Source organism: Catharus ustulatus, chromosome 3 (assembly GCF_009819885.2).
Source record: "Catharus ustulatus isolate bCatUst1 chromosome 3, bCatUst1.pri.v2, whole genome shotgun sequence".
Taxonomy (NCBI): domain Eukaryota; kingdom Metazoa; phylum Chordata; class Aves; order Passeriformes; family Turdidae; genus Catharus; species Catharus ustulatus.
Genome location: NC_046223.1, coordinates 61,222,970 through 61,295,058, shown reverse-complemented (window position 1 = coordinate 61,295,058; position 72,089 = coordinate 61,222,970). Strand labels below are relative to the sequence as shown.

At 38.6% G+C, this 72,089-nt stretch overlaps 1 long non-coding RNA gene across 5 annotated transcripts; it reads right to left on the bottom strand.

The window, feature by feature from the left end:
- Window positions 1-14,825: 14,825 nt before the first annotated feature.
- Window positions 14,826-63,985, bottom strand: LOC116993356. 5 transcript variants are annotated; one of them, XR_004417277.1, is made up of 7 exons: window positions 63,902-63,985; window positions 49,480-49,537; window positions 48,631-48,763; window positions 34,864-34,998; window positions 18,955-19,115; window positions 18,191-18,259; window positions 14,826-15,482 (listed from the first exon to the last, which is right to left on the bottom strand). It is a non-coding gene; the product is annotated as an uncharacterized LOC116993356 (long non-coding RNA). The 5 variants fall into 5 exon arrangements; XR_004417279.1 differs by lacking the exon at window positions 34,864-34,998 and having other exon boundaries at window positions 14,826-14,924; window positions 15,404-15,482; XR_004417276.1 differs by lacking the exon at window positions 34,864-34,998.
- Window positions 63,986-72,089: the final 8,104 nt, after the last annotated feature.

The window sequence follows — 72,089 nt, the reverse complement described above, 5'->3', positions numbered from 1 at the left end:
ATTCTCTTCCCCAGTTTATATGTTGAGCATGATGCCATATGGTCTGGAACATCCCTCTGGTCAATCTGGGTCAGCTGTCCCAGCTCTGTCCCCTCTCAGTTTTTTGTGCATCCCCATACTTTTTGTAGTATAAGAAGTAGAAAAGGCACTGAAGTTGTGCAAATGCTACTTGGCAATAACAAAAACATTTCTATACTATCAACACCATTTTCAGCAGAAATACCAATTATAGCCCCATATGAATTATTATGAAGAAAATGAACTCTACTCCAGCCAAAACCAGCATTAGAAGGCATGATGTGCCACAAAGCTGGAATCATGCAACTCTAGCTTTCCCCTGGTCATGTATTTTTTGTCTATAGGCTCTTCTCTCCACTTACACAAAGGGGATAATATGTTGTAGCAGTGATTTTCTGACTTGATGACCATATATAGTACCAATGCTGAGATATCGTTGCTGTAAAGGTATCTTGCTTCTTCCTCCCTGCCCTTGCACAAGAGAGTCACCCAATTTCCTTTCCCACTCTGCTGTGACTACTACCCTGACCTACTCTGCCACACAGGCTACTTCGTCCTGAAGAGTTGTTGTTTTTTTTTTTTTTTCCTTTCATTTTACCATTCCAGTCTGATGAATTATATGGATCTTGAAAGAGAAAATCTGAGCTGAGAAATGTGGAATGCAATGTTGAAAAGAGCCTTTCTTACTTTTTTGTTTAGCTGTAGTTCAGAAAGGGACAACAGCAAATGCTTGAGAGCCAGCCAAATGAAAATTACTTCAAGTACTATCTCAAGTGTAATGGAACTGAGGTACTTTTAGCATACCGTACTCATTAGGTACTTGTAACATCCAGCACTTCTAAGTGCTGTAGTCAGACAACACTTCTGCAGTGCTCTGAAAAAATGTGCAGTGCATTCTGAATCAATGAAGTTTTAGCAGTAATTAACTTAGGTTTTTTTAGACATTCATCACATTAGCATGGGAATGAAAGAGTGAGTCACTAACTTAGATTTAAGAATAGAGGAATACTTTTTATAGCCACATTTTACCCCTGTAAGAAAGTGTTTTCCACAGGTTTGTTTTCTCACAGTCAAATTAAGTAAATAGAAAGGCATTTGTTTTGTGTTGCAAACCAAGCCATATCATCTGCAAGGCTTTTGTGGCTTGTGGGTCATACTAAACACCACACCTGTTGACAAGAGGCAGAAATTGTCTAAGTTTTGGCATGAATATAAACAAGTTTTCTATATTTTGCCTGTGACTTTTACAAGTTATAAATGTAAATGACTGTGTGCTACAGCCCTGTAAAAAATATGGTGCTTATCTGTGAGGTAAGGAAGTTTCATTCTCTGTACTCTTACCTCAAAGTACCTGAAAACATCCACTTAATTGGGATGAGCTGGTACCTTAATATCTATTCACAAACAAAAATATACATATATTAAACCTGTAGTATCACATTTAATTTATAGAAAATGCAGGGAAAAACAGAAAATTGGAAGGAATTAAAAGGAGACCAATAGAAAAAAAATTAAAGTGAGGAAAAATTTATTTTGAGGGATCTGAATTTGTAAATCACTATTTTGGAACCAATTTATTAAATCCAAAGTAATGGTAGGAAAGCAAAGGATATAGATCTCATTTAAGACCAGCACATAACTGGGAGATCATATACATAGCACAGAAAGTACCTGTAAAGATTTTGAGAGTGTAAGCAGCACAAAGAGATGATTTGAGCATGAGTAAAATTAACAACACGAGCTACAAGAAAATAGAAAAATAGTACAAAACATTTGCTGATTATATCCATGGAAATTTTTCTAGCTGTGGAAATACCCTACTGAGAAAACAATGAGAGTCCCCTATTGTCTAATTCCTTTAAACAAAACTGAGAAAGAGCACTGGAAAAACATCGCTCAGAGAACAATCGTTTACCAGGAGAGGAATGGAAAAATGAGTGCATTGTCTTAGATCATTTAATCAGCCCACGATTTTATGATTCTGTGAAGCCTTACAGCTGCCTTAAAAAATGTTACTGGAGGCCTAATTCATTGCATAATATTCACTTATTAAGAAACATGCTGAAAAATACTTAGAGAGTCTTTCTCTCAGAAAATAGCAATGCCCTCCCCTTTCCTCGATATCACTTTCCCTCACAGTTTGTGTAGAGGAGACTTTTGGAAGGAAAGATGATGGGGTTTTCCACACTATACAAATCTGCACTAATGGAGGAATTAAATGTGGCTTTTAGAAAATATTTGGTTCACACTGTAGGAAAATATATCTCTGGTATTTGTCAGATAAAAATTCAGAGGAAGGGACAATTCAAAATTTATCTCCTTATAAGATGCGAGACTAGGAAAGGGAGGCTCAGTTCCTGTAGTGACAGGGAAAAAGATCCATTATTTGAGCTCAGATGCTAATCAGCCACTTGCCTTCAGGAGGTAGCTGGAAAGACATCAAGCAGAAGACACTCGTTATTTAGTTGGTATATCAAGCCAAAAACCAAGAAGGAATTGCCTCTGCTGCCATCATAACATGGGTGTAACCTGTTGCTGACTGAAAAGATCACTTCTTGGTCAGTGATAAAAAACAAGCAAGTAGAAAAAACATAAGACTGCATGATGCCCTAGGGTCATGAGTGAGACTAAACTCCCAGAAAAGTAGGGGGATTCCAAGGCCTTGCAGGAAGCTTCTGCATAGGAAAAGACCCAGAGGGATGGGAAGGTGATGCACTGACCCCCAGGGCCCTGATTGTCCCTTGAAATACCAGGGCTGGACTATAGACTCCCAGCCCCTGGCACTGGCAATCTTCATTGTAACATGAGCGGAAGGTGCCAGCATGCTCACCAACCTCCTTCCCTCTTCTGCTTCACCACTGCACACCTTCCACCCACCCTCTGGGACTGATTGTGGCCCTTGGCATTCACTGGCAAACCAGGAGTTAACTGGGGGTTAGCCTCTCACTGCCACAGTGAAATTTAAAGTTGGACAGACTCTCACACTTTGGTGCCATGGGTAGTAATCCAAAACAGTAATAGACTATCACTTGTGTGCTGGGTTTCAGCCAGGACAGAGTTAATTTTATGGCAGCAGCTGTGGGGGAGGAGCCTGGAGCCATGTGGATATGTCCAGGTTGTTATTCTATACCACCACCCCATTCACTGCTGTAAATACTGAAAATGCTTCTACAGCCTGGGTATTCATGCGTATGTGTGTATACACAGATGTACATATAGAACAGGTATATGTGTATCCACACAACGATGTGTGTATGTATAAATCTGTATATAGTCTCTATAAAAATATACCAATATATGTAATTAATACAGCAATAATCACATTAACAGAGGAGTATTAGGATATTAATATATTGTATATAATTAATAATAATATGCAACATATACATAATGCTTTATGTGTAACATATAATACCATACTTTAGACTAGATTGTTGTTGTATAGCACAATAGGAATATAGTATGATTCATATACATCAGATATATATAATCTGATACTGAGCAGTAGAGTAGACTTTGAGTATGGAAAGATCTCTTTTTTCAAAAGCTGGTCTGGACAATCTCAACCTTTCTTTCTGATGGAGAAATCTCTGTGTGACACTTTATAACCTGATGCTAGGAAGTGAATTCAGGTGATCACGATGTTGTTTTAACATCATGACAGATGTAAGCTACAATTCAAGGAGCAATTTCTAAACATAATAAGCAACTGACAGCTGTGCAGGCTTGTCCTCTCAAACTAGTCAAGATGCCTACACATCCAGGTATGAAAGGAAGATGGCAAGTCAAAACTGGCATTCAACAGAAGACAAGAATAGGCTATGTTAGGAGCTGAAATTACATTTATCCCATGCAGTTCTTCTCAGTATTTCTGATGCACATGACAGAGAACTATGTTGATGATTTACTGGTCCTATGGTTATCAATTTGTCTCATAAAGAAAAGTAAGCTGATTTACATAAAAGATAAGGAATCTGATAGGAACTGATGGTCAGAGTTACACCTGCTACAACAGAAACAGATCCAGACACTGAAAGAATAATGAATCCTATGTAGTTTGCAAGCAATTTGCTTCTGAAGTTAAAGCACTTCTGTCAACAAAACCCAGTGAAGTTTCTAGATGGTTAAGGAGTGTCAGGATTTGGCAGCTGGTAAGGGAATGACCAGAAAATCAGCACAGGCAAATCTCACATTGATGCCTTAAGTGGTAGCGTTCATATTTTCCAGATTCTGAACTGCATTCGTATACAACTCTGAACTTCATATAAAGTGTTAGCAAGTTCTCTTCACAGTTTAGTTACAAAACAATCCTTTTTGAGTCAAGGATACCATTACAGCTTCAGGACCAAAAAGTGCAAACAACAACAAATTGAGGAGAACAGTCTGGGAGGATGGGACTTCATTACCTGAAGCTGTAAATGGACAATTAAACCCAATGTATAAATGGACCAAAACTTACAAAAGTGTGAAAATTTGTGACATGCTGTCTATCTTGGGTGTAGCCTCAGCCAGGCTCTTGTACTGCCCAAGATGTGTCCTTTATAGGCCTTTTAATAAATACCTACTTTATTCCTTTAACACTGTCTTTCACAAAACCTTTCTTTCTACTTGTATGATGTCAAGGCAAAGGTTATTGTTGCCAATAAAATACAAAGCATATGAATTATTGTGATTGCTTTCATTTGTGGGTAGACACAGCACCTATGTGGACTTCAATATTTTTCTGTTGAAATATCCTGCCTGAAAACTCCAGGAAATATATGAATGTAGGCAAGAATTATTCAATGTTTCCAGCCATTTAGCTGAAGCCATCAACTCTTGTGATGTGTACTTAAAATGTCACATGCATTGGTGAGGTTTACAAAATCAGGCCTGGGCAAAAAATCAGCAGAAATGGTGAATACTTCCACAAAACAGTAGATTGCTCTGTATTTACTAAACACAGAACAGAATCCTCTCTGGTTCTCATGGCCTACACAAATAGCCCAATACCTATAAAGCAAAACACATCTCATGCACCTTCATGCAATCACCATCATGATTTGCAGTGATATGGATATTGATATAGAGTGATGCTTTATAAAATAATATGTTTACTCCCATTCATGTAGCACTGCTGAAAAAAAAGGCCAGAGGAATCGCACTGCAATAGATTCTTTGTCTCTAAATTTCAATGTATATTATATCTATTATAGAAGATTCAGACAGAGCACTTGATTTTGTAGCCTTAAAATTTTATCACATGTTTTTGTAAAAAACAAAATTTACTATCTGTATATGTCCAGAACAGGTAAAACATTATGCTTCTTATTTTTGCAAACCAATTGTTCCAGAAGTAAAATGCAGCCTACAGATACATAGGCAGGGACCTATTCCCTTTTCATTGTACCAGTTAGGGTTTTTCCAAGGTAATACAGCTCATGCCCATTCATATAAGATGAAATAATGCAGTACATGATGGTAGTATGTTGTCGAAGATAAAGATATAAATGAAAAGATGGAAATATATGCTCAAAACCTTGTAAACAGAAAGACCTTGTGCTTTCATTTCGGAGTGTTGGTGGAATTTAACACGACTCTTACAGCATCTGAAATTGTGTCTCATCCTCTTCCTGTCGGACTTCTACCTGCCTTGTGAGAAGAGGTGAGCTGTGCTTGGAAAACTTGTTCTGTTTTTCCATTTTTTGGTGCTGAATGTATTTGTTTCTCTGATGCTTAGGAAACACACACTCTGACTGAACTTCCTTTCTTATAAAAGACCTCAGTGTACAAGTTATCCTTTCCTTCCTGTTGCAAAATATTTTGACTTTTGACGATTAGGGTTGCTCAGAGAAAGCAACAAAATACTTGCCAACATTATATCTTTCTTCCTTCACCTCCCTTTTCTACCCTTTAAGTAAAGAGGAATTCACCTTTCATTTACTGTTGATGTTGAAAACTTGGAAATCTGGTGATATTTCCAAGGTATGGTGAAAACCCAAGATACTATCAATCCCTTTTTACTCTTTAGAAAAGATCTCATACACTAAATACTGCCTTGAAGTGTATATATTATATTCATGTTTCACTACCTGTCCTGGTCTTCCTCTCGATTTCAGAAGAAGCTTGACCTATGAAAGAAATAAAACCTCCCTTCCAAAAAGGCTTTCCTTCTCCTGCTATTTGCACAGCTGTGATCAGCAGTCTGTAGAACAGAAGGTCCCTGTCTGTAAGGTCTGTAAGGGAATGGTGCTGACTACAGCAGCCTGCTGGAGTTCACTGATTTCCTGGGTCCCCAAATCTTTAATCTGCTGATCTTCCAGCAATAGCCCTCCTTGTTGAGTAAGCATTTGGAGGCAGTTTGTGTTCTTCTGAAGAACAGAAAGGTAGTCACTCCTTAGGGACTGAACTTTCATCATTTCACTGTATTCCAGAAAGGTCAGACATCCTTGTTTACCTAGTTTGACTTCTAAGTGCTCACATGGGTGACAGGCAGTTTGGGACCCACTGAAGTGCCTGCTCAAGGCACTTAGGACATTTTAAGAGCTCTGTGGTACCTGATATATGTCACAGCTCGTATTTTTAGGAGGCCCATGTTATTCTGAAACAAGAGGTAGATAGCAGGTAGGACACCTTGGTATCAACCTGTATTTTAGACGCTGAGGTTCCTCTCAGTCACAAAAACTTCTTTTACTTTTCAGAGTACAGTAGTTTTGATTAATCTTCTTCCTTTGGTGATCTGATAATTTTTTACCTCTGTGCCATGCTTCTGAGGTCTCCTGCCACTTGGTGACCCTTGCGTTTAGTTCCAAGTTTTGCTTTTCAGTCCTCTCTAAATGAGTACCACAGACACTTTGGGACCTTTGCTATGTAGGTCCAGACTTCAGATATTTTCTTCTAAACGTTTTATTTTACATCTTTGTATGCAAAACAATAGCTGCATCCCAGCAGACTTCTCTCTCTCACACAGCATAGCTTCCCAGATCTACAAATGAGGACCCTAATCCATGCCATGGTGTGCCCCAACCAGGTGTATGGGTTGCTGAATGGACAGGTCTCAAGTTTCTGAGCCCTAAAATAAGACCTCTAAACTGACTAACCTCATCAATTCTTCTTCATTCTCTGAAATTAATTAAGGTTCTATATCTGAGTGTTTTGCATGACTTTGCACACCCAGCTCTGGTCATTAGACCTAGTCTTGTATTCAGCAGTCTGAAGAATATTGCTTAGCTCCAGAGCTCAGGTCTCTTCTGGGCACATTTGTTTTTGCTGGGCATTTAACTCTGTGACTGGCTGTTGTGTTTTTGTCTTTGTCAGGAGTGGTAAACTTGTTTATTTATCTAATACTGAATTCTTGGGCTCCAGCACTACTCTTGACTTAGTTCTTTGTGAGCCAAAATACACCTTACCACTGACGGGCAAGGGTTATTCAGTGATTATGTCGGAAATGGGAGACAGCCTAGTGGGAAAAGGTCAGAATCTGGGTTATTTAGGGTGACTCCTCCTCTACTCCTCCTCTGCTTCTCCCACCAGTGGGTCCACATGGGAATGTGTGTACATGTAGAAGCACGTTGGCACATGGGACAATATCAGGGACTACCTGAGGGCAGCTAGATTTTCCAGCCTTCATTCTGATTCATAGCAGTCTGGGCCAGGGCAAATATGAAGTTGCTTGCAATGAAATATGTGCAACAGTATGCACCTCCTCAGATCTCCTCTGCTGCCCTCATGGCAAGCCCCAGGCCATGCCATCTAGCTGAGAAGAAGAAACAAACCATTCAAGACCATTCAAGACCTTTGTTTGCTCATGAGTCATGAGGGGGCTACTCACTAGAGTATTAAGAAAGATAAACATATGGCAAAACTCTAAAAACTATTTCTGGAAAACTTTACTGGAGGGAACAGCTAATCCATTGTTCAGAGCCTGCAGAGAATTGCAAGGCTGGGGAGAGGAATGGGAGCAGGAAAGAAGCAAAAATAACAAAAAAAAAAAAAAAAGCCAAGAGATCAAAAACTCAGAATGGTTGTAATTACCACTGTAGGCACAAGGGTTTTGTGGGAAGAGGGGGGTGACTGACACAGTGGACTTGCAGGAGAGGTTGGATCTGTACGCAGTCATAACAGGAGAGAGTTGTTGCTCGATTCCTCAGCAAGTAAACAGGGAGTGTCGTGCATTATTTGATTGTTACTCCAAAGAGAAAGAACATTGGCCAGAAATTATGAAGAGCTATTTGATGCTTAAAGTTAGCACAAAACCAACAAGTAATTTCCCCCATATGCTTCAGCTGAAAGACCAGAGTGAATATTAAACCTGGAAATGCAAATGTCTCTCTCCTCTTTTTGCCCCTATGTTTTTTTTGAAAAGGCATATCTCTTTCCATTCTCAATTCTATTTTCTGCTATTTTAGTAATTCTATTTACTACTGTTAATGAAAGCATCACAGATGAATGCAGAAGTTTGTGGCATTTCATGAGGTGTTGCTCAGGAGAAGTCATGCAGCAACCTCAGTGTTTCTTGAGGTGCAGACGTGATCTCTTTCCTCAGGACAGGCCCTGAGAGTCTCTGTGAGGCACCTCTGGTTGCACCTCACATGGGCTGGTGCAGCCAAGTCTCTGTGCTTTTCTCTGTTGTGCTTTTCTCTGAAGAATAATGTGCAGCTACAGGAATTTAATGAAGCAATTTCAGGTGTCCAGTGGAGAAATATAACTTCTATCTTTGTTTTAATGATATTGGCCAAGTTGTCTGGCATGAAATTTATCCATTGCACTGTTTGGCATCAAGACCTTAACAACATATAGTTTCAGACTTAGCTTCAGATGGCAACTAGCACTGATGCACACTGGAGAGTAGCTTTTCAGAGCTTTTGTTATAAGCAGGTGTCTGTGAATTGGATAAGGATTGGAGTCAAAAGATAACACTGAATAAAATTCTGATTATTTCCTGTGAACAAATTTGAATGAGATGGAGTTCAGGAAGAGAAATAGTTTAAGGTATTGGTATAAATGTGGCTTGAGTTTGCATTTAGGATTGGTAAATAACAACATAAAAGATAAAGCTGAATATTTTGAGGGGTGCAGTTCACAGACTGATTTACTGGATTTAGTCTCGAGGACTATCACTGAGACACTGACCGACTCCTACTGTACCCCTTGCTCACAGACACCTACTGCCTCTTACACTATTATGGGCAAAAAACCAACATGTGCCAATATAATTGTAATCCACCCAGTTCCCCTTGTTGAAAGAAAGCCACCCCTGGGCCTGAGTCTCATATTATTTGCTGTGGCCTTCCACTGGAGCCTTATACCTCATGCAAAGTGCCTGTCATGCCAAGTTCCAGTCCGGCTCCAGGATCTCCTCTCCTTGGCCTGCAGAAATCACCTTTGATGGTGGCTCTGGTAAGAAGCTCTTTGCTGACCTGCAGTCTCTTCAGCCCTGAGTTGCCCTCTGACAGCACAGCCTGCCAGCTCTGGCCATTGCCTTGCCTGGAATCCTCCACACTAGCCTGTAGCTGTAGCAATCCAATCTCACCTAACTTTTGTTAGTCTGTGGTCACCCCTTGGCCTGAAAGTTAATGTTGAGCTGAGTCCAACCACAAGCTGCACTTTCAACCCTGACAGATAGATTTGAGAAAAATCAAAGTTGCCTCTGTTGTCTCCAAGTTTCTTATTAGTGCAAGACTTCCTAATGGCCTCTCCTCTCATGCCAAAGAGGAGTCGCTTCCCTGTCCCATCCACAGCACTGATTTGACTCAACCAGAGCAGCCACACAGAGCTCCTTAATTTCCCAAACCTGGACTGTATACTTTGCATTGGATTCATCCTCTGTCCCATCCCAAAGTAATCCAGTAGCCAAAATCCTGAACCTAGTCTGGAATGGTTTAGGATGTAGCCCAGCTACTTCACTAGCTTTAAACTGACTCTCAGCTCTTTGCTTCCTTCTAGTTCTTACCTAACCTAAGATAATCATGGGCAGTAGGCATTTACTAAAGCAAGACAAAACTATCATGTGATAACTCCCTACAATTTAAAAACTGTCTTGCATCTAATCTTAGGTTTCATACAAGTTATAGCCTAAGATCTAATGGTCACCTGTGGTTTATCTCTTTACTAGTCTGCCATCACCAAATGAGACAGATCATAAACCTTAGCCACATACTGCTACTGACAGAAAATTTGCCTACTGCAACCCAGCCAAGGTTATTGTTAGACATAACTATTTTCCAAATTCTTTGCTCTTTATTGGTCCCAATCCTATCTGCAGCTTCATCTGTTAACTACAAAATAAAGTTGTCATCTGCTGATTCCATACTCTGTCTCGACTCAACTTTTTGGCTTGTCAAAGTGTAATATCACTCCAGCTCTTCTTGGAGAACAAGATTTCACAAGTGTCACTTGATTTGATTATATTTCAATTGCACAAGAAGACAGTACACAAAACTGAACAAAAATTTCTGTTCAAAATGGAATTTGAAGTAGGAATGCTTAGGGAAACCTTGCTACCCTAATAATTTGGGTTTGTTCCAGTCTGAAATGGAGTAACCAGAGCTTGACTATTTCCTCCCTACCTGCAAGAACAGTCTAGAAATACTTTTGTTTGTTTTCCTGAGGAAAATAGTATATCATAATTTTGACATGGCCTATCTATTTGACCAAGTCTGGCAGCCTGACTTGCCACAAAGTTTAAATATTCAAGTTCTGTGAAAGCTGGTTAGAAGTAAGGAACCAGAATGAGTTCCTTCCAGAAGGAGAAGGAGGCAGAGATAAACCTTAGGGGATTTTGCCTGGCAGCAGTTGCCAGTTCACTCAGAAAAGGGACCAGACAAGAAACCATCCTTTATGTGTGTCTGGATGAACTGTAGTCTGCATGGTCTGAAGTCTGGTATGACTGTCATAGGCTACAGAAAAAAAGTGATTGGAGAGTAGCAGGAAAGAATGATGGAGGGATAACAATGATTACTTAAGTAGTTTGATTTTGATTGTGTTAAAGGTCACAGTAACATTTTGGGAAAAAGGGAGAGGAGTTTCAGTGCATGTAAATCAGGACTTCTGAGTATTTGTGACTGCAGAGCTTAGGACTTTTTGGGGAAAAAGTTATTGAAGAAATAGTAAAGGGACATCAATGAACAGGACAGTAAAACACCTTGGGTGAGAACTGGTTTTGGTTTGTACAATCCTAGCACAGCAGCCAGCCTCCTTAGGGCTTTTACATGCAGTTGATATTTTTAACATTTTGTATCAGAAAAGAAGCAGCAGTAGAAGGGAACAAGCAGCTGTCTTCTACTCTCATTCTGTGACTACCTAAAATCTTTGGAAACACAGAGAAGTGAGCAGGTTATGTGGCTGCTTTTGCAGCTGAGGTTCTGGCAGGAAGCATTTCACAGCGCAGGGTTCAGTTATGCTGCCTGTGCGAGTGGTGTCCCCGACAAAAATAGACAGACCTTGCTGTCTGCACTTTGCAAAGAGCAGCTGAGGAAAGCAAAACAATCATCTAAGGTGGTCAGCCAGGAGTGGCCAAGGGTGGCTGGAGGTGGTGGAAGCGCTGAGTAAAACCTTTAGAGACCTGGCAGAAAAGTGAAGTTGTCAGCGTCCCCTTTTAGGGATGTTCAAGACGTTTACTTTCAGCTGCTTCCTCTCTGAGCAGGGCTGCAGACAGGACTTGCCTTCCTCCCCCTGTGACGGTGCATGTTCCTGTGTTTCCATTGGGCTGCCTCTGCCTGCGTCCTTTTCCTGTGGAAACAGAAGATATGGGCAGGAGAAAAGACATATTTGGTAATGTTTCTCTTCAAAGCATCTTTTTCACAAGGCTGCCTCAGCTGCAAAATGTTAAGGGGAAAAAAAAAGAGATCTTGGAACTAACTCCAGACAGACCCTAATGCCTACAAATTTGTCTAAGCAAGCCAAGTTCAGAAAGGCAAAACATGAAGAAGGCTCATTATTTGACTGCTAGGGACACTCAAATAACCAGACACACCAGTACTTATGATCTTCATATTTCAGACAGCTCGTCTTTCATATCCTCCCTCACCCTGCACTCCCACCCTGCTCACTTCTTATATTTCCCTTCATTCCCACTAACTCCACTGCATTTGAAATTGTTTATAGAACATATAAAATATGAAAATATTATTTATAATACCTATGGGGAAAGACTCTGTTCCTCTAGCCATCTGTTTGATGGAGCCATTCACAGCTCCTCTAATTGCTTCAGCTTGCACGATCATTTTTCTTTCTGCGCAGAAAGTTCAAGGTACCTTGGCAGACCTCCTTTTATTTTATTTTAGTAAGAAATGACTGAGGAGGTGCTATGGTGCTTAGGGCATTGGGTGTCTCTGATTCATGGTTCTGCTGGAGCTGTGGCTCAAGACAGGAGGTGGAATGATTGCATTCTGTTTTGGTGTCTCCTGGAGGGTTACTGCTCCTCGAGAGTTTCTAGAGCATCACAGGACTGCTAAATCGTCAGTCACCCTCCCTGGCCAGAAGGAGGGGCAATTTACATTCAGTACCTATCCAATGTATCCCTGGAAATCTGTGCAGGGCAAAAATATTCACAGGTTTTAAATGAATTAATAAAACCACTGTTGCCAAAACCCCTCACAGATTCAAGCAAAATATCTGTTATTATAGGCAGGTCAAGGATTGTAGTTCAGCTACTCACAAATGTACAGGTATAAAAGTAAAGGGAATACTGTTGATCTAATCAATATTTTTTGTGTCTGTAAGATGCAAACTGAATATAGTAGTGAACAGAAACTAGTATTTGCTTTTGAAGTTGAATGCAGAATTATAAAGATTTTTTCCCACAGCTCCATCAAATCTAGTTTTGTTGCTCATGGATTCTTACTAGTATGTGTTGATTATCAGCCACAATATCTTTCAGCCTCTAGGAAGCCTGAATTTGTCCCCAGACTATAAAATATATTCAGTCTGATGAGTGACTCCAATCCAGTACAAAAACTTTAAAGGGTGCATACAGACACTTTCAATTTGTATTTAATAGCTTTGTTTATGATACTGAAATAATAGTTCTTTCTGTAGCTTTTAATGCCAAAAGTGGCTGTTCAAACATCTCATCTGACATCTGAATAATCCAATCCCATAGAGTTCGACTATTTGAGTAACAAAAGGTAGACTAATACAGCACAAGCGAGTAACTGTCTGCAGCTGCTAAGTTACATAAAACATAGATTTTTTTTCCTTTCTTCTCCAGTGGACTGATGAAGAAACTGTAGTCTAGAAATTATTTTGTAAGAATACTGTTTATAGTATGAGTAGGACAGACAGAAATACGAGAAAAGCTCCAGGGCTGCCAAAAATCTCATTTTTTGGAAGAGCAGCCCTTAGGCCTTGAGAAAGTAATGTAGGAAAAATGTTATTTAAATGAGACAATTTCTGTCTCAGTACAAAATAATTATTCCCTGACATAAAAGTTATTTTGTGGAGTCCCTCCAGCAGTCCTTGCTAGGGGCAGGCAGTGTGGCATTGCCTCTTCTTTCAGACTCTGCAAATTCCTTTCTCCACGACAGATTCCAGAGTGTGGGGAGCAGCTGAAACTCTTAGGTTGTTCCAAAGAACTGGCAGGTTTTTTTGGGCTTAAAGCCTACTTTATTTCCTATCTGTATTCATTTTGCTCCCTAGGACAAGCAAAGTATATAGTATTTTTCCCTTTTATGTCTTGAAGTTGCAAAAGGACTTTTTATTCCATTCAGAGGATGGTCTATGACCATCACACTAAGGGGTGTTAATGGCAGCTGTGCATTACACAGCAGTGGCTGTGACACATTTTACTCCCTATTCACTGTATGGTTTGGCAGAGGATCTGTGGATTTACTACTGTTGAAGTCAGAGACAAAATTCTCCTTTCTTTCTGAGGTGAGAAGTCTGGACCAGCCCCTATTCCTCTTTGCAGCTAAATGTTCCCAAAACACTGTGACTTTTATAAAAGGGAATTAGTCTAGTGGGAATAAATGTTGATACATCTCACTCTGTTTCTTCATACATCATCCTGTTTTACATCTGTACTCTTTGCAGCATCTCATGCTCTGTCACACTTCATACTATGTTTTTCAGACAAGCTGATCCCCCTGAAGAAAGGGGACCAGTCAGCATTTACAGTGGTGAAAATATTTACTGATGATGTGTACAGAAAATAAACCAAAGTGTATAGGATTTGATCTGGTTCACATGTACCCACAAACTAACATCAGCACAGGAAGAGGTCGTGTGGAAATAAAGGGTGAGGGATCAGCAGAACCTGGTTTTAGGTGGTTGTTTAAGATCAGAGCAGTAAGTCAAGAGAAGTGATTATTTGCTTCTCCATGGCACTTGTATGACTGCACCTGGAGTGCAGAGTCTAGTTTTGGTCTCCACAGTACAAGACATGAACATGCTGGAGAGTCCAGCATAGGTTCACCAAACTGGTCAGTAGCCTGGACCACTTAACGCACAAAGAGAGGTGGAAGGAGATGCATTTGCTCAGCTTAAAAGACAAAGAGTTTAGAAGTGTCTGACTGATATCTTAAAGCGTGGCTGGAGAGAAGATGGAGCAAAGCTGGACATGCACAGTGATGGAGTAAGAGTCAGCAGGCACAGGTGGAAACAAATAATCAGATTTACAACACACACGGGATATTGTGAGTATTGATTGTCCATGCTCTGTTAATTTAGATTGTCTGAGCCCTGTTAATTTAGTGAACTTCAGAAGACTCATCAACTCATATCTCTTAAAAGGCATAAATGGTTTATTTACTTCTGCAAATATGCATCCATTAAATTTCAGTATGGAAACTTTTTATTCAGAAATCTATGAAATTTTAGGCATACCATTGTACTCATACAGTGTATACATGAAGAGAGATGTAGTTCAGGGATTTTCCCAAGGAGAAGAGTGAAATCCGTCTTTGAAGGAAGTGCAGAAGAGATGCAAGCTGCAAGAACAAAGAGTTCAGTGATTTTTCCTCCCCAAAATCTAAGGATAACCAACAATACAGGACAATCTTTTTTACAATATTAGTGAATGGGAGACGAGTGTTCTTTAGGAGCAATCAGTGGATACCACAGTGGAGCAATTGATAGGACTGCATCTATGAAACTGATTAATGTTTACAAGCATTATTAGAGCAGTGTCCTTATGACACATACATTTCCAGAGACTGCATCAGAAACTGTGGTTCCTGATAAAAGACCATTATCTAGTGAGTGCTCCACTCATGTTTTCATGCCAGTAAGAAGAAGGTAAGCATAGTGTTTCCTACTGTAAGCCCTACACTCCTGTAGGGAAGAAATTGAGGCATGCACTCCAGATGAGAATCACTGGCCAGGCTCCAAATTCAGCTGAGGGAGGAGCAGGATGGTGGGGAGCTGTGGAGTAAATCTTCCCATTAGTCCAGCTACACATATGGCTTACCCAATTTTATCTTAGTGCACGTAGATGTAAGTAGCTCTTGCCATCAAATGATGCATCCTAATGTGGGCTTTCCAAATCACTGGAAAATAGATTGAATCATTGAATTATGACTTCTCTGTGTTTAAAAAGTATCTGTAGTGGAGAATATTTTAAAAGTAATCCAGTTGGGTCAAACCATCACTCTGATTGAAGCTGTGGGAGACAATAGCACACGAGCCTAGGGGCCTACTTGAGTAATTTGTCAAGTATCTGGATACCATATAGCATCATAAGATAAATTGATGGGGACACCAGGCAGCAGCTGAAAACCAAACAGAAGAGATTCTCCCATCTGGTATTTGTTTAGCTGAATGAAGAAGTTTTGAAGGCTTTATACATTTATTCCACAGTTTGGCAATGGTGGGTACAACAACTGGAATAAGATGACCTTTACAACTTTTATCAAAGACAATCTGTGTTCCTTCCCTGCTGAATCCTTGCCTCTGGCCTCCACTCCCTAGACCAACATTTTTCATTCCATTTTTTCCCTTCCTTCAGTTTTTTTTCTTCACTACTCTACACCTGCTTTTAAAATGCAAGTTACAAGTGAAGTTATTTCTTGCTCCTGGGAGAGACAGATGGACTCTGGAACCAGAGCCATGGTGCTTTCTTTGTGTAGGGTGACAGAAACAGCTCCCTTGAAATATGCTGTGTAACAAATGGTCTCTTCATGATAGGACATGACTTAAAAAGATGGGCAACACACATAAAGGAAGTAAATTGGAGAATAATAATTCTCCTGTTGGCTGCAACTACATGGAAGCCAGCTTCCCTGTGAAAGCAAACTTTGCTCAGCAGCCAGATAGACTGCTTTCATTAGAAAGATATAGGATTGGTTTTCATGAAATTTTAACCAAACTCACTGAAGCATCCTTTTGTGTTTGCAGAATTTAAACATATAATATTATTTGGAGTTTTTAGTTGGCACTAAAACTGTCAGTTTCCTGACAGCAAAAGTTTAAGTTGCTGGGAAGGCTGTTCAGATCTTATCAGATGTTACCAAAAAGACAAATAGTGCAGCATCAGTTCATGGTTCATTAACTACTGGCCTTAAGAAGAATATTGGGCAACAGGAAACACAGTAGGCTGAAAAGACTTTTTAATTGGTTTTCTGTTTCTTTGATTATTATCTGCAAAAAACACATGGAGGGAGAGCAACAACATCATATTTACAGGAGTGGTTTACAGGCAGCAGAGGCAGCCTGAAGAATTTGAGTTTCCAGTCCCATTATATTACACTGGCTCAACTGTTACACTTCAAAATAAGCATTTTTGAACCAGCAGGAAATCTATTTATGCATGTAGTTTTGGATTCAGAGACTGAAAACCTATCACAAAGTTTTGGTTTAAAAACTGTCAACACAATGATGCTGCCACATGCTCCTGAGTATTATTAGAAATTCAATTGTCTTCAAAGTTTTAAAATACTGCAAGAGCACATGGTCATGGTGATAAAATGTAGATTTTTCTCTCTCCTTTTGGACACAATCTAAATTAAATTAGTTTTCCCATGTTGCTTGTGATTATTCAATAAGGAAAATAATACCTAAATTTTGTTTAGAGCAGGTAAATAAGGACCACAGTTTGGATTTTTTTCAGAATGAACATTCTCACATTCACAGATTGCAGAAGATGTATATCCCTCACTAGGCTGGTTCATCTGTCTGTCTGTCTATCTATCTATCTGTCTGTAATCTCTCTCATTTTTAAAATGTGAATTAAAAAGGCTTCAGATACTCACAAACATGCTAGGAAAGGTAATGCAAGTTTGGAAAGTGTATTGGGATCCTCAAATGAAAGGCATTAGAAATGAAAGTATTCTTTCATAGTACAATTCATTAATGTGGTTTCTTTTCCACCTGCCAGTTTCAAATGCTATGGTATGCAACAAGTCTGTTTAAAAGAATAGAATTGCTTCTACTTTATTTTATTATAATCATATTACTTTATCATATTACTGCAAAAATCTCAAACATGATGTAGCTCTCTCAAGTACAATCTAAGAAGCACAGCTCACTGGGAAAGCTGTTTGTTCTGTTGTCTCCAGAAAAGCATTTTATATCAAATGGAGGCAAATCTGATGATATTTTCAGTACAAACTATATCTGACACAGGGCACACACATCCTGAGGTAAAGGTCATTCTGTGGTGTAGCACATGAGTCTTTAATAAACACCTCTTGAACTTGAGGATAAATGTTTCTTTCATAATAAGGTAATCCTATTAAGCCATCCTGAGCATAGAAAAACAGTCTAAGTATCCTAATTAGATATCAACAAAACGATTGCGCAATGATACATCCTCGTTGTTTATATAAATAGAATAAGGTTCTCACATCCAAAACCCCAGTGTTCATTCAGTCAGAGCATGGAATTGTGGTCTTTAAGTAGCAATTAGAATATGAATAATCCTGGCTGTGTTTATTACACAGGGAAAACAGGTGGAAATACAGGTGTCAGGACATTTGGTTGCACTCCTCTTACAGCTTTCCTGCAATACACTATAATTTTTCAGTGTTTGAACTTTTGACCTTTGGAAAGATAACAATAGGCTTTGGAATAAGCCAAAGGAAAGGGGCAGAAGGAGACAGATATGATGGAAAAATCCTAGAGCAGATAGTGACATGGCATTGGAGTATTCCAGCCATGAGAACTCTTGATCAACAAGCTATGAAGAAATGGTGGGAGCAGCAGTTTCTGTAGGTAAAAATCAAAATCAAATCTCAAATTATTCTAAAGAAGAACTCACCAGAATCTTGGGCCTAATTTGAATGAAATCCTTAACTGGAGGGACTCATCCATGTTGAATACACTGTCCCTGTGGAATGGGCAGTTGATGCAGATGTGGTATTTCCCACAATATTTTCCACAAAATCTACAGTATGACTAGTGAGGAAGACGAGAGGAGGATTCATAGCTAGCCAGACATGTGACCTCATTTCATTGCATGTAACATGGTCCAGACCAGCCACTCCAGCTCATTGACAATATCAGTTCATCAGCATATTTTTAGTACTCCTGTGATTAATCCTTTTTACAGCTAAATTGCAAAACCCCCTTTATAGCAATGGGACTGTAAAAGAAAAGAGGTCTTGCTACTTGGAGTTCAATGCATATTTTATTCTTGCTATCAGGAAATCAGACAGGACCAATGGAAAAAGTCTACAAGGATTTTCACAACATGGAATATCAGTCCCCAGAAGATAGGCTTTAATGTGTATTAAATTTTATTAATTAATGTAAGGCACAGAAAAGCGTTTCCACCATTTGGGAGTGACATCCCTGACTAAGCCAACTTACCCCTATATTCATGTAATACTGGTAAACCTAACACGTACTTATCGAAAATGAAAATATTTGAAGGCACTTAATTACTGAATTCAACACATGCGGTGGTTCCCTCAGCCACCCTCCCTTCAGACTAAACTACCCAGATCAGTGTTTGTATTCCTTGTCAGAATTGCTGAATGCATCATTCCAGCCCTTGACTGAACACCATGTATTGTTACTCACACATGTTATCGCCAGGAAACAGTTGACATTTTTAATTTCCTTCTGCAAGGTGCCAAAATAGCTGGTCTGAGAACTCAAATCCACAACTCACCCACAGAAAAGACACAGTCTTCATCTTGGCAGTCAGTACTTCCCATATTGCCTTCAGATGTATGCCATTCCTGGAAGGGACAATTCCATTAAAAACTCTAGTGCGTGTTTAAATCCCTAGCACATGTTCACATACATCTCTTTGAGGAAAGCACATGCCTAAAATTAAGCATGTGGCCTAAGTACTTTGATGAATACCAGTGCTTTCCTAAACTGGCAACAGTAGGAAGGAGAGTCTGAGCTCTCCATGCCCAAGCAGCAGCTGAGATGCTCTCAGTGATGTGGGTACCACTTGGCCCTGTACCAGTGCTAACAGGCTGCCTCCTGTAAATCACTAGGCAGCTGTCAATTAGTGATGTGTGCCAGTTGTTTAAAATACATTTACTTTCCTCACTGAAATTTTGCTTTTGGACTGGGTTCTTTTTCTTGGTTTTTTTCTTTATAGTGCAGGGTTGGTGAAAAGCAAGTGGAATGAAAGAAAGTCCTTGGTTTTTTGCAGGAGACTCAATAAGGCTATAGAACTTGCAGGGGAAGTTTTAGTTTGCTTTTTGTTTAATGTTGTTTTCCTAAATGTTTCTGAGACTCAGGAAAATGAACCTCAATCCTTTAATGAGTCTGGGCTTCCTGAGGTTTCCCCCTTCCTTGCATCTGAAATACCTTTGCCTACCTCTAGCCAAAAGGGGAACTGTTTTGCTTTTTGTGGTTTCACCATCATTTCAGGATTTTATTCATTGACCAATGTTTATAATGTCCCACCAAGGGCCTAAGGAATCTTTTCTTTCTGTCTTTTCTATTTTTTTTTTTTTATTTTAGAAACCCAAGATGGGAAACTATCTTAACAGAAAAATAACTTCTTATATTAATCAAACTATTAGGATTGACCCTGATTGTTTGTTCATTAAAAAATGAAGCAGAACAATCAGTTTCTGCCAAATAAAACACTCTCAGCTATTTCAATTACTGTTTTAATTGGCTGGGCCTGCCTGTCAGATTATCCTCTAATCTGTACAAGAATGTTGTTTGGAAGAGATGAGGCATGCCTGACTTGGAGACCACAGTCATCATTCCAACACATTCCGGTCCAAATATTGTTCTGTTAGCGCAGTGGAGCTACATGACCAGTAAGCCCTGGGTCTGCTTCCTTCTAGAGATCCAATGTGAGACACTTTGGCTACACCATTGGAAATGCCTGAAGACACTGATGTGAAGGAAAAAAAGTGAAAGTGAAAGCTCTAAAGCTCTATAAATGGGCACATGCAGAGTGTTTACATATTATCAGAGCTGCTGTTAGGATGGATTTAATAAGAAAAATTGTGGAAAAGCACTCTTGGGACCTGTGAACCCTCACAAAGAGGCCTCTCCATAATCTTGACTCAGAATTTACCATTTCAGTGAATTTGTGTTGTCTGTGGACATCAATATTTCTTGAGAATCACCACATACTCATCCTGCTCCCTGCATCCTTCCCCTAAGCTTCTATGGGAGAGGATACTTGTCTAGGCAGATCTTTTTTCTGAGACAGCATGTATCCACTTCAGAGTTCTACTGAGCCAGGACTGTGCTCTGGAAGTGAATATGACAGTCATACTCGATTCCTGTACTTTGGTTTGCATAATGGAACTGGTTTAGGATTAATGAACTTGTTTTTTCCCACAGCTAAACAATGGGACCACAGTTAGCACTCTCCAGCACAAGTCACACCTGCTGCCAGGCAATAGTTGGTCTGAAGCCTGAAAAACCATGGCATGTGTGTGATTTTGGATGTCAGATCCTCAGCATCAATTAGATAGTTCTGCAAATTGTCTTCTGTTGATCTGCAGCATTAATTCAGATGCATACATTGGTTACAACTACCACCATAATATCAAGTCATCTGCACGGATAATAGAAAGCAAAGAAATGGCAAAATGCAGCTTATAGAGTACCAAGTGGAATGAACAGAGAGTTTAGGATGCTTCTCTCTGTCCCTGCCTTTAGGAACAACAAAATTCAAGAGTCAGTGTGCAGGTTGTAATGCACTGGCCACATGTAAAGGAAATACAGTCACTATTTTTGAAGTAAGTAATTAATGCAAGCTCACAGATCAGAGAAATGATGATGCTCAAGCAGAGCTAGTAATAAACCAATAAATCTACCCACCAAAAGGCCAAAGTTTAATGTTTAACTTTAACCTTGATAGTTTATATATTTAATTGCTAATGTAAAACATAAAATTATATTTGCAACCCAGTAAACTATGGAAAGGCTGCTTTTTATTTGCTACTGTTTATACAACAGAAAAACCAAATCTGAAATTTCTTTGAAGAGATCTGCTATTAAACCAAGTTTTCACCTGTCTGGTTAAACTTTTATCACATGGCCTGCATTTCAAGACTTTCATTTTTTAGTATTCAGTATTTATATAATGGAGGAAAACAGGAGAACCTTTCAGAGGCAAACAAACAATGTCATACAGACTTGTTTTTCAAGAGTCCTATGGTTAAATTGCATAGCACTTTTTCATACCTGTACAAAAAACACAAGTCTAAAGAGGATGAGCATCGAGGCAGAGCAAGAGTTCCAAGAGAAATACAGCTCAAAAAGGAACGCAAATCAAAGAGGAATGCAGCTCATAGAACTTTAAGATTTTTCAGTGTTTAAATATTTCTCAGAATTTAAACTGTTTGAGCATTTTCATATAGTAAATTAATTCCCTTTATCTGTTGCTCTAGATATAAAGTAGAAGTTAGACAACAGCTAATGCTCTCTAAACAGTGATTATATTTAAACAACTGTGTTTGTGTTGATTTATGTTGATATTTGACACCAAATTATGTTGAAAATATGCATGGGACAATCACGATCCATAAATTTATTTCATGATTGTCTTAAGTTATTTGTTGAGGACCATATTTTATCTGCATAGGATTATTCTACACTGTGTACTGATAACTGTCACAGTTGGACAGAGGGGACATTAACGTAAAATCATGAGCAGTACCAGAACCCATATTGGGCGTCCAAGACTTACCAGAGCTTTTTTTTTTTCAGAAGAAAACCTTCTTGCAGAAGATTGCTCAGTTTATACCTCAATTTTTAGGACAGGGTGGAGGTGGATATTTTATTTCATAGTCTTTTAGTCTGATTTCTTTCCTGAAACACCAATGATTTGGAGATCTTTTTGTGTGTACCTGTCCATCAGACATTGCACTAAAAGTACATTTGAACCCATCAGCAAATTTCAATCAAACTCAGTAGAATTGAAAAGAGAGATGACATACATGTAGAAGACAAGTGAATGCTCACTATAGGGTAACTGTGATGAGCTAAACAGGGAAAAATCCCAAAAGGGAGATCTGATGAAAGCTCTGCTTCTAGCAGAAGCATTGGTAAAGTTTCTACCTAATTTTGTATCACAAACATCACTTCCTAATTTTCTTTTATGTGTGGTACAAGGACTGCAGAAGAGTGAATGCGGAAGCTCTAGTAATGTGAATCTCATACTCAGTTCAGAACCACTTCCATTAGAAGTTAAGTAGCAATATCTCCCCTTGACTTTGTTTTGATACCCTTAGATCGAAAAAGTGTACCCAAAAAGTAACATGAAACTTAGCTTGCTTTAATTTCAAGAAAGGTTAGGTTCAAACTGAGTTGTGGATTTTTCCTCTCAGGAAATGGGGACTTAGGAAAAAAACCAAAAAACCCCAGATGAACTAAGAAAAATGAAATTGCAGCGAGCTACCGTCCTTGCCCTGACTCCCCTTGTTGTTACCCAAGCCACTGAGAGCAGGTTTGATCATACAACACTTTCTCAGCTGAACAGCCCTGGGGAATCACACAGGCAGATACGCTACAGCAAAGTCTGTCAATCAGAACCTAACATAGTTGCAGTTTCACCTTTTGACCTGTTCAATCTGACAATAAAAAAATCTATTTCTTTCATGAATCCTTGCAACACATGTTTTAAAGCTGGTTCAAAAGGCGTTTATTTTCCCTCCAAAACAAAGAAGCATTATAAATTCAACAAAACTGTTCCCACACCAAGCACAGATCCTCTTGGCATGAAGACAGCTCCAAAGAAAGATGCTAACCACTGAAACCTGGCTGCCAAAGAGTTTAATATATTTTTTGCATTATTGTTTGCGCACTTATTACCAGAACTTTGCTGAAAAACAAGAAAGGCAGTGTATATCACCTGAACTCTCAACAATTTTTTCCAAATACTTACTATGTGAAAGATGCTAATGATGATGATAATGAAGATGAGGAGGAGGATAAAGATGGTAATAATAATAACAATAATAATAATAATAATAAAGGGAAATGTGTAAGGAAGAAAAGGAGTTATGAAGAAGGATTTGGAAACGCTATATTATGATGGCATTATTACAATTGCTCTTGTAGTAAAATCTTTTTAAAGGTGACATAAAAAGAACTTTATGAGTAATTTTACTTAAAGGTAAGCTATTAAATTAATCACAAGACTAAAGGAGACACTTCCAAAATACAAACAAGACAGCTATGCAAAATTTTGTATTTCAATAAATGATACTTGTACTCTTTGCAAAGATGGACAAAATAATTTATGTGTGTCTGACTGTTTACTTATATTTAGACTCTGAAGAGATATATCAAAGGAAGAATCAAAGATTGTTTGGATTATAAGAAAAAGGATCATTTTGGCAAGCACAGAAAGAATGAGCAGAAAAGGTTTTGGAAGTAAGATGAAAAAAGGTTAGTTTTAGTTAGACTACACTTAAGTTGACCTTAAGTCATTCAGGATGCAAAATTGTGGGGATTAAAAATAGAAATTCTAAGCAGAAAGGAGCTGGAGAAGGAAAAGAAAGAGACATTTTTTGAAGCAGGGCTGTTGACTCAGAGTTCATAGCTAAATGCGCACCAGTGGTGACATACAAGTGGTGAACAGCAGGGAAGGAGAGATGAACTACAAAAGCCTTGGAGGATGAGCATTCACAGGTGACCATTGCATGTGATGGGCAGACATTCCACTGAGGCACAGAAATACTGTGCAACTGCAGCAAACCATTTAATTTAGGAAGCAGTTGGATTTCAGACCTAGACTATCAAGTGGTGTGATGAACCAAGTTCATACAGTAAGAACAAAGGTAGAATAGTTTTCAATAACTATTTTGAGAAAATGCAGATTCAATCACTATAAATCTTCAAAGAAAAGGTAATTTCATGTACATCTTGTTAAGAATATTTATAATTCAGGCTAAGTAGCTATTCATTTTAGAGGACTACTTCATTGCTTTTTAATTAATAGTTAATATTTAATTGCTTTATGCACACACCTTTAAAACATATTTTTAGATCATCAATTGAAATATGCTAGAGTAAGGAAAAGACTTTATTAGCTGTATGTGCAATAATTTTAATAGAACAATAACTTTTTCTTAAGAAAGAAAAATAAGAACATTATTAGCTTTAAGCATACCTTAAAATTCTCTTTGATTGAAGTATCTCTCAAAATTGATCATCTTGGGCTATACTCAAACCACCTGAATTGTCCTTGAGCTTTTCAAGTCTAAGAGGACTAAGTTTATTTTCAAGAATTGTTCAAAGAGCTTACATGTTAAGCAAAGTAGCAGTTAAAATTAGCTAATAAGAAATAACTGGTACAGATTTAGCTAAAATAGAGTACTGTATTTATACCCTGTCTTGAAGACAAAATTGCTTATATCTTCATCTAAGTGCTTTCCTAAATCTAGGAAATCTACATTCATAATTAGATATGAAATTGGTGAATTAGCATGTTGCATTAACCACACTCTCCCTAATTTTGTTTTCATTAGCAAATGGTCCTGTTTGACCTAACTGAAACCATTCTGGTCACATTTTTAAAGCAGCAGATGAGAAAAGCGTTTGGGGAATGGCTGATTTATTAGTGCATTGTTTATAGTCCATACTACATGTGCCTTGGGGCAAATAAATGAATGTTTTTTGAACTTTTTTTTTTAAACTAGAGTTGAATATTTTAACACTATTTATAAAGCCACACATTTTAGCATGCAGAGCAGCCAGCAACATTCCATAGGCATCTGCTGGGACATGGACTACTACTCTGCCAACCTTCTGTGGGCAATATTTTTTTACTGCAATGAAGAGAATTCCTTTGAAAGAACAGGCAAATATATGTGTAGTTTACATACTTTTGTAGTTCACATATTTTGTGGCTAAAAATATCCAAAGTCCATACCCCACCTTCAGACTGAGTCTTGGAAGCAGATCCAGCTGCGGAGTGCAGCTCTTGTGTGAGGCTGATTTTCTTGTGTGTGAAAATAATTTATAAAAAAATAAAACAAAATGAAAAAAATCCCACAAAAATTTTAAACCTTGGAATTTGTCATGGAATGAATATTTCTTTCATAATTTTATTTCAGAAGATGATTGGTCCAACTGTCTCTCCAGAAGGGATAAACTTGCATTCTTGGACAGCAGCAGAAAAAATAAAATACAAAAACTTCCTACAATCTGATGTTTGGACTGACCAAGCTGAGAGAAAATATATCACTTGGCTTTAAAGACTCCAATATCACAGCAAGACACTGTCCTAGATTTCTGGCAGGTTCACTCACTTGTATGTAGTCTCCCAATGTCTTTCTCAATATGAAGCTAACAGAATTATTTTTACTACTGAATTTAAGTAGGATGTTGATTATGCTCCTGCAGTAGTTCTACAAATGCAGATAAGCTGTACATGAAGGGCAAGAGCCCAGTTCTACTTCTGCATCTGGACAAGAAGTAGAGAATAAGAACTGCTCCTACAAATTAAAAAGCTAAAGGTGGTCTTTTTAATCTGACTATGCTATATTATTCCATGCCAATTAACCATCTAGAGCTGCAAAAGCACAACGGCAAAATATTTAAGGTGAGAACATTTATTCTAAAAAATTTTCTTTAAAAAGAGTTAATTTCTATCTAAAATGATAATCCCAAGAAAACTTAAGAATAAATGATTTATCTGTTGTGGCAGATCAACCTTAGTTAGATGCTAGGTGCCCACCAAGTTGCTCTCTCATATCCCCATCTCATCTGGACTAGGGAGAGAAAATAAAATGGAAAACAGTTCGTAGTTTGAGATAAGACAGTTTACGAAAGCAAAAGTGAAAAGCTGTGCACTCATAAGCAAAGGGAAAAGCTGATGGTTTTATGCTCTAGTTCCCATTGACAAGTGATACTTGGCCACTTTCTGGGAAGCAGAGCTCCAGCACCTGTAGCAGTTGCTCCAGAAAACCAGTGTTGTAAAGAACAAATTCCCACCCTCCTCCTCCTCCTTTTCATATTTTTCTTTTAATGTGCTAGGAAAAATGAACTCCATCTCAGCTAGACCCATTACACCTGGACATTTGTGCAATGATTTGAACACAGGGGCTTTTTGTGGTTTTTTTTCTGTGTTTATGGCAACTACTTATCTTTCTTCCTGTGTCATGTACCCTCTTTTTAGGCAGCCCAAAATGTAACTCAGTTGGTAAACAGGGATGTGGTGGTTTTCCCAGAGGGTGGAGGGGGTGTCCTGCTGCCAGAGCAGACAGCAGCAGTAGCTGTTGAGGGGTTGCTGCGTGTCCAGACGTCTTGGAGCAGTTCCCAGTGCTATGCTGAAAGCTGACGCTCCAGACACCCCGGGCTCACTGCACGCACTCACAGGAGTTAATCTTTACATCCAGTCTGATGCACCCAAAAACATTCCTGATCACATATGTTAGCCATCTGTGCAGTGCATTTATACTGTCCAGTTCAGAACTTCCCAGATGGAAACACGGGAGCACTTTCTGTACACACGCTGGGGTAGCCACGGTTAGGCATGACTTGAGTCCATGTTTGCACTTTCAGCACACAGACTGTGCACCAAATCAGGTTTCATTCACATGGATGCAAGTGCTCATCCAAACACAGAGCAAAACTTTTAATTATTTCAATATTGCAATAGCTTCCTATCTTCCTCACAGAAACTTACTGTCAACAAAGAAAATTATTGATCATGAGAAGTGAGTAAAAAAAGTCTCAACTTTTTAAAACCAGAAATGTAATTTAAATTGTTCTTAATTTAGTTTTTGTACTATTCACTCTCAAGAAGTACTTGTTTTACTTGAGGTTCAGTTTCCAGGGTACAACTCACATCTGTTGTTTTCATCATGAGAAATAACTTTCCTTTCCTTTGACAGATAAGTAACACCAGGAAACTGCTCATTGACTGGCCACAGTTGCCACCAACAAATTCCAAACAAGCTGTAAAAAAAAGGAAATAATATGTTTCTTGTTCTCTTTGAGATATCTTGTACCTTATTGTGGTATCCTTTGCCATCATTTGTCTAGTTGGGAAAAATATGTATGTATTTCACTATGGACTTCCCTCACCTACTCATTAAAGAGTAGTCCAGACTTCCTGAGCAAGTTAACACCACAGGTTTATTGATCATATGCAAACAGCGAAATGTACCACCTCTAATCTTGCCAATTCCCTTGCTTTCACTAATTCATAAAGATGTTATTGTTCTTCTGCTCTACAATAGTTAAATTAGGTGATATTTCTTCATGGGAATCTGAGCAAGTGTCAAACCACAGAACTTTTGACACAAATTTACAGGGGAATAGTCTTTCTTTGGGAACATCTGCATGTTTCAGTAGCACCTTCAGTGTGAGGATGTCTCTTTCTGCTTCCCAGCTTGACTTTCCCTCTTCTCTGTTCAGAGAAGTATGTCAGCTTGTCATGGAAATAGAAAATAAAGAGAAGAAAGCATAAGGATGCACTTGTGATCACAGATTTGATTCTGGATGGCATTTGCTAGCAAAAGGATTCCTTGCTCTGATAATTCTGTGTAGTGGACCATGGAAAACTTGAGGGGAGCCACTTAAGTAGATTTTGAGAATCCTTGACTGTGAACTTCAATGCTGACTTTATTCTGGGCATCAGATTATTGATATGTATACTACCCATTGTCTTTCCTAAGGCTTGCTTTAACCTAAAAATACTCAAAAAGAGAAATCAGTTATGTTGACAGGAATGCTTTTGGGAAGAGATAGACTTAGAGCTAGCACATCATAGGGGTAGTAGAAGACTGGCTAGCCAAATCTGCCTGGAGTATCACTTGTTGCCTTTCAAAAAATATAAAGGAGTCCAGCGAGCATCAAACAAAATTAAGCAGAGCTGAAATAGAACTAAGATTAATACATAGGGTTTGCACCAAATGTAACAAGGGATAGAAGGGGACTTCCACAGACAGTAGTGAGCAGACTTACCTTCTGAAAGAATATTTGCACTCTGCACATATTGGAAGTGGAGGTTGTTGAAATACAGCCCCTACAGTGCTTGGATGTTTCAGAGCTCAGATAGGCATCTGTGGCTCAGTATCAGCCTGATCATGTCTTGTCAAACTGTGTGCCTGTAGACAGAGGCTGATGCATGTCTGTCCATACCAAACCCATAGCAGAGAGGACAAAGCCAGCATAGACATACCCAGTGCCATAAATGCAATGAGATCCTTCAGTGTTTGTTCTTAGTCCATTCTGTTTCAGTTTCAGCTCTCCTTCTCCAGCATATCTCATTTATACTAAAGCCATTTATTTTGCTGATTCTAAGACCTATTGCCAATATCACTGTTGTAAGCTAGAGAAGTCTTCAAGCAACTTCTAAGGGTAGATTACTGTTCTCAAGAAATGTGTGAATGGTGTGTTTGGCTTGCTGGAGGCCTGAGCACGCCACTCCTCCAAGCAGCTCGGTGTGCACCAAGACCAGCAGAGCAGCACCTGCATGCACGCAGTGAAATACTGTTCTGTGAAGAATTGCAAATCCCAAACAGTGCCATCTGTGCATACCTATAAACTTTGCTGCCAGAGTAGGCATCGATTCAGTAACACTATGGTCACACTGGTAACATGAAAGGGTATTTACAGCCAAAGTTGGGAGTTCCCTGATTCAATCTATGAGATTTTAATTTCATCCACAGAATCCCCAATTCCAGGACGGAAAAGGTGTTCCAAAACCTTGGCAATCCTTTCAAACTCTACCTCTACTCTTCATTTCTTGGAATAATCAGAATCAATGTGGTTAATATATAAATCAAATATGCTCTGTATGGAAATCAGTTCAGTCACACAAAGGGCACTAAATAAAAAATATCTAACAAAGGATCTTCACAATTTATAGCTTGCTAGGCTTAAAGTTATGACAATGAAGTTTCTTGTTTTCTCTAGAATGGTCCTGTAGAGTATTGCCCAATGAGAACTGCACCCTCTTGAGGAATGCTTGCCTGGAAATCTCACACAATAAAATGTCATATTTCTTGCCTGATCTATAATAAAAATGAACACTTCAGCAGAGGGTCAAGGGAATGACATGCCATTACTGCAGAAATTTTCTCCTATGGCTACTCTTTATTCTCCCAGTGGGATTCTTCCCAGGATAATGATGGAAAGCTGTTTGCACATGAACTGCTTCCCTTTTAGATCTAGCAGGCTGACAGGAATCATTCCTGCTCTAAAGACCCTGAAGTCAAGTGAGCTGAACTCTTTTGGAGTGGGGCTCCAGTGCTTACAGCTTTTCTATTGAAAAATGGTTCTCTATAGCATGAAAGAATGGAATTTTCATAAAATCTGTTCATCTTAGATGAAGCAAAACTGAACTAGAAAGCAATTCACAAACATGGGAAAGAAAATGCAGGCACAAGGTGCTCTATTTTTAAGGGACTATGAATAAGAAGCTTAATGATACCGATATAATAGCAGTCAGAAATGGGTGCATGCACTATGCAGATCACAAATGGGTGTACCACTTCCAAAAAGCAGCATTGGACAGCTTAGCAACAATCACATGTATTTCATGTAGCAGTTCTAGTGCAAGTTTGGCCCAGATAAATTTGAAATGCAGGTTTGGGAAAACAATCATTTGGTGCAATGAATTTGTTGAGAAAAAAAACATCAGGGAGCTCCTGTTCTGTCACAGAGGTACACTGAAGAGAGGAGTGGTGTACTGAGTCCCCTCAGTGGCTTCACTCATCCAGAGGCATGTGGGAGGAAAGACTGAGAATTGCAGGGTAAGAACTCCATAGCTGTGTTTTTCTTGTAGAAAGCTACTGAGCTCTGGAGGGGGAGGGTGGAAGGAGGAAGGCCTTCTAAACCTCTTGCTGTACATCAAACCCTTGTCAGAGGGATCTGTGTGAAAGACAGAAAATATCACCCCACGTGCAGGCAACTGCAGTTCAAGACAACTTCTGCTTCAGGACGTTGTACTCCACCTACTACACCTGCAGGACCAAGCAGCCATTAAAATACCAGCTGCAAGAGGGGCTGGTGCTCTGCAAGTTCCTACTCACCCTGCTCTGTCCTGTACAAATATCTCTCAAAGGTCTCAAAACCATATCTCACTTCACCTACAGTCACAGCAGTCCTTCCTTCATCCATCCTGCCTACATCACTTCACCTAGCAAACACACTGCACCCACCTTACATCAGTGCTGACAGCCACACTCCCTGTGGTGATGTGGCCCTGATCTCACAGCCTGAGCAAGAACTGTGAGAACTGAGGCATCCTTGCTGCAGTCTCCAGCAGTAGAGGACCTGGGCAGCTGGCTGGCTACAGGTGATCAGCAATGGATTTTGAAGTGGAAAAATAGAGAAAAAGTTCCCACGATCTCAAATCCAATGAAACATTGATAGTTTTCTTCAATGACAAAATCTGTATGCCCACACAGAGAACTGCATATCATATCATTTCTAATCTTTTATATCTAATTACATCACTATTATCTTACAAATCTCTGATTATTGTACATGAGAAGAGGAATGAAACCTCTCTCTTCTTTAAAACATTTCTCACAATACAGTGGAAGACACAGAAATTGCTAATGTACTCTATTACCTAGTCTGAGCTCTAATCCTCACTAAACTGAGCTCTGAGAAAAGCTGCACAGTGACTCCAGCCCTGAGGGAAGAGGAGTGCTCAGGGAAGGGAGGGCTTGGGGCAGGGGGCTGCGCTGCACCCAGTGAGCAGTGTTTGGCACAATGGACAATTGTCTTCCAGGTGTATTCATTTGTCTCCACCAAACAACATTCCCCAGAGCACAAAAGCCTTCAGTGTGGGGACAGCTAAGCATAACAAATGACATACCAGACTTTTCTGAGGTCTTTGATGATTATAAGAGGTCTCTGTTCCACTGTTATTGACTTTGCTGTCTTTGTGTTATTCCTTTAGAATGGAATTAGTGTGTTGCATCATTTCAAGTTCTGGTGCAGGGCTTGCACTGGAAGGTAGGGAAATTGGAGAAGGAAGAGGGACTGTGAAATAATTCTTAGACTAGAACTTTCTAAAGTAGTCTGCTAGTTTGTTGTCTTGCTGGCTACAGGTTTTGTTGTCTCCGCTCTTTTTTTTTACAAGGCACACATTTTTACAGAGTGAATTATCTTCATGCAACTCCAAGTAACCACTTATTTTGGTAAAATTTATAACACCAGATTCTACTTTTAGCCAGGAAATGCAAACAAAGCTTGGAGACAGCTTGTTCCCTGACCCCAAATTCATTCCATGTTGCTATAGCATCACCCCCTGAGAAAATGGGACCAGCTCTTTTCCTCTCCTTAGACCTGCTCAATGGGCTTTTGTCAGCTGTTGAATTATAGCATTAAAATTCAAATACTAGGGATTTAATGGAGGATTATTATGACACCCTGGTGCATTCTTTGTGTTGCTCTTGGCAACAAACCCAAGGAATGAGTGAAAGAAATAAAAACGAAGAGCTGTCTTGTTAAAATCATGCTGGTGCTACGACATATTTAGGAGAGAGAAAAATGGTTCCCTAACCTTGACTATTATTGTTGAACCAAATTGACTGAAAACTCTTTTCAACCAGTAAGCACTGCTTGCAGCTGAACTCTATTTCAAAGCTGTTATCATTTTCTGAAAACAGGTTTCCTTCTACCTTGTGCACAAAATAAATAGGATCAACAGTTAGGAGAAGGGCATTGCATTTGCTTACTACTTTCCCTTGCTCGCCAGAAAATAGCAATACTCTGTAATATTCTGACATCTTAAGAGTGCCAGTGGGATTACTTTAAAGCAAAAGTTTAATTTGTCTCTCCCATAATATATGTGTAGTATTTTGTGTATACAGACTGCATGTGCATGACTGCCACATAAATGCTTAAATTGCTCATGTTTTTCACTACTGTCTTTAGATTGGAGGAATGTTTCTGAAAAAAAGAATCATCTGTGTCATAGAACTGAATAGGATTTTGTGTTGGGCTTTAAATAGGAATTGCATTCTGCACCTTATAACCAGACTGTGCAGTGAAACATTCAAGGATTTATGGAGGGAGAAAGCTCCACTGCTCAGCAGTTTTCTCTGCATAAACTGGGCTCAAATTTATCTCCAGTGTAACTGCTCTAAATTCTCCATAGGTGTATTCCCACTCTTTATCTTGGTTCTATTTCTATTAAATATATATATATATAAACTCCAAATTTATCTAGAAAGATAAATATTATATTGATTTGAACAATCTAATAGAACAGTAGCTTGAAAGCTTGGACAGCAACTTAACATACCCTTGGCAAAGACTATGAGCACAATATATTTAACATGGTGAAATTAAGACTGTGAGCTGAAGCAGAAATATGTAGGTAGTTCTTGCCGGGTTGACTAAGGGAGTCAGTTATCCTGAACGCTTTTTTCTGGGTAATGAGAATTATTACTGTTTATTAATAGGGCAAGCTAAGTACACATGCCCCTGCACACCTTTGATTGTTTTTGGTTGAGAATAACAGCAAGTATCTGACTGGTGAGCACAGTTGAGACAGAAGCAAATCAGATAGGGGTTATAGACAAAATGAAGTAATAGCCAGCTAATGACGACAACAGCAGCAACAACAATAAAATAATCTGATCTCAGACATGTTCACCTTGGCATTTAAATACAAAAAAAAACCTTTGAGTGAGGAAAGGCTGCTACTATTTTGTTTTCATTAACAGAAAAAAAAACCCCAAAACTGAAAGCATTCTATTAAATTTTCTCTACAGACTACAGTCTACCACAAAAAAAAAAAAAAAAAAAAAAAAATTATCATAGAGATAGCTGGACTTGGAGACCTTCCTAGCCAAAAACACAGAAGAAACAGGAGAAAAGTTTTTCTTATACCCTGGAGAAACCAGTGGCTGTGGTAATATGTTCCTAGGGTTTTGTACGAGCTTGCCTTGCACAGAAAACTTGCTCTGTTTCAGAAAGGCTCAGCACACAAGGTTTATCTGATCCCCATTTATTTAGGCTGAGGAGCACAATTGACACCTTGAGTTGATTAATTAATGTGCTCTGTCCTCTTGAGGGCTTCAAATAGGAAACTGATTAAGCCCCAGGTGCTTTAGGAACCATTACAAGTTTAAATTCACTTGAGGCATGCCCACTATGTCTGCAACCAGAGTGCAGCTGTCGAGTGAAATCAGTGGTAACATTGCGCCAAAAAATAAATCAGCTGCTGGGAACATCAGGAGAAAAGCTACCTTGCTTACCAGAAGGATAAAGAGAGAAGAAGGGCCTCCAAGGAGGCTCAGGGAATGGCAAAAACATCTGAGAGGGAAGTGTAGGAAGTGCAAGGCAAAGTTTTGAATATGCTTTTCCAACACATGGGATATCTTTTATTTTCACTGTGAAAACATGCCTTCCAAAGTACTGACCTTTACTGATGTCTTCCAATGTCTAACTGAAAATATGTCAAATATATTAGTCTAAAATGTATGATCATATGTCCCAAATAACACCTTGCCACCCTGGAAAAACTGTGGAATGAAAATTAGGACTGTGTAGAATGAAAGTAATGATGAGCATAATGTGTTGAAGAAAACATATGACCACCAGGTGCAGCAACCTAAAGAGTGGCCTTGTTTTTACAATTGATCTGTGTGCTCTGGTGAAGATGCTACCTGCTAGAGAAATAATGTGAACCTTTCTAATTTCCATTATGCCCATTTTAGCACTTGGTGTGTTTTCTTTTTTGTTTCTGTGGGGTAAAATTGCTCCTCTGCTCTTTGCTGCTGGCTTTGCACAGTGCAAACTGGGCATGTACAGTAAAGAGAACTAAAAAAACCCAAACAAGCCACAAAACCCATCAGAAATCCCATTATCTCATCAATACCTTCCTGTTTGTGTTTCCAGACTGTCAGCAATGTTCTTCTCAGAGTATTGTGTGACTTGAACACCTGAGAAATTTTCTTGACACATTCCCACCAAAAGGCTTTAAGATGTGACTGCAGCTTTTCTTACAAATGTTGCTGGTTACACAAGCAACAAGGATACTGGCTAGCTCTGGATTATCCTTGTCTTTCTACACTAGAAATTATTAAATCCTGATATATTCATTGATAGTTTTGTTCCTTCTATTCGAACATGATTGATTACTGATATTTGTAGTATCTGTATTTTAAATATGCTTTTAGTTTATAGAGATGGTGAACATTTTAGACCGTCTCTATAATCAAGATTACTGAACTAAGAAACTATGCAAGATTTTAAAAGTATTATTTACTCTTGAAAAAGTACTGTTTGCTCTTAGACCTGTCTCAGGTTACTGCAAATGGCATAACCACTGCACCGAATTGACAAACAATGAGGTGACAATTCCACATTGTAGGAAATGTGTTTTTCTCTGCAATTTTTTTCAGCCTTTTATTTCTGGGGTATTAAAATTTTTCACCAATTCAAAAAAATAGCCTTTAGGGCACTAGTTATATTACAATTTCCAAAGCAAATTATATTACTACCACAAAAGTTAACATTTCCTATCAACAGGAAACAAATCACAATACTGTGGGAAAAACTAAAAGTCCCACATACCTGGCTGACCTCAGAGAAAATCACCTACTGAGAGGGAATAAATATTATTTTCTTTCAGTAGGAGACCTTTTTTTTTTTTCTTATTAACTTTTTTTTTTTTTTTGGATGATGAGCCATGGCCATGCTGAGTCATACCTGCAGAAAAAAGAAAGAATTCTTTAAATAAGAAAGCCTTTATGATAGAATTTGGTTCTTTTTTGATCTTTCATGTTCAAGAAACACGGGTAGAAGTACTACATGTGAGCCTGTCTTTTCCGGACTGGCTTCAGAAAAACTTGGCAGAGAAGCCAAATGACAATGCAAATGGAATTATTTTTCAGACAAGTATTAGACAAAAAAAATAAAAATTCAAGGTTTCCTGTCTATTAACATAAGTATTTTAAATAGCTATTAGCTATTTTCTGTTCTGTCACTGTTGATGAACACAGTAGCCAGCTTCTTGCCTCTTGCTGTCCAGAATCTCATTCTACTCTAAAAGCTGCTTCTTCCCACTGCTTTGATAAATCCTGAAGAACTTCTTCTTCCTGGCTAGGTGTGTGGTATTATTCTTCTTCAATGCCAGTTGAGAGAAACAAATCTGCTCTTCACAAATGAATGAGTGTTTAACTGAGTTCCTTACTGGCTGTATTCTACATATTCCACAGGGATTTCAGAAATTTTGTATGAGGACAACTGCAGTTGATGATGCTAGCCAAAGGAAATATATTATTTCAATGTTTGTCATGGAACACCTGATACTTAGCATAACTAAATATATTAAAATGTGTTTTTATCTGTCTTTATTGATCTGCTCCTTTTAGATTGCACTTAATTTTGGAGGTTTTCTGTGATGTCATATAAATTCATAAGGATCAAATTCTGTCTCAGACCACATAATCCGCATTGACAATGCAGAAAAGAGATGAGAGAAGAAGTAACCATGGAATGATGTTGTGACTTATTGAACTTTGGGAACAAAGTAGTACTTTGGGAACAGAATGCACCTCTTGTTTGTCTGCCTAGCAGTTTTAAAGTTGTCTCCAATTTCCTACTGCTTAAATGACCCATTTTACTTTCCTGTAACATTGTATGAAATATTTATCTACATAGCTCCCAGAATCAGCTCCAAAATCCTTTTGCAATTTTTTTCCAGGCAAAAATTATATGAAAAAAAATGAAAACTACCTTTCCAGTAAATAGTTCAATGTTTTAAAAATTATTAAAATTAATAAAGGAAAAATGCAAATAATGTTTAATGTGCATTGAATTTTATGAAACAAAGTGGATATGAAACCTAGTTTCCTTGAAAATAGCCCATTCTTTTCATTCCAAACTGTGTAACCCATAGTCCATAATGTCCATCAGTGTAGCTTAGAAACTTGTAAATTCCTTTGGTCATTCCCATTTTTCTTAAAGACAATAACACAGTCTTTGTAGATCTTAATTTGTAAAAGGTTTCATTTTTCTGTAAAAAATGTCCCAAAAATCAAGTTGTATATTTCTCTTTAATGTGTTCAAGTCATAATTTGTTTTTTATTTCATCACTGTTTCTTTCACTAAAATTGCATCTTTTTCTTTAAATGTTGATATATATTTGTCAGAAGCAACTTTCTCATTCTCAGTCTTTATGACCATTTTATGATGCTCTTGAGTTTTTTCAATGTCTCTAATAAGTTGCGAGTTTTCATATTTTTTCCTTTCAATAATGACGTTTCCTTTTTATTTATTTCTTTTCAATTTTCCAGCTCTTGTTCTGAGGTCACCTCCAAATTTGGTAGTAAACTCAATGGGATGCTTCCTGGCAAATAGATTGCTTGCATTTTTGTTCTGTGATGGCGTTCACTAAATCCCTGTTAATATCCCGAGACCTTGTGGGGGCAATAAAAGCCTGTTTTCTGTTGCAATAATGTTTTTGTGCAATCCATATTCTTCTGCTGAATGAAGAATGACTTTATCTGAAAAAGGTTCTCCATTATTTTTATAACTGGAGGCTGATGTAATGGTAGCAATTTAGAAACAGTTCTGGGCAATGTTTTTTCCTTCGTGTGAACATATGGTCCAATCTACAAACAACATGTAATGGTGATTTATCAAAAGGACTTCTTTTTTGCAGTATTTTATGTTGTACTAGTATTCATTTAGACTGGAATAAAATTAATTCTTTAGCTCATATCTGAGTGTGCTTTCAGAAGAACAGTTAGCTCTCTTGCACTGGCTGTGCAACAGCTCCATATCAGTTTCTTTGACTCGGTGACAATATTTCCGTATTTCAAAGCAATTTGCTCTGTAGGGTTTTCTTCCTTTACAGTGTGTTTAATTTACCCCATTCCTCATTTATCCTTGCTTTATAAACTGTAACAACATTCTTCTCTTATCACAGGTTGGGCATTTCTTTTTGGCTTTGTCATTTGACCTACGTGTCAAATGATTTTTCACAAACATGTTTTTCACCATTATTACTGAAAGCTTCATTACACTGCTGCTTTGGCTACAAGATCATACCATTAAAAATAAGACTTTTTCCTTAATCTTTTCTAGCTTTTCTGTTTAGGGCATTTTTATGTTTGCTTACATCTTCACAATTTATTGGAAGATTTCATATCACCCTGTCATTTCTTCTGAATAATATAATAATTTGCAGTTATGTGAGGGTATTTCATTGCACTTTCATGTACTGTGGACATAAAAACTTAGTTCTCTATTATATTAATGGGGCTTTCTTGAATCCAATCTGTTCCTCAATCTTAGCTAAGGGACTTATTTGACAGAAATATCTGTGCCAATTATCAGGACATCCAAAAAGGAAAATGGTGGTCAAAAATCTTTTCCTTATTTATATCCAGTTCAAACCATTTTTTGGAAGGGATGGCATGGGTACAACTGGTTTTAAAAAGTAGTTCTCAGAGAAAACAACAGCAGGGAAATTGGATTTTTTCTGGAATCATACTAAAGCTTTACTGGAATCAGATTCAGTACTCAAAGTAACTCCAGATTTTAAATTCTGTTCTTGCCCAGCTGGTTTTCAGCCAGATTTCATTATTTTTGGTGAGCTCATTTAAATTTTTACTTTTTCCTCAATCTGCAGACAGCTGGAACATTATAGATAGATTTCAGCTCTTGTTTTTAGTTAAAAATTTAGCAAATATCTGTGCAGTTAGAAAGCCTTTTAATCTAGACTTATGTAAAAGACATCAGAAGCATTTCTCCTCTACCTGAAATACAACAGCATTAAGATAAGAGCTACCCCTAGGAAATGAGAATAAAATTTATTACAGCTATTTCTAATGAATCTTTGATAGCAAAGTGCTGAAAACTGTTGTTGTAGAGAGTTTTTCAATTTTTATAACAATTTTTAAAGTGAGTTTTTAATCCTAATTGAAGATTCCATTCTGCAAACATTACCTTGTTTTACTTATACTGAGAGAAGTCTCCTAACCAGTTTGCTCTCAAATACCGAGTGAAACAGATGCACTCGGCAGAATGGGGGATCCCTAGAGCTAGACACAAGCTACCACGGTTTTGCTTTCTTTTTCCTTACTTCTCTGGGTTTAAGCTGTTGACCTCAGTGATGTCTAGTGTCATTGAGTTCCTCAAGTTAATTGGGATCTCTGAGAATAAATTTCCATTTGTTTCATATCTACTGCCTTTCAATCTTATCAGCATGCTGTGTTTCTTGTATTATGAAAAAGGCTAAACACAGAAGTCCACATGCTTTCTCTATAATTTCCCATATTTTTTGAACCAACCACCACATCTGTTCAATATTCTTGCTCTTTTCACTGTTTCATACAAAAGATGCTTGCTCTAACAACTGCTGCCACCAGTTGTGGACTCCTTTCCATGCTTTTGTCTTTCCCAGAACCACTGAGGTGCTTTGTGTGAGAAGGTATTGGCAAGTCTCAAAAGCAAGAACTTGCAATTTACAGAAGGAACAATTTGCAATTCACAGGTCTATTCTACGTGCTCTTGACTCTCTCTTGGGCTGTTGATACAGATGGAGATTTCTGTGGCTGACCTCAGAGGAATTCTTTCTTCTAATGGGCAGGAAGGCTGGAATGTTTGTCTGATGACTCATCCTTGTACCCTTTTTTCCTGCCCTTGCCTCTTATATTTGAGTGATATCAGATAGCATCTATTAAAAACAAGGCCAAAAAAAGGGCTCTCAAAGCTTACTGCTCTTCATAACAATGGTTTTCACTCACAGGGAGTTGGACCAGGGTATCTCTATACAGGCTTAACATCTTCTGCTTCTGTGCTGGGTCCATCTCCTGAAAGTCCTTGCTGTTGTGCTACTGCAAAATCAAAGATAGCTCTGACATAAGGTGGCTGAACCAAAAATGTTTTAAGTCTAAACACAGTAAAATCAATTCTGGAAACAATAGGTGACTGTTTTACCAGGAGGAAAAAGCAGTAATTCATATTTAGATCTTGATGTTGGGTTCTGAGAATTACAAATGTCAAAACATTATTGCCAAAGAAAACAGAAACAGCCTTATTGACAGTTCTAACAAGTGATAATATAAAGTTATGTACTTGTGAGTTAATGAGTGATTAACAAGTCGCTCTTTTTAATTACTTTTCCAGAAGGACTTCAAAGACTTCAGATGGAATTTCAGCTGAGTTTGAGTAAGTATTGGCAGGAGGTAGTCTGCAAAAATGGACAGGCACTTTGGTGAGATTTCTAGTTCTTCTGGTAACTTGGAAATATCAGAACTAGGTTCTAACTTGGCCCTTTTCTGGCATTTTAAATGCAACTTAAATCCAGGAAATTGAACAGCTAATAAAAACCAAAAGAAGGCAATTCAGGATGCTGATGAATTTAGATTCTCGATCCTTCTAAAAAAGATTTTTTGCTACCCCTAAAAAAAATAGACAATTTCAAAATTATCCTAGATATTAAAGAAAATGCTATTGCTATTTCTGTGGCTGGGCAAAGAAATAGAGCATGCCTGATTAAGGCCACGAAGCAGATGGAATAGGCTCAGATCACTTTTGTCAACAAGGTGGGTTTAAAACCACATGAAAATTCTTCATTTCTAAGACTGAAAGTCATAAAAAAGCACCAAAACCACCACCATCAAATTTGAATTTGGTCATGGATAGCTCAGAAACAGCAACCAACAACATTTAATAGTAAGTTAACAAGACTCTAGTTCTGACTCTGTTTTGGCAGTCAGCAGTTTGAACCCATGCATGCAGTTACAGATAAAAGTAGAATGAGTAGGACACTGACTATGTTCTCAGTTTTGGAGCATGGATTAGATTATTTGGAAAACAAAAATATTAAATGTAGTGTGCCTGAAAAATATTGACTCTCTGGCAGGTTTGAAACCTACAATGCTAAATAAAATGTGCAGTTTCTTAGTGACACTTGACTTTCTTAGTGACACTTGATCTATGAAGTCAACTCCAATAATATTATAATACATTGAAAGAGCAACAAAAAACAAATTAGATGTCTCCTGGGGCCAAATGGTTACAACAGCTTTTGACTAATTTTCTTCATTTTACCTCCCCATGCTGTTTGTCACTTAGAACTCAAAGTCTGTTACTCGTGTTAAGAATGCCTCTTTTGTAAATTCAGAAAACATTCGGTGCAAACATGCACATCAATTAAATAGTTACAGTAAGAATGAACTGATTAATAAAACATTTTGCAAAGGCACGGAAGAATATAATACAGCACTATTACAGAAATGCATTTACATAGTGTAATCCTTTACATGTTTTTTGGTTAAGATATGGCTATAAATGTATTCAACTCATATAAACGTGAAGCATCCATAATCTGATTTTGGATAATGCTCCAGCATCATATAATCTCCCCCTGCAATGCTTACTAGACATGTTTACAAAGCTCATTTTGTTTTTAATAATTCTCAAGGACAAGAGCTAAAACTGAACACAAAATTAGACATCCCAGCTCAGCTGAAACATTGTATATACAAGTCTAAACTCCATTTTACAAAATAAGCCTGGAAAAAGTATGACTAAACTTAATGAGGCTGAGAAAGGGGAAAAAAGTCCAGCTTCTTTGTGTTAGACTGATGAATTTTTGCATTTCCATGTTTTTCAAGTGTTTTCCATGCAGTTCCATAGATTAGCAAAAAAAGAGAATTAATGTCTGGTCTGTTTTTTCTTTGTCAGGTTCATGGCTATTTTGAGAAGAGTAGCACAAAGCACCCTTTAGCCTATACCTTGACTACAGCTGATCTTCTGAAATGGTGGAATGGGGGTAGGAATAGGTTGAAAATCCAGCTTTTATTTCCCACAGGGTTACGCAGTGATAGACCTGTTACCATGAAATATGTGTTGTGTGCCCACAAAAATTGCACCCTTCTCTTGGAGATGAACTGTGGAGCCCCACCCCACTGATTTGCCCTGCAACCATGCAGCTTTGCTCAGGGCCAGGCATAATCTGTCTGAATTTAGTCATTGTCTAATATGTCCAGCTATGTGATCTTAATCAAACAAATCTTCTCTTACGTGCTGCTTTACACAGGATCACCATGTTCATGTTTTTACTGTTGAGTAGATGCCAATGACGTAAATGATAAAAAAGTGATTTATAAGAAGAACGCATTATAAACAGAAATTGAGTTCATCCTCAAATTAAGCCTTGCCATGTATTTTAGAATTTTTACAACCAAGTGGCACCATAGCAAAAATCTCTAGGTAGATGACAATTACAAGTGGAAAATCTTGCTGCAAAGTAATCATTAACATTGCTAACCAAATAACCTGAGTGGAAAATATGCTGAAGAAACAAGAAAAAAAAGGAATTGGTCTTATGAAGCAAAGTAACTTCATGTTTCTTTCAAATTTTCCACCATTAGGTATTGAGAACCAGAACTAATGTTTCAGATTAAATATAAATTAATGGCATGTAAATTAAATGTATATTAAACAGAGCAGTAGATGGACTGCAAGGGAAAAGGCTTCCAGTACAATGCCTGACTTATCGATATGTCCATGTGAAGACAAAAAAATACAAGCCGAAAACCATCAAGCTCCTTTCACTGTTTTTGAATGACCTTGGTCTAAATTAATGATAACAATAGCTAGAATTATATCATACTTTTATGGTTAGCTAATTAATTTAAGCTTTTAAAGTGGAAAAAACCCCATAGCATCTATGCCAAGCTTTCGCCTGCTGTGAATTAAAGTGTCTGGGTTCTAAATTAGCTACGAAAAGAAGGTTTTAATGGGAATAGTAACTGACCCTTGGCAGTCACAGTGTTAAGAATTGCTGCTGTAGTATTAAGTTACATCTCTGTTCCCTGGGTACAGTTTTACAAGTTATATAACAACAACTATTGTAGGATTACTCAATCTCTTTACCTAACCCTAAGTGCATGCTGAATTTGTGGTTCCTGTAATAGTTCTCCACTGCCATGTTCAGAGAAGATGTCAGTGACACCATCAAATCCAGATCCTGCTGCCTGCCCAGACCAATAATGTTCTGCTTACAAGTACCACCCACCCTAAGGGACATTATTTTGTTTTTCCTTCTCTCCTTTCTTAGTTGGCAACCAATACCTGCCCAAAATTATCTACTCCCAGAAAAAAAAAACCTGCACATATAATAAATGCATAAGCTACAGGTGCAGCACATTCTGTAATTAATTTCTTGGATTTGTGTGAGACAACCACCCAGCTGCAGAAGGAAAGAATAAGACATATTAAAATGTGTGATACAAGTGATTTTTGTTGGTTTGGGTTTTTGGTTGGATTTCCTGGAAATCATCTGTACAATAGCAGCACATCTTGAATGTTTTTGTATTTTACACAGTCTTTAATAAACATAATCTGACAATTTTCAGGACATCGTTCTCAAACCTGTCTACCTGTAGTTAGGCAAGCAAAAAGCTGTTTTAAATTGTACCAGTGCTGTGAGTTTTCAGAGGGCAAGTCATCTGATAGATTCCAGTTTTCTTCTGAAGAAAAATAAGGGTTTCTGTTCAGGGAAATCTGTCTCATCCCTTTTAATTCTTCCTGTTCATCCTGTAAAACCTGGGGGCAAAAAGCCATCTGCTACCAGACTGCCCACTGTGAAGTCAGATCATCAACACTGAAGAAACAAGGATTCAAGGAAGAGCAGGCTCTGTGCCATCCCATGCACCTGTGTTCATCTAAAAGCAACTGCATTCAGTGGAAAAGTGCCTGCAGAAGAAATCCAGTCCATACAGTTTCACATCTTGTCTGCAGAGTCATCTGCAGTGAGACTGCAAGTGAGACTGGATAACGGATTTAGCTACTTCATGGTATTCAGGATGTCATACAGCAGATGGAGATTTCTCAGAAATCTCTCTGGCATGGTTTCAGCACGCAAAACATCTGTGTGAAAGGCAATGGATATGGTAAGAAATTAAAAGGTCTCCTTAGTGGGGTGCTCTGACAGATTTGGTTGATAATGAGGCAAAAGGCAGAAAAAGGACACAGTGTGCTGAGAGCAAACTGTTACCTCTCGAATGTGAAAAGTTAGCATAACTCAGATGTTCCTGCTAACTTGCAGATGGGTCTCAGAGGAAGGAAAAATTTGTTGTGGAGATGGGCAAAGAAAGAAATAGAAGTGCTTGCTCACTGTTCAAAAGCTTCTTTCCAAAAAGCATTTTGCTTGAAAATGCATTTCCTTTCCCTCTCTTTTCAATTTTCTTCTGCTGTAATATTACCCCTAATTTTGCTTCTCCACTCTACATGCATTTGATCACCTTTTTTGCTTTCTTCCTCCATTTTACCCTCTTCTGGTAACATGTTATGCAGATGACAAGACCCAGAAGTAGTGGCTGGATATATATTTCAGGCAATTCAATAATTTAATATTTTCTCTCGTGTTTCTTGTAGGAAAGGGCTTCTTGCTTCTGCATAAGCAAAGCAACAAACAAAATGTCTGTATAGCACTGTAATGATAGTTGTCCAGTTCTACATTAACCCAAAGGTGACAAATGAAATATAAAAAGGAGTAGACTCTAGGAAGGTGAGATTGATTGCAATGGAGCGACGTGGTAATTGGGAAACCTGGGTCAAACAAGTATCCTCTGTTTTTTATTCCCAATGTCAGCATTAGACTTTCTAATGAATGATACCACATTTTGTCAATTTTTTAAAAAACAAACTGTCATAAAGCAGAGCTACAAGATCCTCATAGGTGCAGTTGCATCAATAACCTCACACCTTGTTCTCAGCACTCACTGTCTGTGTGGGATCACTGACATGGAATGCAAATCCTTTAGTCAACTGTGACCTGTGGATTTGCATCAGTAACCATATTTGGAGCCAGAGGGTCTGCACTGCCTCTGCTTCCATGGTCTTCCATGCATAAACAAAAATTCAGGATTATGCTCGCATCACTAGTAAGATGGAAACAGAACAACATACTCTCTTCTATTTAAAGTCTAATAGTGGTATAATTGCATAATATTTGTCAAAGAAAGTGTAGTGGTAATTGTAATTGTAATTGTCCAATGACTGAGTTAGACAATTATAACCATCTGAAAACATAGTACTGTCCATTTCTTTTGTTTCTAGTAATTTTCTGCAGTGGCTAGGCAAATTACTGATCTATTTGTTGCTAACACTATTGCCTGCTCACAAGTTGCCTAAGACAGGCTTCTATTTCATCAGCAAGCCCACTACTGAAATTACAAGACACATTCGTATGTTACAGAATATATTTCCTTGAAATAAATTTCTTTCAGCATTTGGTATTCATAAACATCCTCCTGGTTAGCTGAGTTCTGTGACATTTGCTTCAGTTGTTATACTGAGAAACTTACTTTTAGATGCAAGATGAAACTGGAATAAGTCAGCTTTAAAGTCTTTACAAGCTGAAATGCTATCTTTGCATGGAAATATACCTTAGTTACAAGGCTTTCACTCTCTACAAAAAGTTATAGAAGTATACCTTTAATGGAGTGGTGATAGTTTCCATTAGGCAAAGTTTATACCGCTTGAACTACTCCAACACAAAGCAAGGCACTAAACTATTCAGTCAGTCACTGAAAAAAATACAGGGAATGGGGACATGGATAGTAATCACAAATTAATCTCTTCAGTGTACAGACTGGGGCTACGTGCCTTGCTATATCACAGTGGGGCCTGGACCCCAGCTGAGACCTTCAGGAGCTACCAAAATACATGTCAGACCCAGAGAATACAGAGAAATCTGGCTCGGTACTAATGAGTGAGGGTGCACAAGCAGTAAGTGATGTCTGCCTGAGGACTGCTGATGTAAGTTGGGTATTGCAAAAATCATTACACCTGCCCCCAGAGAGACAATTGTTTGCTCTACCACTGCTTGGAGGGAGTCTGCAATACAGAGCTCAGGAGGTTAATGAGAACAGGGGCTAATTGGAAAAGCAGTTGAGTTGGAAGGGGAGAAGGGTTTTGAGCCTAAGCTGTCTGCCATCACTGCCATTAGAGTCAGTCACAGGTGTCGGTGGTGACAGCCCTCGGATAAGTACAGCAAGATGTTCAGATTCTTTGTTCTCATTCAGACAAACTCCTCCTGGCTCCAAAGGAAGCTTGAGTGGAAACTGGATAAGGTGCCTGGTATTCTGCTTAAAGCTATTAGAGCTGGAAATAGCCTATCAGGGTGCTAGGGAACACTACATGTTATGAAGGTTATATCAAAACTACACAGAAGTAAAGGAGCTACAGGAAGATACTTATCCTTCATGAAAGATTAATCATTTCCAAATATTTCAGAGCTTGCTCGTATTGTTGATTTCATGTCTGCTGTCTCTGACTGTGCTGCAAAAGGATTAGTAAACTCCTGTGAGACAGTACCAATCTCCATGTCTATATGCTCCTTCTCAGCAGCATTACTTCATAGCCTAGATATCTATTGTCGACCAGAAGCACTGGCCAGCCCATGAGACAAACACAGTAGTCAGTCAATAGCTGATTGCAGACATCTGCCGTGCTCAGGAGCAGCGTTCAGCTCCGGTGTTTGTATTAAAAAGTTTTTGTGGTGAGACAGCAGGATTGGCTCGCTCGGAGCTCGCTTGTGGTAACAGTCCCCCAAGGCAATGACACACCGCTGCAGAGAGAAAGCAGGTTCTCTGATGTACAAACCATGCTCCTCCTCTTCTCTGCCAAATAACTACAGTGTCTAATTGCACCCCAAAGAGGGGGTGAGTTGTAAGCAAAAATAAAACTTTTTTTTTCTGTCCTACTTGCAATTTTAGCCACTATCCCAGGCAGAGGATCACCCCAGGACTGGTCCTAAAAGGCACTGGGACTCAGGGAGGCAGTGGTGTCCTCAGTCCTTCTCTGAGCAAGCAGAGTGTCATGGTGGCAGGATCCTCAAGCATTGTATCCTCCTTGACAGCACCACGAGCCTGGCCCGAGGAAGGGTCGGTCTTTTGAGAACTGGTATTACCCTAACACCACCTTCTTTCCCAAACTGTAGCAATATCAAATGAGGCTTCTTCAAGACTCCAACAACTGGCCCATGAAGTGGTCCAAATTTCTAATATAAGTCTGATTCATGGAAATTTTAGTATTTTCACCACAGTCATTGGCTTATTTTGCTTTTGAAGTGTAAAGAAACTTTACATCTGATCCCTATCTTTCTATGCTGGTGCAATTAAAGCAGGGAAGCTGTGGTTCAGCACTTTTCCCCTGGTGTTTCTCTAAGGATTTGATATGGTGAGATCAGAGAATGCCCTTCCTGGCATACAGGAAAGCTGGAAGAGATAATCAGTTTTCAAAAGATGAGTTTACTTTGAAAACCAAAAATAAAGTGAAAGGGCACAGAATGGGGTTGTGTAACATGACGTAAAAGCTCAGGAAACCATGGCTTAAGGATAGTCACCATTTAAACTTCCATCATCAGTAACACTTTGTGCTCTCAGTCTGAGAAGTAGACCCACTAAAGTGGGTCTGAATTACCAAAAATGGCAAAAACATAAGAAAAGTTATCTGACCATATTGACTTTTTGACCAAAAATCTGTTGTATCAAGCTTTTTTTCTGCATACCAAATGCTGGTAGTCTTGCCTGTATTATTTGGATTTTCATGAATACTAATTTGGCCTGTTTGGCATTCATTGTTCAGGGGGTGGGATCTGTTCTCTGCATTTTGGTCTCTGACTGGACTGAAAATTTCTATATAAATTATTTGTGTGTAACACCCTTTTCTAGTTAGAGATTTAAGTGAATAACAACTTTTTAAAAATAGTGACATTAAAAATAAAGATTTTTTTGTGTGAATATGGTCAAGGGAGAGAATTACAGACAAATTGAATGCTGGAATGTGAACAAATATTCTCCATGTCTGTTTGCAACAATCAGGCATCTCTCACTACAAGAAGGGCAGTCATTCCAGCATGTAGTAAAAGGCTCTCAGGTTTAATCTTTCAGTGTTTCTGTGCCAAACAGGTTCACATAGTTTGGACAACTTTTGAATAAGCATCAGTCTTCTGAATACTTATCTAAGACAAACTTCAGAAAATTTTCAACTGCCTCTATTGGAACTAATTAATCCTTTGAGCTAAAGCCAGCGCAGCTGAGTTTATTCAATTTTTCAAGCAAGAGAATTATTACATTAAAAAAACCAATATTTTTTTATGAAAAAAGGATGCCTTATCTAAGAAATAAGTGCCTGATTTTGCAGTTACCGCCATACCAAACACTATATTCTGTAGAGTTAAGTATTAGCCTAGCAGGTAACTATCCATAAGTGAACCTGACCTTTCTGAAATCAGAAGTGCAAGCTACAGCTCTCAGTGCACCTTTCTAAAGATATACAATACTGGCAAAAATTATGGTTTTCTGATGTCTCTTGGAGCCTTTTCTCAGAAGAAATCCCATCTTTCTCACTGCCTAAGGAGCCAAAAGGAGGTGATCATATCAGCTTTTTGAGAATGCCAGTTCTCCATTTACTTTTTTATTTTCTGCTAGTGCTAATTGATGATGAAGGATTTTTTCCTCAGAGGCTCTGACTTCATGTTCACTTCTACATTCATCAAAGCCTCCTTATTTTGCTTCTTTGTCAGAGCAACCTACTTCACTAAAAAAGTGTTAAAGAAGTAATTTACTCAGTGCATTAATGAATTCAGAGCTGCAACGAAGCTGTTTGTGTGGACTGAAGTGCTCCCTCCAAAGAACAAATGTGTTTCCTTGACAGCTTCCTCATGTTTGCTTTGCTTGTAAAGCAAGGAATGGGGGAGGTAAGGCGTCAAAGCCATGCAGAGTTGTTCATGAAGTACCATGTCTAATTATATAGCAGATACTGATTTTCATTCTGCAGTAGAAAGATAACAAATCTTCCTATTTCTGACAAAACTGAGTTGTTCCAGCCTTTGGTTTTCTTTGAATTGTACATCAGCTTAGTTTTGCATCCCGAATGCTTTCAGGCCAGGCAAAGAATGGACTTTAACCCCAATGTATCTGGCTAATGCATTTTTTCTCCAGGTTGTTTCTCTTCATTGGTCTTATTTCCATGAAATATACTGATTTAATAATGTGTTCAGATGTTCCCCATTTTCTTTTGAACTGATGATTATTGTATGTGCATTTGATTGTGACATAGTCAGTCTTCCAAATCTTTTTGCTCAGGTATGCTTACGTAAATGCATACTGATGTCATTAATTGCATCCCTCCTTAAAAAAAAATCACATAACATGTTACTGGAAAAATGAATAATTCAGAAAAGAAAGTTTCAACTTCGTAGATTCTTCCCCTCTATTATATGACCCTTCCTTATCTGTCATCATGAGGTACATCATTGTTTATCACATTTCATTTTCCTCAGAAAATGTCCTCATACTGTTTTTTATTCACTTAGCTTCATGCAGAACTGCTTTTTTCCCCTTGTTCTGGGCAAGTGAAGGTCCACCTTGATGAAAGATTCCTGCTACTGTTGGTCAAGGCCAGAGCAGAGCTCAGAGCTGCCTCAGATATGGGCACACAGACCCTGTTGGGTGAGAGAGGGTGTCAGCTGGCAAACTACACCTATACACTATAAATCCTTGCACAACCATATATCCCCCTTTCTCATGTAGGTGTCCTAGGTACTTCCCAGTGACCTCAGTGTGAGGAACTGCAGACTGGTGGTGGTGAGTCACTCAAATTCACTCAGCTTGGGGCTCACCTCCTGCAACACTCCTGCTCTCCCTTCCCAGGCTCTGCTGCCTCCCACAGGCCAGCTCTTGTCCAATTCTATTTCTCTTTCACAGGTTTTTTCAACTATTAAAATTAGAGGTAGGGGTTTTGTTTAAAAAACATGCAAATACAGCCTTTGAGACTCCTCTGGGAAGAGAATTTTCCAATATTCCCTTGGGACTAGAAGTGCTTGGTTGTTACTTTTTAGTAGTAAAGATGTGGGGTTTTGTTTGTTTGCTTTTTTGGGCGGTTTATGGGGGTTTGTTTGTTTGATCACGTAGTAACTGTTGTATTCAAAGTCAGATTTGAATTTCAAAACACAAAGTTTATGCATGCTCATCTGGAGTACAAAGGCTTGTCTAATCCAGAATTACTAACATATCTCAATCTACCATGCCTTGTTCACATATGTGGGGTTTGTCATAAGATTGCTGAATGCTTCAGGTAGGAAGATAATGTGATACACTCTGAAAAAATCTCCAAACTTCCAGATATTTCTCTCATCCCAGCACCAAACCTTTCACTCACCTCTTCTTTTAGATGGTTTATTTCCAGTGTTGCAGTGAGTACCTGTCTTCAGGATATACTGTGAAAAAGTGAAGGTAGGTCAGAAAAGTCAAATACAATTCTAGTTTTAGCAAAGGCATTTGATCATAGGCAAAGTAGAAAGAGATTAATGGAAGTTACCCTTTCCTTGGATTCACCCTTTCGAAGTTGCATGACTTATGCAATATCTCGTATAACCTGCATCTTTGCTATGAACTAATACGACATTCACATGACAGCAAAGCTCAAATTTAGCCCTTCAAAAGCTGCTTGCTGAGGTCTGAGATGACGTGGGGAGAGTAAAACCTCTGTAATGCTTAAATCCTCCTGCTGCTTCGGAACAGTCAGCACCTCATTAGCCTTCGCTCTTTGTTTGATAGGAAATGTCAGCTCTCCACAGGAAATCTTCTACACCCAAAGGCAGGAGCATCTGTCTCCATCTAGTGTTCATCCCTCTGCATTTGTAACTCACCTGCCACATGGTGAAAATGCAAACTGACACTTGCTCACTAAAGTGTCATCCTCTTACATGAGAGAAGTCAAAACTACATGGTTGTCTCAGCCAGAGGTAGAAGGTCACATATAAACCTGCTTTTGAGTTGCTGGGGCATTCAGGACTCACCTTTGCCTTGCCCTAAAAGGCTATGAAGTGACAAAAAATGTTTGAAAAATCTTTCTTTTTACAGTATTCCTCTACCCATGACCAAAGTTATATTCATGTTCTTTCTATTGATTAATGTTGAAGGAATTTCCTAGTATGAGAGATGAAATGTTTAATTAAGGAAAAATATCATAGGAGCATTTATAGGAATACTTTCCACTGTCATTCCCAAAGTGCTGGGCAAGAGTTACTCAATTTGCCTCACAATGCAACTGTGAAGAAGAGATGTCACACCCTTTGTGAGTTGTGAAATCCAGATAATTTTCCCCCAAAACCTTCTGCATAGTTTAAGGGCATTTGAAGTGAAACCAGAGACAGACTTCTATTAAGGCAACATTTAGTTCCAGAGGTCCAGCTTTTTGATTGTCCAATCATTTATAAGAAGAGGAGAAACCTGAGTACAAAGTGCAGGACAACAATTTCATGCTGGTAGAAGTAGAACCTGAAGAGAGTGGTGGGCCACACAGGCACTTTTGGGAAAAGAGTGTGTCCCTTCAAAATATTTTGAGAGTCCTGCAGGGTCCTTCAGGCTGCCTAGCTGGGATCCAGCCTGGAACCACTAATGAAGAAGTATAATGAGCTGTCAGCCACAGAGACAATTTCCTGAGAAACCCAGGATGGGTACAAATATAAATTCTTAGTTTTAAAATGAGAGGTGGAAGATAGATTCTGAAAACACAATATGTAGTGGATTGTATTATTGGGAGCCATGGTCTTTATCAGTCACTCTTTGTGAGATCTTTGTTAGTCCTGTAATCACTAGCTGAAGGTAATTATGCCCTGGCTCCATTTAACATTTCCATATTTCAGCAAGTGGAACCAATTCCAAAATCTCAGAAAATAATCTGAATGTCAGTGGGATGAACCCAAATGATTCTGATGAAAGTCAAGAGAGGATGGAACTCCATCATGCAGTTAGTACTGGTACCAGCTTCCAATGCCTTAGTACTGTCTCAAGGCAAAACAGATTTACAGCAACTAAAGTTAACATGTTCACACATTCCAGTTTTCCTGTCTCACATCCGAAAATCTTCCCAAAACGTATTTACCCACTGACAGTCAGAGAATGCTGAGGGCTGTAAAAGTGTGAGGGATCTACTACCTTTCATGGTAGGGACCAGAGAAGAAGGAAACACAGAGGACTTAAGTGAAGAAGGAATTAAAGATGAACACAGTAGCTGGTCTGTGGGAACCTATTAGACCTCCAGGGAGTTCTTGAAGCACCGAGATACAGGGAAGTGGCACACAGGATGCTCCTGGAAGAGGTGCAGGAGTACAAGAAATTCCAACTCCAGCAATGATGTGAGACTCCGGAAAATCTTACAATTTCATATTCCTAGGTCTCTTTTGTTCATTCTCTGTTCTCTACTGCTTGATCACTTCTCCCTTATTCTGAAGAATCATCTGAATTATAATCTCCACCACTGAGTTCTTGCTGACCTCCAGCTAATGAGAACAAGACAAAGACCACCCATGAAAATACTGCAAGCATTGCTGATGTTGGAAATGTCAGTGAGTGAAAATAGGTTAAAGCTCTCTGTAAGAAGAGAGGAACCAGCATGGCAATATTCAGCATTTGGTGTAAATTTTATTTTTGTATTCAACTCCTACCTACATTGCCATTCCTCAAGCTTAAAAAAATAAATACTTTTTTGTTTAGATTTTGAAACAGATTTTGCTGGATCACTTTCATTTTGAACGTCCCTAGTTAACATTATGGATATCAGCAGGTATTGTTTCCCCTAAGTGTTAGAGCTAAAGAAGAATAATGTGAACATGACTTGTACAATGTGCAGGGGTTGAGTTTAAACTTTATAATAAAACCAGATGAGTTCTCATACTTCTGAATTTCACAAGGACAATTTCACATGGTATCAATCACAAACAGGCATACTGCAAATGAAGTTGTTTTGGTTAAGCATCCAAAAGCTTGGATGCATTTAGAAGCCTCACTGGTTTGGAAATAGGCAGACATTTTCATCAGATTTGGATTTCCTGAGCATATTCCAGGGACCTTCTGTTTCAACCAGCTCAGAATGGTCCAGAAACTGTCACTGGAATATTTCTATAGTCATGTAATGTGTTGGCAACACCCAGATACAACATATGATGTTTTGTTTTTTTTTTTTTTTTGCTATTTAATACTTATATTAGTAATACTAATAATTATTAGTATTACTATTACAGCTCGTGTTAGTTGTGTGCTTATGTATGTCTTCCACATTTCAAAATGCTTGAGCTCTGGAACAAGTATGGGTTTTTTTCTGAACTACATTGCAGCTTTGTAAGCAGTAACAATAGTTCTGCTGACTAGGTAAACACATATTTGTGTGTGTATGTACAATTTAAAGTGAATGTAGTGCTCAGGCAGTAAGTCCTTCATGTTATTCCCAGGATAGGAAAAGCACTTGTAGTGGCACTGCTCTCTTGTACCATGGACATTTATCTCTAGTCTTTTCTTGTGGAAACACCCTTAACTATGACAAGACAGTCCACTTTCTGGCAATTCAACTGTCAGCTTCTTTGCTGAAGCTGCCAAGAAAGTTTGCCTGATGTGGTTTTGGATGTGAACAATGATAATGGCAAAACTGGTAACAATGGTAGAAGTTAGTGTTGAGCAGTTCGGGTACTGAGAGTCTCACAGTGCTTCTTCCCTCAGTTCCACTGACATTCAGTGCACCAATTTCATGTTGTGCCAATATATGCAGACAATCTTCAAACAGCTTCTGTTTTGAATAAAAGGAAGTTCCAATTGCTTGAGTAGCAGGGGTACCACATAACTGCCATGGGTTAACTAGGATTTTAGGATGTTAGTAGGGAAATACCAAATTACAAACCTCTCCACAGACTCTTCTTAATCACTATTGATGCCACAAATCACTAGTCTGTTTAGTACTTAAGAATGTCACATATGGTTTTTCCTACTTTCATGGTAACTCTTCTACCCTGTAGTGTAGGCATGAGGCCCTGAATAAGCTTATGTGTGATATAAGAAGGCAGACTGACTCAAGAGCAGCTCATGAAATAAAGGGAAAAAAACAATGACTGGAAAAAACAATGATCTATGGGAATTCTGCCCAGATCTATGAGAACTGCTAGGATCGCTTTTCCCAGACTAATGAGCCTTGGGCAGAAACAGTTTGAAATGTTGAAACCAAGAGCATTTTTGAGGGAGGACATTTTAGAAGAATGTCTTGAAACTGCATTTTGTAACTGTGGAGAATAAAGTGGAGACTGTGTGTGGGTTGAGACTGTTGGAATCAGGATGCATCTCACCTAACTTCAGATGTCCTCAAGGAACATATTTAGTCTAAATTGGTCATTTATGTTTCCTCTGTCAGCCAAAAAGAGAGACAAGTCTATGTTTAGCACATGTGAAAGACTTCTTGGTGACACCTAGTTTAGGATATGGAGCATTGTCCTTGTAAGTGTCAACCATTCCCCACTCAATAGCACCTAGAAAACTGGATTAGACAGGATAATTATCTTGCAAGCATCTTGATTAAAATTAGGAGAGACAAAGTCTCCCTTTCCATCTTCCAGGAGAGGATACTAACTCTTGCATGCTGTGGTCTTGGCAGTTGTAATCCAGCAGTACAGACTCGCTTCTTGCTGGTATTTGGCCCTTGCCCCTGTGATGGGCTGAGGAGGTGGGGTGGTGAACAGGCAGGCTGTATCCATCAAAATGATGCTGAGGTCTCTTCCAGTCCTAGGAGATGTTGCCTGCTTCTTTCCCATGAGACACCACAGGTCTTTAGTCCCCTGCACAATATCCCCATGGAATGAACCTCACAAAATATCAGTGTTTATCAGTACTCGACCCCCATCACTGACACTGTAGCTAACAAATAGTTTTTTACCAATTTCATTGTGCATATATTTCCCAAAGACCCATGTCTTCTTCCATACTTTAGGTGCAGATGTTCCTACCAATTACAATTATTTGTACTAACTACCTGGGCCATACAAGGATTTAATCAAAGCATCTGAATAACATCGCCAAAGAAGTTGGGCCGTATGGTCTAGGCAGGTATGGTTCTGGCCAAAGAAGCCACATTATTTTGATTATAGGAGGGGAACAGCAAGGAATCTGTTAAGGACAGTGTTTTCTATCTTCATTAGACAAATATTTTGAGAGACTTGTATCTTCATTCTTTAGCTGGACAGGCCATTCAGCCATGACAGTCACACCATTTGGCACTAGCCCAAACCATCGCCTTTTTGAACACTCTGATATAGATTTGGACAGGGACCAGACTACCTTAGCCAGCTCTGGAAGGCGATGAATAACCACAGGTCTTTGTCCAAAGACTCTCTTCTCTTAAATATAAAATAATTGCCTACACCAATAAAAAAGGGGGATTCATCTCAGTAGTTTTGTGGTCAGTACAGAGAAATAGACACTCCCTGGAATCTTATCCTAGACAGGCATCTAGCACAAGAAAGTTGATTCGACTTTCAAGGTGTCAGTTTGTTTCAGGGTGATGAACTTAAGTGGGATGAAAAAATTTGTATGAGATGATGTGACTAGCAAAACTGGCAATCAGACCTCCCAAACCTTGACCAAGTGGTGATAACAAAAAGCCATCCTTTTTGATAAATTATTATTTAGCTTTAGAAGAGTTGCTGTTATAATCTATTAGTTAGTTCATCTAATTAGCTGTGTTTATTTTAGCTGTGAAGGCACTAAGCAGATTGTCTGAATTATTGTTTCCAATCTGTCATGCATAATTGATTTTTCAGTCTGTTGGAACTAAATATAAACAAAAAAAATTGTTTTCAGTAAAACCAAAATGAAAAAGTATCAGTGTCAAACATTTGACAAATAAAAAGTGTAAATTAAGTTCATGTTAAATCACATTCAGTATTTCAAATGCTTTGAAAAGAAAAACAATACTCTATATTTAAGCATTTGAGTACTTTAAAGACTTGTATAACTTCTTAATGATTTTTTTTTAAAAGAAACTTTCTTGGTAAGTCTTTTGTTTACTTGGCAAGTACAAATTGGCAAAAAAATGACAATTGTGCAAAACAACCGAGCTGTGGCATCAAATCAATGTTTTTTCCTAAGAAAAGAGGTTCAATCAACTCTAGCATACTAGACCTGGAGAAATTGAAAAATGGCAGCTATCCCTAAAAAATGAAATTTGAAGTGAATGTGCATGTGTGCAGTGTTCAAACTAATATTCAGGTGAACCCTGTAACTCAGTGAGGATCATTTGATAAAGTAAAAAAACCCTTGCCCTAAAAGAAAAATTGGACTCACCACACATTGTGCCAGGAAATCTCCCAAGCAAGTCTGCAACAGATTTGTCAACAATTTATTCTGACTACAGCAGGTGACTTAGACAAAGAGGGGGGAAGAAGGCTAAAAAAGGTGCTAAAACTCCTCAAAGATAGAAGCAAAGCCAACAAATTCCGTTTGTATTTTTCATGTCAAATGATTTCTTTTTAGTGTCAAGAATCCCCCAAAACTGATACGACCTATCTGGAGCTGTGCCTGAGCCCTTGGGACACCACTAGGTTCCTACAGCAATCAGTTGTCACTGTTTCCATTCTTTCCCTTTCTTGCCATGAGGTTCAGATCATAGATGCTCTTCTCCCTGTGCAAAAGTAGTACAACTGTCCATCCCCAGAAGTCAAGTAGGTTCCAACCACCTCCATAAATCTACATAAAGTGCGTTGTATGGTGGCTTTCAGAACTACCCCTGATCCTTGGACCAGCCTCCACCTGTAAGCTGTAAAATTGTAGCTTTTTTACAAGGGTGCCTTGTATCAACTCTGGATCTACTCTGACTATCCATTTGGAAGAAAAAAAAAAAACATACCAGTGGAGTAGCCAATTTTTCTGATTTTTTGTTTGTTTTTTTTTTCTCTTGTTGTTGTTGTTGCTGTTGCTGTTGCTTTTTTGTTTTGTGGGGTTTTTGTGTTTTGGTGGGTTTGTTTGGTTTGGTTTGGTTTGGTTTTGTGTTTCTTTTTTTGCCTTTGAAGCAAATTCAGTATCTTTGGAATGGTGACAGCAAGCGTGAGAATGATCATCTTTTCAGAAAAGTGCAAAGAGCATATGGATGGGTGTTTTGACATTGCATATAAACTGGAAAAGAAGATTGCATATAATTATCTGGATGTCATCATTCTTAGGAAAACTTCTGGCATCCTTTCACTCAAAATATTTGCTTCAGCTCAACTTCCACCAATGATTAGAACATGTTTTGTGATGCCAACAGATTGTTTGTAGGAAGTTTGTAAAGAAAAATATAATTGATGTAAAAAAGGAAAAAAATCCCTTTTAATCAGTTCCTCATGCCAAAGATTAGCAGTGATGTTGACGTGTGCAACATAATCAGTCATAATCAAATCCTAGCTGGAATAGTACCTCAGATGTTGTTAATTGTGTTCCTATTAGCCTAAATTTGGTTTACCCATTAAGTGCTGATGGAGAAGGCAGAAACTTGTTCAAGATACTGTATATTTTCTGTTAGCAGCCTAATCAAATGGATGGAAACACACAGAATTGTAGCACGCAGTGGCAGATCAGAAATGCCCATAGGGGTTGAATTTCTGCCATGGAGTTTGCCTGATCCTCCATGCTTCTGGGCTTAAAGACATCAGAATGTAGCTGAAAATATTATCATCTCTACCAGATAGTCAAACTATCCTTCCAGGATTTAAGTGTAAATTATGGAAATCTCTACATCATTCTTGTAGTACTTCATTAAATTTTTAGGCTTTTCCCTAAAAAAGTACAGATTCCCTGATATTTCTTTTGGCTTTTGCTCTGCTCTGAGATTTAGGTAACCTGCTAGCATGTGCAGTTCAGTATTGTTTCAATCTACAGGATTCAGCATCTCTTTTTGAAGTGAAAATATGCTTCCCTGCAACCTCCATCAAACGTGCAAAGTTCACAGCCCTCTCTGAGACCTCCCACTGTGGCTAGGAAGAATTTTTGCTGAAGTTCTCAGACAATACTTACTTTCCTCACTTCAGTTCACAATACTTCTTTCACCATGTCCTATACTCCACTTTTTCCTTCCCCATTTTAACCTTTTCTGCAATGTTCTATCAATACTGCTTGCCCAAGATTTATGAAATAATATATAGGGAAATAAAAAAACTATCTATGGTTTTAAGAAGGAAGAAAAATTTGGCAAAAACCCTTTTAAAAAGATAGTGTAAACAGGGAAGTTGCAATCACTTCAAATGTACATTTCTCAAGATTTGAGGCTTACATCCTTTAATACAATGTAAATTCATGATCATTTATCATGTTCACCATATACAGGTGCTGTACCTGGCTTCACACTTGCATTTCTCCCTCTATTTGTTCAAGAGAACAAATGAATAATGAATAATGAACAAATGAATAATGAATAGTGAACAAATGAATAATGGACATAATTTTTCAAGGAAGGGCAGTTTCAATGTTTTTGCTTCTCTTCCACAGGTGGGATGCCCATAAACTACATGAAGATTATATAATGACTAAAATGAAACTTTCACAATATATAACGTTAGACTTTGTTTCTACATGCTTCCTTCCCAAATCCAAAATATAGACTGATTGTGCATGTCCCTTCTACTGCCAGATGCTGGCAAGAAATAGCGCCTGCTTCACAAGATTGCTGGGTAACTAATAGCAATATCTCATTTTGATCAGATTTATAAATGCAGAGGCCTGTTACTCTGGCCAGAAATTAACCTCTGTTGTTAAGGAGGTATAATTTGACCATTTCTTCTAGCTTATAAATTTTATTTTGGCCCTGTTTTCCATGGCTGTGATTCACATTTTGCATTTCTCTGAGGTTAGTAAACTACAACAGCAATGTTTTCCGTCATGCTGCTTACTGCTGTACTTCATGAGATCTAGGACAGAACGTGTATGAATCCAATCAAAAGTCCCCATAGCCAGTGCCCTTTTCCAGGACTGGCCAATGTGGATAAATAGAGAAAAGCATAAACACAGACAAAGAACACAGAAGTATTTTCCAAGATAAATCTGCCTTCCTATGACAGTTTGTGTTGAGACACCTCTTGAATGAAAAATGCTCTTTCCTGTCACACATTTTACTGATTCTGCAGCTGGACTGCTGAGTACCATCTTCTATTTACTGCTATTGGGCCACTGTACAACAACAAAGACCATGTAAGTGTAGTTTAGCACAATTCATTCTGGGTCAGCAAGCAGCCATTGTCCCTTTGGTGCTCTACAATAGCAGTTACCTGAAAAACCTCAATGTTCTCACCTTAAATCTTTTCTTTTTGGTTTCCAGTCCATGAGGTCTTTAAGACTGGTGGCACCACAAATAGGCCAAGAGCCTTCTGTGCCAGAACGTCCAAGATTTTCTTGGATTATCTCAGTATTTAGGGGGTTATTTATTTATTTATTTTTACTGCATGAACACTGTCATTTCTAGTAGAGAAATGGTGATGCAGAGTAAAGAAACACTAATATTAGTCTTAAATCTGCACCATCTACATCAAGATATGTTTAGACTGCCACAGCATGTGATGCTTTTTATCCACACAGACCAAAGTTATCTGCCCAGCCCCCCATCCCCAAACACACTGAGCTGTAGCAAAACTCCAGCGTGATTTTCAAGTGTTCAGACCTTGAAAAAAAAAGTCCCTGCTTATCTGCTAATTTTTTTTCTTGGCACAATCACTTCTACTTGTTACCAAAATGCCACCTAAGTGCTACAAGAAAGAGGCTGAATTATGATGAGAATTTCTGATCTGGTTAGCAAGCTGTCATTAGGTATTTTGTCTTTCCTTCCCAGTTCTTTACTCTGCTACCGGTTAGTCTGTGGGAGATCTACCTCAGCCAGCATTGACCATAGGTCAGTTATGGGCCATGGAGCAGTAGGCAGTGTTTCTTAGGAAAAGCCAGTATATTCTGTTTTGTTCATCATAGAGAGCAGGAGTCATGAGTTCTTGAGTCATTCACCAAGGAAATGGGATATCATAATTATGTTAGTTACATCATCCTTTTCTTCTGCTACCACACACTACCCCATCTACTCCCTCTCCCAATTTTTTAGTCTCTCTCTGAGGACAGCAGCTGCTGTCCAGGAAGTTAAGAAAGACTTAATGTCTCTACTTTGTAACTTTACTTTTGTCTCCTGTTTGTTAGTAGGGGACACAGAATTTTGCAGGCTTTATCACTAAAGTGAATCTGACAAATGGATTTCCTGTCAGTAGGGCTTTTATCAGTATGGTGCTGTCAGAAATGACTTTTTTATTATATTTTACACAGCACAAAGATTTTTACATGGAATTTTTGAAGTTAGTGTTAGACAGTGTTTGTGTTCATTCAGAAAACAAGGAAAACTAGGAGAAAAAAATAACAATAAATCCTTTAAAAATGTTTATTTTGCAATGACAATGAAACTTATACTGAAGGAAATAGAAATTTCAATTTTTCCTAATTAACCGAGATCAGATTTCAAAAGCATCAGGGGAAATTGAGCTGTGAATCTCATTCTCTATACTCAGCAGCTGGAATGAGACAGATGCATTTGCAGGTATTAGAAGGACCTGCACAGACTATTTTCAGTGCTCCCCCTGTGCTTTGTTAAAACAAGGAAGTCTGCTTCCAGAAAGTGTCTAGCACTTCCAAACTAAAATGGTAGTTTTTCTGAGCACCTGGCATCCAGTTGTCCAGCTATGACTACTCCAAGATAATGGCACAGAGTCCTGGCTTTGATGTGCTGAATCACAATTCAGTGGCTCCCAAAAAGCAATCAATAGAGAACTCAAACATAATGAAACAGGTCAAGTGCTTAAGTATTTCCGAAAACCCAAGGAAAAGTCGCTTACACAACACCTTCTGAAATCAAGCCTCTGGTGTGCCAAAGCTGGTAGTGGTGGCATGCAATCTTGGGTGAGATTTTTCCAGCAGCTCTTCAGGATCAGACACTTCCTACACTTTGTCAAGTCTGGCTTTTAGGCATTCCTAAAATGCAGGGGGATCAGGAAGGAATCTGTGCAATGAGGAACTTGCCATGTGGTGAAAGGAACTCAAACTAGGTCCCTCCCTGAACAAAAACAGATGGAAAAATACTGACAGACCACATCAGTGCTCCATGACCTACATCAAACCACCCTCCCAAACATCTCCTAAACCAGTAGAAGAACCACATCAGAATAAACTTCCTATTGCTGAGATCTGTCAGACCAGTGGCTTACAAGCATTGGGGCATGACCCAAAAGTGGGTCACCAGAGGACATCCAACTGGGTTTCATCCCACCAACTGAAAGGGCAGTAAATCCCTGTGGTTGCTAAAACCAAGTTGGAATTTTAAGCCCAGTGAGAAGGAGCAATTCTTTCCCTCACCCACACCTTCCCTTCCTGCTCTAGCTGTGCTTGCCCTGGATTCCATCTTCACTTGCCCACAGCAAGGTAGATGGTCAGCTCTTCAGTTTCCCTCTCAGCTCCCTGTTGTTCCTGTTCAGCACTCACAAAGTGCCCACATGATGCCACAGTAGTGTGTCAGAGCAATGTTACCCAGGCGCTGAGGAGCACAGCAATAGCCCAATTCCATCCCTATGATTTCCCAGGCAAGCAGCCTCCAGGGTTTCTCACCTTGCAAACTCAGATGTAGCAGTTTCCCACTTGGTGCCATGTTATTATTCCCCACCTGAATGGTCCACTGTTCATTAAGTAGGACAATGTTTATATTAGATATGACACTTATAATGCTTCTATTTTTGCTGAATGGGAGGAGGAAGATAGCAAATGCAGTCACACATGAATGTAGCAAGAGCTTCCCAGCCAACTCATTCCCTAAGAGCATATGAATAAAAAAGTTCAATGGAAAAACTAAGAAAGTTGCTAGGCCACCAACCAAACTGTGAAGTCCAACATTAGGGGAGCCTTTCAGTATTTACCAAATAGAGCTGACATTTCGCTATCTGATAAAGGGCTCTCTCAATGGAACATATGGGAGATTTGTCTTCCAGACTTTTCTGCATAGGGGTAATTCAAAATGCAGCCATTTTTACTTTATAACAGTTGTTTTAATAAGTAACAACAAGAAAAATGAAAAGAAACCCCAGAAATAGTAAAAATGTTTACTTGCCTGGAGCACTGTGTCCTTGTGGTAATTGCAATGCAAATAGAGAGTGAAAACAGTGTTCCTGCTTCTGTTTATGTCCTAAAGAAATGGGCAGGTAATAGCACATGAGAAAACAAGACAGCATAATCTGAAGCAGGGTTTACAACACAATAAACTGTCGGTATGTTTTTCTCTGAGTATAATATTAGACATTCCAAGGCAGATGCTGCTCTATCACAAGGGCTGGCACCTACTAGACTTCAGTTGAGCAGTTAATAGTACTTATGTTAGAAGCACAGAAAGCACTATTACCTCCCCAAAGTGAGAATCGTACCTAATGTTGCACTACAACTGCCCTTTTCTGTACTAAAAGTGCTTTAGGCTCTAGTCTTCAGTGTTTCATAGGTTTTATGGTGTTAACTTACTGCAACATCCCTCAGCAGCTGAAGCACAGATAATGCTATCTTGCAGATAACAAGCATACATGTGGGTAATCCATTTATGTTCTTTCCTAGATTATCCCCCAGTAGTAAAAGTGCTTAAATATTAATCATTCTTTCTGTTGTGTTTTGCTCAGAAAATCTGTACTCTTCTTATAAGGAGTCAACAAAATCTTTCCTAAACATTAGGATAAGTGTGGTGGGTAGCTTTGAAATATTGCCTTAAAGGAATTCATAAATATATACTTTGAATGACTAAGCTTCTGTTTCAATACTGGGCTCTGGATAGCGACATTGATACCATATAAATGTGGCTCAAAATCACCCTGCCCTTTGTCTGACATCTCTCCTGCTGTGTACCCATGCTTGATGTGGTTTTTATGGTGTTCACAAGATATGAATGAGGTCTTGATGTGTTTTGTTGCACCAGTGATGCAGTTTGCTTGAGATTTATGCGAGTGTTTTGATTTGGATTTCTGTCAGGGAGAGATCTGTTTTGAGTTCCTGTCAGTTGAATGCATATGTATCCATCATTGCTGGGAACAGCTTATGAATTCCTGGGATCACGAGAAAAGCAGGACAAGAAAATCCAAAAAATATTCCGTTTTGGAGAATAAATCAAAAAAAAGCCTATCATGTTTAGATTATTTTACCTGAAAGGCAATAGTTTTCTCAAATGAACTTTAGAGTCATGCACAAGCATAGTGACACATGCAGCACAATGCAATACAGATCTGTTTGGTACAGACACAAGAGATAGACAGCTGCTGTGGCAATTTGCCAGGCGCACCAATCATCTTTCTGTCATGGGATATGTAAACAAAACAAAACAAAAAATCAGTGGAACCCATTTCTCACTCTTTGGTAAACTCATTTCAGATCTCCTGTTTTAAGAAATCCTGCTTTTTGGGGTGGCAATGATGATAAAAATAAAACCTCTGCTCCTTACCTTCCAACTCCCTGGAATAAGGGGCAAAATCACATTCTTTTGTTCTCCACCCCTTTTCATTAGGTACTAGAGAATATTCCTTCAGTGTCTTTTTGCTGCCTGATTAGACACTTTTTGTCTGCTCAGTGTAGTCACTGAAAATTAATTTGAGCTGATTCAAAGTACCATTACATTATGCTCAGTTGAGCAGATTTTTACTGAACCATGTCGATTTTGCTTATTTATCTTCAACACCCAGCTCTGGTTACATATGACAGAGTTTAACCTGCAGAAGGTTTACTATGGAGTTTAAACCCTAGAGGATGGCAAAACTCTACATTGTACTGGCATGCTATCCTAATTCCTTTCACTCCCCACAACTATGTGTTCAGTAGTATCTCTGCATTTGGGTAAAATCAAGAGGTCCATTGTCCCTCTTAGAAGCTGGATATAAATTAACCACAGACACTGTTCTATGGGATTTGTCTCACTTTCCTTTGGTGTCAGTGTCCACTCTTATACCTCACCTCCCCTTGAACCTGTGCAGCATAGCATGGATGGAAGAACCAAAGCTAGACACATAAGTATGATATGCGCAGTGTACTTTCAAAACTCTTTGGCGCAAAGCCAGCACTGGGTAGTTGAAAAGCATGATAGAAGGCTGTTACCTACTATATTCCAGCTGCTGTAATAAAAAACATCATGCTGCTTTAAGTAAATGCTAGTAAAATATCACATTCCTTCCTTCAGTAATAAATTAAACAGTTTGTGAAAATATTACAGAATGAAAAATATTTGGGAGGATCTGGTTTTTCATAAAACAGCTGGACCTAAAAGTTTTGCAATGTACAGCACCATCTCCACATCTTTTGAAGTAGAGCATAGTGGTTAATACCCAGTTGGCTGTTTTTATCCTTGCCCACTTCTCGCCACAGAAGCCCACTGGATGGATAATCTCAAGAAGGAGAGAAATAGAAATACATATAATACAGCTGATAGAATTAGAAATTAATAGCTAGGAGATCAGTGATCTAATGCATATTCATAGAAAGAGGCTCCCTTCATATATTTCAGATATTTGCATCGGTTTCTGTGCTGATCCAGTGCTGTGGTATTAGATATCCCAAATGCATGAAATCCTGTTTTCTGCTCCCTTTGAAGTTGTGGTATGACTTCAAGGGGAAAAGGAAAAGGCTGGTAGAGCTTTTGAAAGGTTTACTGCAGGATCTGTAAAATTAGTAATTATTAATATTAATTAATAATTACATCTGTAAGTACAAAACAGAAAACGACAGAGGTCTATTGCAGAGGAAATGCTCACTTGAAGTCCAGGTTAGGTGCAGCACTGATCTTGTGTTGTATGTGTAGAGGTTAGGCTAGAAAAGAGACTAAGCACAGATCTATTAATTCAGAGTCTATCTTTCCTGAAAAAACAAGAGATCAGGCCAAACTGAAATTGATGCCCAGTGACTTCAATGATTAGATCATAGTCTTATGATACGAGGCACATCACATAGTAAACTGAGCTGGGGCCAAGAATAATGAACAGAGATCTCATTAACTGAGATTCTGCAAGTTCTAAATTTTACTAAATCATTTTAATGTTGCCTCTCACCACTAAGTGGCAAAAATAATACAGTGAAAGCACTCTGTATTTGCAGTACCAGACATACCTAGCATACTCCCTATGAGTCCACAGAGATTATAAACATACAAGCAAATATTTTTTAATCAGACCCAATTAATTTATTCTTAATCCTTTCCAAGTTTTTTCCAATAATAATACTGGTGTTGTCCCTGGAAATTTTTTATCACACAGAGGACAAAATTATTTTTAAAGCTATGGGAATGCACATGCAAACATATTTTGCAAGTGTGTAGAAAGTATGGGCAAGATTCCAACTTAAAATGGAACTAAGTGGAACAAATTCTAATCTTGCAGAATTTTGAGACTAACTCACTGTTCTGTGTAACAAACAATTTTGGTGTGCCACAATGCTTCAGCAAATTATAGTTTAAAATTCTGGGAGCAGCAGACTTATGGTGTTCAAAACATAACTGTAGTAGAAAATTTGTGGCTATGTCAAACAACCTTTTCACATTGTTGACCTCTGTCTGCTGTCCACATTTGCTTTGCTTGTATCCTTCTAGTCTGATCCTTGTAAAAGTAGATCTGATGCCAGGAACGAACCAAGGAGAAATGTCACACTGAGTTGGAGAATCCTTTTAACAGGAAGGAGGATATCAAGGAAACATTTAACAGGAAAATGGAGTAGAGGAAAATCATTCCAGTGCTAATGAATAAATTGAGAGCAAATTTATGTAAATATAGTCCAAGTAGCAAAATTTATAATTTCTGTCTCTGGAAGCTGCATGAAGAACAAGCTGTAGACTGAATTATGATCTAGCTCAGCATTAACCACCTGGTGTGATAGGAAAAGGTACTGGTTATGCAAAACTGGGTAAAAATCAGTCTGTTTTTAACCACATACTATCAAGACATCTTTTAGTCAGGGATATTACTTCTGGCCTTTCAGGCATTTTCATAGACTAGAAATTTTACTACATTTCAGAGAGAAGGTACATCAGTGATAACTGGGCGATACTAAACATAGCAATAGCAGCAACAATAACAAGGAATATCATACTCCACAATCTGGAAGACTACCTATTCAAAGATTATCTGATTTCTTAGACCAGGATTAACACCATTTTGTTTTAAGCATGCTGATCACTCTTATATAGACTCTTTTTTTAGGAGATCAACAATGTCATCCCCTACGGCAAAGGAGAAAATGGATTTCAATCATTGGTTTCTTCCCCTTAGGTGACAAAGACCTGTGAAGCTAAATTTAAGCATTTCCTTCTTTATTTCCAGGTAATTGAACTTGAACTAAAGCGAAGGTAGAAATCTATCTTGAAAAAACAGTGAATTCTAGTTTTGTGTGGAACATTACAGAAATCAGGAATAGCTTTTCAGCTCTTCTTGAAGCTGGTGTCTCCTCAATGACTTCAGGAGGAGAGAGGAATTCTTCTTAGGGGGGTCTGCTGGAGGAAAATATTTAGTATTTGGTGTTTCAGGTGGTAAGTGATCTGTGATCCAGGGAGCTTATTCCAGACCCCTTCTGACACTTCCAGCCTCTGTAAAATTTCTGCTGGATCCTGTGACCGCAGTCATATTCCACAAACACTTTGAGCAACTCTAGACCAGCTGTGCCAGGAAATTTATGATGTGCCTTATAGGAAATAAATCTTTTCATGTTTGGAACAGCCTACTTCAGTCATCAAAATCAGAAGAGTCTGGAAATCAAAAAGAACAGCAAAACCACAAGCAATTATCTTGGCTCTTTCATTAAATGAAACTGCTGAGTTAAGTAACAATTAGGGCTTTATCCTCTGTAGTAAAATTAGCAGATTGTCAGGTTTCCTGGGTAATTTCTCCTCTTTTATTTCTCCTCTACCCATGAGATGGGTAGAGGCTGCTTTTTGGCTGGTATGTTATGGGCACCTGTATGACCTTCTGCCCACACTGTATGTGGGGCAGGGAGGACAGGCACACGCAGACCAACCATGGCCCTAAGCTAACAACAAATCCCTCCCTGGCACAGAGACCACTCCCAGTTAAGGAGACTGCCCATGGGAGGTGCAAAGTACCTGAGATCTTTATCTCCTTTTGAAGTCACCAAGATTCAGAGAAGAGTAAGATGCCTATAGAATGGAATACCCTCTCTGTGTCTGGTACACATTAATCTATAATCTGTTTTTCACCTGCCCATTCAAATGTAGTTGCTGCCAACAAGAAGGAAAGGCCACTTGTCCAATTACAGCACATCAGGCTCACACACCAGGTCTGGTAGAATTCCAACCCAAAATACCTGCCTTATCAGCATGGCAACATATGAAAACATAACACTTTCATGTGTTTTCAAAGAATTGTCTTCTGTCCTTTGTTATTAACTGACTTTCGTGCATGTAAATTATGTATACAGTCATAGATAAAATTTGATTATATGTTTCAAACTCAAATCCTTGCTATCAGTGCAGCAAAAGAAATAAAAATGTTCCTTCTCTTTTGAGGAAAAAACCCACAACAAATGCACATATTTTACATTTACATGGATATCTTACATTTGAACATACTCACAACCCAGAGAAGTGTCAGTCATAATAATGATACAGATAATTACATCGTACTCACAATATAGATGTTACTTAGAAACAATTCAATTTTTTGACTAAAGCATATGGCATTTATGATCTCATTATTCATAAATTAATGTCAAGCCAGTATTCAGTCTTGAAAGAGCCATATTCTAAATTTGTCTCTTACACATCCAGTGATAATCAACATGGATATTCACAGTAATAACATCAAGATTTAAATACATCAAATGTCAATAAAAACTGTAAAATCTGGATGCTTATCTTGTCTCTATAACAAAACCATATGAACTTCATACATTTGCAAATGTGGTCTGGAAATACAAAGAAACCAGTATTCACATAGAAGAAATGGATTGTGTTATTTTATAAATTGTGTACTGCAAGATATCTTTCTCTTACTTTTCACTCTTTGAACCATGAAGTAATGTTAAACTCACCAGTCTTTAATCAATATGTTCATTACTCCTAACTAGAGAATAAAAATTAAAAGCAATCAATAACAACAGCAGAACAAGTAGATCCCCTGAGCCATTACTCTTCTATTCAACATTTTTTTCTGTATAAAATTATGGCACTTCTTAATTAGCACCTGTTTCCATGATCTTGGAAATATCCATGTATAAAGTTTTGTTCATATGTTTGTTGTGTTAGTTGCTTCTGAGCTCTTTTTTTTCAGTTTGAAAGAGAAGCTAAGTTTTTATATACAAGAAGGAACATCACTATGTGATTTACAGGTGTACCTGCAATTTTTTTACATTGAGAACTGTCAAATTAGGGGGTTAAAATGAATCCATATAATAAGAGTAAACTTGATATTGTAAACATTACTGAATAACTTAATTCCTGCCACCAGATCACAAAATTGATTAAAGAATCAAGATATTTTCTTTTTGAAAATATCCTTGGGGGATTTAAGTTTTTCATTGGGAGAGCTTTAGGTACTTTGCCTGAGTTTTGTGCCCTCTGTAAATCCTTGGCTAACGTGGCAGCCTCTCCCCAGCATACTCATTTACCAGCCATGTACCTCCACCTGCTCCCCAAGGACATTGATCAGCTTCCAGCTTTCACTCTTCAAATCAGAACTGCCAGTTATTTGTTGCTAATCAAATACACATTTTCTTATGACAGCGGTTGTTCCAATGCACCTCAAAAGATCTCAGGTTGTTCTCAGGCCACAGTTTGGATAGCTGCTGATGGAACATTCCCTGAGGGCTTTAATTTTCAAGGCAAACTGTTCATGCAGAGGTGCAATCAGGGAGCAATTGGCAGGATGCATGTGAATTGTATCTCCAAGACCCCACAGCAAACTACCTGACCCAGACATCAGTTTCCTTTAAAACCATGGCTCTTTGAGAGTGCTGCCTGTCTCTTACTGTCATTACTTATCTGTTGGGAACTTGACTGCCTGTACAAACAGAGCAGCTGACAGTGAGACAGAGGACCACAGTCAAATTCACAGGGACTTGTTATTCTTAGTCAACTTCAACAACACTAGATTTTTGTAACAGAGCTGGGCACCAAGTTCAGACTGTGCCCAATAAAAGTTCCTGCAGGTGAAACAACCATAGCCTGGGGAAATCAGCCTTGCCAGTAAATTACTGTATGACACATCGTTCTTGGAGACCAATTTTCACAATAAAAATGGGCCCAAATTCTGTCAGGTTTGGACTGAAAAGTCCTCTGGTCATCATTTGGTCAGGAATGCTTCAGAACAGTCTGTTCTGTTTCCCCTTTGCAAAGCAGATTGTTTGCAGTGGGACACAGATGTTTATGGGTTGTCATACCATGAACTGAGTCTCCTATCAGATTACAGCCCTTACTCCACAGAGTGAGTGTGCCACTTTGGCTACATCTCAGTGTGTTTTCCATGAAAACTGTGGTATTTAAATTTGGGTCCAGCCTGAGGATCCTAACGGGACATAATTAAAAGGGTTGTGTCTTGCCCAGGGTCCCACCACCATGGGCAGGCTGCAGCCTTTCAGGGTAGTGTTTCCAGGAATCTCTTTGATGTCACTTGCACTCACAGAGGCGCATAGTGTGAGTGCAGAGGTTCAGACCATCTGCAATGTTTGCACAAGTGGGCACAAGGATAAAAAGTCTCTTTGTTTCCTGCCCTCATCTGCTCCCACACTCAGTTTTCAAATGTGGGTGCTGGATTCTGATGGCACTTTTCAGCACCTACAATGACGTGACTGATGCACTTTAAGATTAAACTGTGTAGCCTCTTTGCCAGACTGAGATATTTTGTGCAGAGCCTCATGTTTAAAAATTCATCAGATGTTAAAAGTTCAAAGTGGTTTCAAATTATCTACATCTCGAGAAGGAGTCTGTAAGTGAGTACATTAGAGTTTCATTTCTTCTTATGCCACCACCAATGAAAACTTCTTGTTTAAGTTTCCTTAGCTAGAAAAAGGCAATAACAACTTAATCATTCACTCAGCACAGCATCATGGTGCTGGCTAGTCTGAAGCCATTGTTTTGTTACCATGCTATATTTCATTCCAACATTTCTCTCTGCTGCCTCAGGATCCAGGCTGCACCTCAAGATCAGAACTTTTTTAATCTGAGTGTTAGTAGCCTGGAGTGAATGTACTTTGTTTTCCTTTCACAGTAAGGTCAGGGAGTGCATATCTGCCCCATCAGAGTAAGAATTAACCCGCTAAGGCATCTGTTGCTCAAAGGAAACAATACATTCATGCAAAAATCACAAAGGTGATTATCTACACTCTCCAACTTCCAAATATTTACTCTTAATAATTTCTTCATCACCAAAATTTCAGAGTTTATATCCTTCCTCCTGTCTAAAAGACACAACTGGGGGCAAAAAGACAACCTGCATTGTAGTAAAGCTCTTATCAGTGGCTCTTTCTCTAATTGTCAAGGGTTAATTGATTTTAAAATAACTAAATAAGCTATCATTTTTGTCTCACAAGTAAGAAGGGAGGGAGGAGTTGCACGTCTTTAGCTGTACCTTTTTGTTTCATCACAAAACACGCATCCTCCCCGTCTCTCAGTGCCAATAACTTTAGATACTACTGTGCACTCAGAACTTCCCACAAAGGGAGTGCTGCACCATACCCAGCAGTAACTACAGAGGGCAGGGACAGGTGAATGTAGAAAACTCATGGTTCAAATTCTCCTGGGTATGAACAGCCCAGAGAAAAGGGTGCAGGGGCGTGTCTGTTCCTGGGGAGCTCATGAATATTTGCCTTGAATGTATTTGTCTTGAACATTGATATCATGTGCCACAGCTGCCTAACCTAAGCGAGGTTTGGGCTGTCATTCCTTAGGCAGGACAAATTTTAAGACTTTAAATCAGTAACTTTGTCTTTCCATATGTTTCTCATTCAACCTAACGTGCAATTTCCAGTTAAAATAAACTTGGCTTTGGGATAACAGAGAAAGATAATCAAGGCAGCACACTATCCCACATCAAACTCCTCCCTTCCTCTGTGTTAAGATTCTCTGGCTTGGGTCTGATGCCATTCTAAGTGTTCTTGCTGTTAAATACTGTTTTCTGTCACTGTCTCACACTCCTCTTTCCCTAATAATAAGATTGTTTTACTTGTTCTTATGTAACCATAGTATTGCTCTGTCACTTCCACCCATGCAAAAAAAAAAAAAAGAAAAATCCCTTTGCAATGGAAAGAGGTACTGCATGGAGAGAGCAGAAAGGAACAGGCAGCAGAAGTGTCCTTAGAGGAAATTCCTGAGTTGGCCCAAACATAAACACAGAGGAAGGGCAGATGACCCTTCAGGAGTCCCTTGCACCTAAAAGAGCACGTGCAACATTTCTGACATGGAAGACTGAAGTGCAGAAGCTCTGCAGATTTGGGTCATAGTAGCAAGCTCTAGAGCATGTGCAGGACCTTTATATTGCCCATCCCAATGTTGCTGAGGTATCCAGAGGCCATTGGTTTGCATGGTGAGGTTGTCCTTCTCCCAGAAGCAAGTTTTACCATTTTTTAAAAAAACATTTAGGAGAAATTAATTTTTAATTAATTTCAAAGGAAACTGATGGTGACCACACCAAAACATTGATGATTACTATCTGTCTGTATAATAACAATAATAGCAATAATAATAGTAATAATATTAAGATTAAGAATAAGAATAAGAATAAGAATAAGAATAAGAATAAGAATAAGAATAAGAATAAGAATAAGAATAAATTTTCTGATTAAATACGTTTGCAAGGTGAGCAAGGGTTATGAAACACTCATGAAAAGGTCATCTTGTAACAAGGCCAAGAATGAGGAATTCTGACCTTTAAGACTGAATGTAGCCCTCTAAATGTAAAAGCTCTGCTTTTGCTAATCCTGAATACAACATAAACTCCTAATGAATGGGCACTGGCTAAAGAAACAAAGAGATCCCAGGAACGAGACTGCTGCATTTCTCCCAAAAAACCTCCTGTTATCAAGAGAAGTGAGTGGTGTGGAAGAAAATTTGTTGATGTCTGTCTTCCCCAAAGGTACTTCAAACAGTAAATGAACACACAAGATCCCATGTTTATTTTCTTTTAAATATATTTTTGAAAATATTGTGTGATCCAAAATATGTGTTTTTCAATTTTTCATGGCCCGGCCATGAGTGATGTATTTTATCCATATTCATAACAGTGTACAAACTTTCTATTCATAGCTCTCTCCACAGCATAAATTTGGGTGGGCATGCTGGAATTTCCTTCTGTGGCATATGGTAATCCTTTACCTGAGGGCCTGCTCCAAATAAATGTTTACATTCCTCTGACAGCTCACTTGAAATGTAAAGGAACAAGATATGTGAGTCTTCCATTAAATAACTGACTGCATTTACATGTTTGGGGGAGGAAGGCACATAGCGTTCCTACACTGGACTGTCTGCAGGAATGTCCAACCTTGTTTCCTCTCATAAATATTTCATAATAGAAAGGACCTTAAAAATATGCCAATCCAAACTGTGGATTGACCCTTTCAACTCCAGGCACCATAGCTAGGAGGGACTGAAATAAACACCACAAGTAAGCAGTGCCTGCAGTGGGCAGCCATCCGTGTAAACCACAGCCTCCTCTTTGGTCCTGGGACCTTCGTTTCATTCGGAGGCTATTCCAGGGAGGGTTGGCTGAAAGGCTGGATGGTGGGTGGCAAGGGTCACACATCAAAGGTGCAAAGAAAGGTGGAAGCGATCTGGAGAAAAACTTCCTGGTCTGGGATAGGGTTTCATTTGATTTTACACAGCTCAAGGAAATTATGCTTTTACTGATGTAGATGAAAGAATGCTCCAGCAGCTAGGGATAAGCACACAGAAGAAGTAAATAGGAAAAACGTCCACACATGGTGATTATATCCAATTACAGAAGTAAA